The sequence below is a fragment of the Candoia aspera genome, chromosome 1 (genome assembly GCF_035149785.1).
Source record: "Candoia aspera isolate rCanAsp1 chromosome 1, rCanAsp1.hap2, whole genome shotgun sequence".
NCBI lineage: Eukaryota > Metazoa > Chordata > Lepidosauria > Squamata > Boidae > Candoia > Candoia aspera.
In genome coordinates, this window is record NC_086153.1 from 144,054,122 (window position 1) to 144,126,210 (window position 72,089).

General features: G+C 40.4%; 1 protein-coding gene across 1 annotated transcript; it reads left to right on the plus strand.

Annotated features, from left to right (window-relative positions):
- Positions 1-15,224: 15,224 nt before the first annotated feature.
- On the plus strand, positions 15,225-44,805 carry KCNS3 (potassium voltage-gated channel modifier subfamily S member 3). The gene is made up of 3 exons (XM_063291223.1): positions 15,225-15,382; positions 16,643-18,172; positions 44,049-44,805. Exons 2-3 carry the CDS (start codon positions 16,699-16,701, stop codon positions 44,084-44,086), a joined length of 1,512 nt encoding a protein of 503 aa, XP_063147293.1. The 5' UTR covers positions 15,225-15,382; positions 16,643-16,698; the 3' UTR covers positions 44,087-44,805.
- The last annotated feature ends 27,284 nt before the right edge of the window (positions 44,806-72,089 follow it).

Below are 72,089 nucleotides of genomic sequence, written 5' to 3' on the forward strand. Positions count from 1 at the left end.
CAGGAAGAACACAAACTTTCTTCTGTTATTCATAAAAGACCAGCAAATCCACTAAATAATCTAGGATCCAAGTATTCCAGCCTCTCCCTAATCAGAACTATTTGCTAGAATGAATTCCAGGTTTTCATCTTCTTAAACATTGAGTGTTCTAAGCTATTGACTCCAGTCTCAGTTTTGCTCTGGTGAACTTGGAGAACAGCACAACAGCCATGAAAATTGCAATATGGGAATAGTCTTTCTGAAGACTGCTGGCTCTAAAGCAAGAGAGAGATGGGCTCTGTTGGGTAATGTATTTCAGTCTTGGCAGTACAAAGCAGCTCCACTGACTTCATGCCCTCCAGAACTGTTGGATAACAGCTCCAATCACACAGCACAGGGACAATGGGGTGAAACACTTGGAGGGTGCTAAGTTAAGGAAGAGTGGAATAGGTTTCAGGAACTGTGGGAAAAGCTATTTGGAACATATTGTACAATCTGATTCCTTTGGCAACCTGAACAGTTTTAAATTATATTAATATTTTTTTAAACTGTCTGTTAAAAACAAATCCTGAAGCAGATGCTGGGGGTGTCCACATGTTCCTATTCCTCAAACAAAACTAAATACCTCAAAGCATTTTTCTACAGGTGCCACACAATGGGAGAGGCCACTGGGTCCCTCCCAACGTACCCTAACCCAAAGCTATTTACATAGCTGAGAAAGTTGGGCATTGTGGCCCCCAAACACCTTGAGGGCATCAGGTTGAAGAAAAGCCTTTCTCAGCCCTACCTGCAGATGGCTAGGGAGGACCTTGGCCCTTTTTACTTGCAACCCCATCTTCTCCCACTGAGCTAGGGTGGGTACTTCCAATGGGCATTCTCTAGCACAGCATTCGTTTTTGTATTGTTCACAATCCTGCCGTTTCTTGCAGTAGAAAGTGATTACACACATCTATATATCATCTTCCCCATTGTATTATTACCTTGAATACTGGAGTGGCGGGGGGGGGGGACCATAACACAAACAAGTCACCAAGCGCCATTTTATATAGCAGCCTTCCCACCCACCTGCTACACGCACTGGACTTCAACTCCCATCATTCCCAGCCTGTTAGCCACGCTCGCTCGGAAATTTGCAATCCAGGAGCACATCTGGAGAGGCGGGGGAAGGCTGCTATAAACATTTCCTCGGCAACCGGACCCACCGGACCCTAGCGGGCCTCGCTCCGTCTAGTCACGGCGATTCACAGGGGAAGTTTGGGGCGCTCTCAACGGGCGGGCAGACGGAGCCACTCGCGGGGGAGCGCTCCCCTCAGCCGATGCGTCGCGTTGCAAACACCGCCCGGGAAGGGAGTCTCACCTACGCTCCCGGAGCTGCCCGCGCGTCCTTCCCCGCAGGGGCAACGGACGGAGGGGACGCCACGCGACGGCGGAAGGAGGAGGAGGAGGCCCGCGTTTCTCAAGCCCTGCCCTCTCCCCTGCCTCGCGCTCCTCCCCCCCCCACTCCACTGCTGCACCGGGACGTCTTTCAAAGCCCGGCTGCTTCGGGGCGCCCATGCTGTTTAGGCACCCGCTGCGGCGCCCACAGAGCCTGCCGCTCTACTCGATCCCGACGCGCTCTGCAGGTATTTCCAACCCTCTCTCCCCAACGCCGGCCGGCGAGGTCCGCTCTCGGTCGCCCCTTCCCTCCGCTCTCTCGCTGCTGTGCTTCCGCAAACCAACCCAGCCGCTAGCGCCAAAGTTTCAGGCCAGCGCTTCATTTTCCCTCTCCCCACTTCGCTGCCCCCCTCCTCTTCGTCTGCCTGTCGGCCCCGCACAAACAAAACTTCGCTCCGTGCTCTGCAGCTTGGTGCTCTTCTTTGCAGCTTCCAAGTTTTCCCGGCACCAGCGAGTTAACCGATAGATATTGGAAGGGTTTTCCTTTTCTCTGTTGGGACACCCTTCTTTGCCATGGCATAAAACCGATGGGGGAGGAAAGGAAAGCAGCGCCCGGTTTATACTAGCTAGAAAGTCGGAGCCCTGCCGGGACGGCGCGTCGGGCACTGGGATCTGACACCTCAGCTCTGACGGCCTAGATTTTGTTGGGACTTGGAGCAGATGCTCAGCAGCAGTATCTTCGCCCCCTAGGGTTGCAAGTGTGCGTTAAGTTAGGAGCGAATGCTTGAGCTACCTGGTAGCGGAGTCTAAATTCCCAGGTTCCCAAGGTTGAATTTTAGCTAAGTTATTCATATCTTGAAGTAGGATTGAAAGGCGGCGCCGGAGGGGAGGGGTGTTAATTTGAGATGGACATTTTCTTAAAAGCTAGGTGTTTAAAGTACAGGCGCGATGGGGTAGCGATGAAGAAATTGAAGGGAGGCGGGGAGGGAGAGGCAATCTAAAAAACAGAAAATAGTTTCTTTTACTTTGAACAGTGGTAAACCTGTTCCTTACGGATATTTATCTTTTAACTTGAAACTGCTCTAGCCAGAAACGTCTGTAAAATTGGACTGTTCCTATGTCTGAGTGTGCTTGGAGAGAAATGTTTAGGTCTTCCAACAAGGGTAGTTTTCTTCTGCTATTATAGGACCCAAAAGGCTGGTTATTTCCAAGAGAAGAAGTCACACTGCAGAAAAATCTGTGGTTTTTCCCCCAAATGTTTTTTTAATGGGGGTTTAGATTGAAGCATTGTTTACAACTGCAACTGTGCACAGCTCCTTAGCCTGTTGGATGTAATAGTATTGGGATCTTGGAAACAGATTATCCTTTCCAAATCAAGACAGTTTGTTTGATTTTTAGAACATCTTACTTGAATTTTAAAAGTGTGTTTGGAAGTGTTTAATATTTTTTATTCTTCCCAGAAGATGGGAGGAGGGTTAATCAGCAATAAACATGTCAGTGGTCACAGACTTGTGCAAGTAGAAGAATGGGAACAAATTTCTACAAGCGAAGGAGTGAAGCAGGCAGAAAATTAAGATAAATAAATTATGGACTATGGAATTAGCTTGCTATGCAATTTATATTGGTATAGTGTGAACAATCAACAAGAAATTATCTGTTTCTGCAAGCATTGACTCTTGTTCTGCCCTGCTTTGCTGAATCTGTGGTCCAGTTTGTCAGCAAAAGTGGAAAGTCATTAATTACAAGAGCAGTTCTGGTAGAGAAATATATTTCCATTCATTTCAGCAAGGGAAGGAACAAGGGGGTAAGAGCAGGACTGATGACTACTGTGGATTAGTACTGTGTCTCTGTGGTGGTTTATGTTTTTATTAGATGTTTTATGTGGCCTTTTAAAAGAAGAAGAATTAAACTGCAACTTATATGCTTTCTTGGTAGAAGCAGGTGCCGTAGACCTCAAGGGGATTTCTAAGGGCCATATGACTTGTTACAGTAGTAGTATGTTGTTTTGTGCCTTGTTAGTTCTTAAGAAGAGCAGTTGAGATGTACATGCATCCCTGAGGAATCTGAAAAAATATTGCAGCCAAGAACATCATCAGAGGGCATTTTTATGGGAAAAGAGCACAGGAGGGACAAATAAAATTTGTTCTCACCACTCTGTGGCCCCAGTCTGGTCTCTTCCCCATTCCTGCACTCTGACTTCTTTTGGATAAGAAGGAACAAGTTGGGTGGCCCCCTCTGTCTTCCTCTGCAGATGCTGAGTTATAGTTTTGCCCAGCGTCTGTGACTGGTTTCACTGTCCAGTATGAGGCTAGAAGTCAAAGTTTGGGTCTTTTAGAAAGCCCCAAATGGCCAGCAGATATTTTAATGAGTTTTAATGAGGCATTAGCGGATGATATGAAGCCTTTACCCTTGATGCAGTAATTGTCATGGGAAACTGACTTTGCAGGTAGCTGCCTGAGATGGCCCATGGCAGGCTGCCTTGCTGAAGTTGCTTTGTGACCTGTGATGACAGACTGAGAAATTTTTGCCAGCTCATCTGCAGAGTTATGCAATCTGCCAATCTCTGGGCCAAGGATCCAGAAATGACCAGACTTTGCAGTGAGACATCCATTTTGCCCTTGTAAAAGCTGGAAGTGGGTTATTTACATTTAGATATGGAATGCATTTCTCTATATACATCGAACCAGGATTCCATTCTACTTTTTCCCCAGAACAAACTTAAGGGTCTTTATTCACCACAGAGGAATCCAGTAATTCTAGTTGTATTTATTTCTAGACCACTGCATGTAAATTTAAGACTCAGGATCCAATCACACATAGCTTAATCTGAGAACAAAACAGGTTTAAAGGGTGAAACATATCTGGTGTTGTTCATGTGTGTTTTAGGGGCAGCACTGTTATTTAAATGTGTAAATGTACCTTATGCAAGTGAAAGCATCTTGCACTTATATTGCAGTTGAAACTAAGAAATTTATTATACTTCAGTTCAAAAAAACAAATGTTGAATTGGCTCTTCCAGAGTATGCAGAGTTAAGTGTGTTCTCTTTAGAGTCCAGGGAGTGCAACTGATAAATGGATCCCAAACAAGCAGCAAGTTCTAAATTGCATAATCTCACTGTATGTAGATGCAGTGTGGAGCCGAGAATAATCTCCACCCCTTCTGATTGAATACTTGGATTTGTTTTATGCACATATTTGAATACATAAACTGAACTTGGAGTGTACGTATACTGTTTAAAAACCATAAATTGAACATCCACTAAGGGTATAATTGATTTAACAACATTCAAAAATATGTGTAATGCTGGGCTGGAATTATTTCCTGAAATGAAATAAAATCTAATATAATGTTATAGTCCTATACACACACTGTGGGGATTAAGCTCCATTCAGCTTCACGGGTTTCTTAGTAATAATGATACAGAGTTTAATTATAAATCTTGTAAAGAAAAATAATATAAATAATGGTGATCTGGTGTCAGGAATAAATTTTATTGAAAGGAGAAGAAGGGAAAGAGAGAGAAAAAAAAGCAGTGAATGAGTGAGCTGGCAGAGATTTATAAAATTCCCCTCTGACTTTTTATTTCTTTTTCTTACTATACTCTTCACTGTATAAGAAGAATTTGAAATCTGTAGTAGTAATATGAATGCTAATGGACTGTAAAACCAGGACTTCTCTTATAAATAGAAGGTGAACTTTAGAAAAGATGGGAACGTCTGATTTGAATAATTCCCTAGAGACAAAAGTACAGAGGATATGTCAGCTTTTGCCCTGTATTGACCCCCCTGAGATCCAGAACGTTCTATCAGGAAACCTTCCCACAATGACCCTTCCAAACACAAGCCAGCATGGCCCAGTTGAGGAAGATGGGGGATCTGAATGAATAACTGGCATTTGGCCCTCAAGCTAATCCTAATTATTTAACACAATCTCTCAGAGCAGTGAAAAGTCATAATGGCCAAATCAGTGTCGCCTGTGAAGTGTAATCATATGAAAGCTTTTGGCTCTGATTCAGCTTTTGCTGAATCACTTTCCTCGAAGAGAGTCTCTCTGCAGTGATCTGGAGGATTAGCAGGGTGACGGATGATATAATGGCTTTGTGAGTCCTCGTGATACTCCAGAGTGAAACTGAGGTTGGATGAGACGTTTCACCTTCTCTGGGACAGAGCCTTCCCTCCATCAAGAGTTGCCCCTCTTTCTCCAGTCCGTAATGTGTGTGTTCCACTGGGTCAGAAAGGCTGAATGAAGCTTTGTGCATAACATCGCTCCCCAGCCAATATCGGATACACTGAGTAACCAGACCAGAAAGGGCTATTACCAAAGGTACATGTATTTTCAATTGCTCTTTGACTGCAAAGCATCTATACAGGGGTTGCTGCTCTTCAGGCTTCTTCTAGATGGGCTTGTTTGCTTTTGCTTTATGTTTTTTTTCCAGCAATTTAAACATACAGTCTGTGCCAAACTGCAGCTGCAGGAATGTTTTCCCTAGCCCAGTGGAATTGAACCTGTACAAATGATCTCCTTATTGCTGTAAGTAGGATATATAACATGGAAATTTCTTAAGCAATATCATTCAGTGTTCTGTATTTGATTTTGTAAGGCAGGGTAATAAAACAGGTTGGAGGAGATGTAAAATGTTTTTCTTCATTTCTGAAAGGAAAAACAATGAAGTTCACATTTAAACAGGAAATGTTTTGCACATTTTTCTCACTGGCTGCATAAACTGTTATTCTTTCCTAAGAATAAGAAACATTTCTAGAGTGGAGGAAAAGCAAATTTAGACCAGGGGTGAGCCTCAAGACCAATCTGCTCAAGGGTTTCATGATGGAAGTGTAGTACTCATGAAACAGACACTTTCCCAAACCATCTCCCTCTTGCTTTTTTCCTCCAAGATTGATTTTATTACGGTTCTTAGGTGATTGTGGCTTGTATATGCTAGTTAAAGTGGTATTCTTCCAACAGTATGTCAGCTCTCACTTGTGGGAATTGCAAAGTCTGGCTTTCTGGAAGTTTCAGAGTTTGGCTGTGTAGACAGGAAGAGGGGTGCAGCCTGCCAGTATTTCGCAAGGCAGAGATGGTGACCCATCTTCTAAATGGCAGATCAGTGCTGACATACTAAGAAAGTGAAAGGAAAAGCAAATACCTGTCTTCAGGATCACAGCCAGTAGTGTTAACTTGTAGGTTCTAGCTTCAGCCTGAGGTCCAAAATGAGAGCAGAGAAGAAGGGAGTTGCAGGAAGGAATGGGGATTTGCAAAATGTTCTGTGCAGAGTGGTCTGTGCCTGTACTGGACAGTCAAGCATGGATTGAAGCATACTTGGTTTGTGCATGGATTTAGAACACATGCATCTGGTTCATGCACAGACCTGGTTTAGAGATGTTCTGGGGTGGAAAACAATGGGGAAAAGGAACCTGGTGGCATGTGGGGGGCAGAGAGGTTTGATGGAGCTAGGGTTAGCTTACAGGATTGTGGTGGTGAGGGCAGAGAAAGAAGGTTTGGGAGGAAGATAAGGAGAGTGCCACATGGGCTAAACAGGTATGCTGTAATCTTTCCTAGTCTAATCCTAAAGTCATTAGAACCTTCCAAATTATTAGAACCTAGTGTTTTAAGAACATTTGGCCTTAGTCTTCAGGAAATAGAGGAGAACCCTTGAAGAATGCTACTTCAACTATTTCATGATCCATTTAAATTTGAATGGTCCACTTAGTTCTTTTGCTGACACATGGCCACCTCAGAGTTAGTGATGGAGTATCCTCCATAACTGAAGAGTTCCTTTGCTGGTGTTAGATGTTTGTCTGTTTCTTAAATTGCTTAGAAATCACCTAGTTTCCTATGTATTAGTATGTAGTATTTTGAAACCTAGAGACTCTGTTTTGCCGCCAGTAAAGGTGTGAACCTGTATTGCAGGCCTCCTTGGGTGAAATTGCTGCTGGTTTGGTTAGGCAATATTAGAATATTTTTAAAATGTCTCTTGACTTCAAGTTGTTGTTACATTTACGGTTTAGATAAACAGAGGAGGCCTCTGGTGGAAACAGCAGCTTAGCAGCCTGCCCCTTTTTGTATTAGAAAGCCCACTGGAAGTCTGGCATGAAATTTTGGACTGTGTTAAAAATGCTAAGTGCAAGCAAAAGTGAGTAAAAGCCCCTTGTGTTGGAGATGACAGATTAATTCCAGGGGTCCAGTAGGCTAAATTTCTCCATCCAAAAGACTGAATGGAAATAGGAACACTTGTAATGGAAGGGACTTTGTAAATTAATTTTATGCCTATCAATGTACTAGAAATTTATTAGAAGTCACTTAACAGTAAATGATTTTATTGCCATAGGAATATACATTTGGGGAAGGAGATGCATTGTTACTTATGACTTCAGAACCATTCCTGAGAAAGGAGTTGTAACTGTTAAACATTAGATTCATATTGAATGGTGGAGAGAAGTTAAAGAGGACTTTATGTGTAAAATTATAGAAAATTAAATTGAAGGCATATTTATTTTATTTAAAAGTGTGGCTGCCCATTTTAAAACACAACTCTGGGTGGCTCACAACAACAGTAAAACCCCGAATTATAAAAACATAAAACACAATAAAATATCTAGTGAATTTTTTTTCCTAAAATATTTATTAAAATTGCCCTAATAATTTTATAGTTTTTTTTTTAATTGAAAAGAAGATGAATTAGTTATCCTGAGGCTGCCTACATCTTTGCTGGCTTATTACTTGTGCTGACATGCAAGGAGTCTCTAATTCCAGATCATGTTCTACATAGTTGGATTATGATAGGCATAGCCATCCATGCTGGGTGGTGTTTGGAGCCAAGCCAAATGCAATGCAAGGCCTTTTGCTAGAGGGCACTGCTATGTACGTTTCCACATGTGGCTGAGGGTAGGTGCAAAACTGAATTTGGGACAAGTATCCCCAGTTACCTAATCTTTGCTATCAGTCAGTGGGCCTAGCTTGCACTTTTATGAAGTGTCTGTCCAGTGCCTTGCTTTGAGAAAGGACTCCTGTGCTCTGTGGTGGGCAGGTGAGGGTGTAGCCCAGCCTTTCTCAACCTTCTGACCCTGGAGGAACCATTGAAATACTTTTCAGGCCTCGGGGAACCCCTGCACATTCAGGCTCAAATATAGGCCAGATGTTAAAAAATTACGATATTTGTTTCATGGGTAGGCCTGTATATATGCATTCACAGTGTTCTTAAACTGAAAATAAAGAATGAAACTTGCCTCTTTAATGTGAAGTTGCCTGAATTTGAAGTAATTTTTTAAAGAAATCGTGATCTCCCAGGGAACCCCTAGTGACCACTTGCGGAACCCTAGGGCTCCACAGCACCCTGGTTGAGGAACCCTGGTGTAGCCACTGCAGGTTTCCCAACCAGTCAAAGAACTGCATTTGATCACAGTGGCAGTGGGCTCTCTTCAGGGCAACGGATGGAGAGGAGTGGGGAAGTTTAGCATTAGAGCCTTCTAATTAGGCACACTGTGTTTTAATGTAGTGATATAAACTGGCAGGATTTATGTTTATTTAGATCAGAGTGCCTAAAGCTGTGTTGATTATCTTGGCCCAAGTAAAGTGAGGCTGTAGTTAATGCAATACAGATACTTTAGGTGAATGAGCTTCATACAAAGAATCATAGTGGGTATCTGTTTATGGCATATTCCAATCGATGCTCCCTTTTTAAATTGACCAGATGCGTGTGTTACAAATTCTCACATTTCATAGTTTATGGAATCAACCTTGCACTCCTGGAGGTTGAAAAAAAAATGAAGCTTATGATCCATATATAAATACGATGAACAGTCTTAAACAAATTGTCCTCCACTACATTTTCCTCTTTTACTGCTTAGCAGTCCATTAATCTTCAGTTACATGAGTTTTGTTTTTAAAAAAAAAACTTTTTTCGGTACGGTAGAGTCACCACAAGGTGATGTTATATTTCCTTTGTAGTAAGGAGCCCTATCTGGTAACCTCTGTACCAGCTACAATTTTGGATACTTGTATGCTGCTTCCAGGTTTTTTTTTTTAATGTTCTCCGTTATGCTACCCCTCAAAAATGGAAACTTCTCCAGATGTCTATTAAAGGGCTGATAGACGAAAAGATAAGGTAAATGACAGAGAAAGAAGACTGATTCCAATGGATGAGAATATATGTAGCTCAGGGTTGAACTGTGGAGTCCTTGGTGCTCTCTGAGCTTGGTTGTTTGCTTGCAGATGTTTCATTACCTAAGTGACATCATCAGTGTGAGTGAGTGTGGGGTTTGCTCCCTGTTTATATACAGTAGCTTGCCCTGCCAGTGTTGGTGAAGGTGTGATTTTCTACTTGGTGTTTCCTTGATTAGGGTATTGGTTGCTTGATTGTTTGTCTCCTTGGTAGTTCCCTGATTAAGTGCTGTTTTCTGCTTGCTTGCTTGCTTGCTTGCTTGTCTGGTGTTAATCCCTGCTTATCTGGGTGTTGGCTGCTGGAGAGGATGTGTTCTGGTCTTTTTGTTTCCTTCTTATCTTTTTTATTATCTTTTGGATGGTGTGTAAATGTGGTTTATATCTATGTGTCTATTGATGGCTGATTTGTCTGAAAATTGACTCACTGTGCTGACTGAAAATGAATATTTTGGCCTGTATTCCAAAATTAAAGTAGCTTAATACCATTCATGGTGAAAAAGTTATCCAAGATCAAGACAGAAGTCCTTTCACATCTGATTCTGTTCTTGGCCTCCATTCCCACTGAGTAAAGAACAGGCAGTTCTGCTTTCCTGCTTCCCTCATCTTAGCAGTTCATCTCTTCCATATTGTAAGTGGGTGGTATGATATATGTGTGTGTGTGTTTTCATTTGCCTATTATTTTCAACAGAGGCAACATCTGGTGAGGTTTCTCTGGACTTGGAAGTTAAGTTGGTTGGGCCTGATTAGTACTTGGATGGGAGGCCACCAGGAAATCCAAGGGCTATGACTATGCTAAGAAATTGAAAAAAAAATGATCTGGAGGAAGGCCAAGACCAACCACTATTGTACTGTTACCCCAAAAACTGCAGCCATGTAGTCACCAAGAGTCAACTTCAGGATTCTTATAGCAACAGACTGATTTGCCATCTCAGTTTTTTCCCAGGACCCCAGTCACACTCTCTCAGCCCAACTCACTTCACAGGGTTGTTGTTGTGGGGAAAATAGGAGAACGAAGGAGTATTAGGTATGGTAGCCACCTTGAGGTATTTATAAAAAGGCGGGATAGAAATAAAATAATATTTATTCGGTCAGCGACAGCAAAATTTAAAAGGACAAAAACAGAGTGAAACAAAGAGATACAATAATATACTACCAACTAATAAAATAGATTACATAGTAATATAGCATTCACTCCTCTGACAAACAGAAAACTCTTGTCTTTCTGTGTTTACATGGCTGCTCCAGGGTTTTTCTCATTTGATTAATTCTGATCTGAAAATGGGGTTTAGCCCTTTCTTCATCAGAGGGAAGTAGTTTGCCATGTAGACTGAAGATGCTTCAGAGTTAAATAAGAAAGAGAAAATTATAGAGGAGGAGAAAATAACAGCAACAGACAGTTCTTTAAAAACTCTTTGAAACCTTTTTTAAAAGAATACTTGAAAAACTCTTTCTGTGGATTTTTATATTTTTAGAATGACTGTATCCTTGCAAATAAAACATTCTAGTGAATTATGTGAAACAAGATTGATTGGCGTAGAAACAAAGGGTTGACATTTTAGATCAGCCTACTGTGGAATTAAACACACTCATGGTCGGTTAGCATGGCATACTGTTTGTTCAGCTTGAAAATTCTGATAGACGATGGGCAAGGGAAGTGGAGACAGCGCTGAAACTGAATTTAACACCTTTGAGACAACGTGGGTACAAGATCTATATTGCAGAAGTAGAAATTTACAATGTTTAAACATCCCTTATAATTCTGAACAGGATCAGTCTGTAACAGGCTTTGTGGAGAAGTTTGTATGGGAGATCTCTCATTACAGCCTGAATGCCAGCTTGGAACTGAAGCTCCTTATTGTGTGGATTTTCATTTTCATTCACCACAAAAACAAGTCCTGTTCTCAGATTTTCGAGATTTAGGGTATGAGATAATATTCTGCATTTATCTCAGCAAGCAGGATCTTTGGGAGGGAATGCAAAGAAGATGGTATTTTTTCCTGATCTGCCACAAATTACTCAGAAGTGAAGTTACATAGTAAAGCTTGGATAAAAGTTAAATGAGGGATTAAGGGTCCCCCCCACCAATGAAAGACTATTGTCTATCTTTCTATAAAGGCCTGAAGACGTTTTTTGATCAAGAGGAAGGAGAAAAGTTGTTACGAGATTGTCTAAAGTAAAGAACTAGCAGTCTTTTAAAAGTTGCTAGTATTTTTTTTTCCTTTCTTGCTGTAGTGGGAGATGGACTAGCTTGCTGGGAGGGGGTGGAATGGAGTTATTGTGCTGAACCTTTGTTACATTTCAGCAATTTCAGTAATTTTCAGTAATGAAAATACTTCTCTTTTAAAAATTTTCTTTTTAGTTTTTGTGTTTTTTTCCTCTTAAAAAGGTAAAGGTTTCCCTTGACGTAAAGTCCAGTCGTGTCCGACTCTAGGGGACGGTGCTCATCTCCGTTTCTAAGCCTTAGAGCCGGCGTTGTCCGTAGACACTTCCGGGTCATGTGGCCAGCATGATGACACGGAACGCCGTTACCTTCCCGCCGAAGCGGTACCTATTGATCTACTCACATTTGCATGTTTTCGAACTACTAGGTGAGCAGGAGCTGGGACTAGCAACGGGAGCTCACCCCGCTGCGCGGTTTCGAACCGCCGACCTTCCGATCGGCAGCTCAGCGGTTTAACCCGCAGCGCCACCGCGTCCCGTTTTTTCCTCTTAGGCTCCTTTTTAATCTTTTTATATGTAATTTCCATATATATTATTTTCATGTTTTTATTTTTTTTTTTTTTTTGGTCTTTTAAAAAGTTAGGTTTAGGTAACTGAAAATTCTTATTCCTTTTTTTATTTTTTTAATGACATATAGAAATATTAGATTTTTGATTTAACTATGATGCATTTATTAGGTTTTAATAGAAATATTATTTATAGAAACATTTGTAGAAATATTAGTTTTTAAAGCTATGGTGCATTTATTGACATGTGTGTAAAAAACCTTTGATGCCTTTCTAATAGGAGACATTTAGCAATTTAAATGGACAGTTTAAAACTTGAGGTTGCTTTTCTACAAGGCACTTAAATTCCTCCACATGAAAAAGATCTTCTGTTCAAAAGATGGCTTTTTCAAGTATACATTAGTGGAAATCCAGCATTTGCTAGGGATGTAGTAACTTTGATTAAGATGTCTTCATTATTCATAATAAAAAAAATAAGTGATCCAGAAATATATTTTTATTAAGGATACTGGTAATTAAATGTACTAATAATCATATTGCATTTGCTCTTTATTATGACTATAGTAAAGATCATCCAGATGTTTTACATCTCTTTTTGCATATCTTTTCACTCTAGCTATGGATGAGATAATTAGGGCTGGAGATTTTAATCAAGCTTTAGATCATAGCACTGTTTCAGCTAAATGTTATTAACATACATGGAAAATGATACGTATATATATATACATATACATATACATATACATACACACACACACACACACACATATATATATAGTATATATAAAACATAATGGGTATATGACAACTTTTATATCCTTCATTGCAAAAATATACTTGCAATTCTGCATCAGGTTTATTTGCTGACTAGATAATTTTTTAATATCTCAATATTTAGTTGAATGAATAAGGTATTATATGTCCTACTGCAATCCCATGTTCCAGTAGTGTTATCAATTATTACAAGTAAAAATTGTCCTGTTTTTTCACAATGTTGTTTAAATACATAATTATTAATATGGTTTAAAGATGTGGATGTAATTGTGAATTATATTTCCAAAATTGGGAATTTTTAAGTATGTGAAGAATCATCGCGATCAGGCAGGGGTTGAAGCAAAAAAGATGATTCTTTTATGATGTTAGGCAGTATTTCCCCAGATCTGAAGTCTTGTGTGGAAGATACGTGCTTGTTCTCTGCTCATCATCTGGCTCTCTATCAGCATAATCGAAAGATTGAAAACTGTTTCTCTGTATTGTCAAAGTTTAATGCTTTGTTTAAAATCTGAGTTGATTTTTTAATGTGCATTTTGATAAATTTTGTTTTCTTTGTGTTTGTTTTTTTCTCTTTTTTTCTTTTATCTTTTCCCCATGTTTTAAAGCAAAAAATAAAGAAGCAAAGAGATCACCAGGAGTTGAGCTCAGACTGGAGGAGATGTTATGTTGACTTAGAGTTTTCTGTGCGTGCTTTACTTAAGAATAGAGTGTGAATCACATGAACACTGAAAAGCATCTTTTCTGTTTTGAACAAAAAATAATAATTCATACTCAAGGCATTCTTGAAAGTCTCAGACCAGTCCACATTTATTTTAAGTATCCAGCATTCATTATATTCAACTGATCTGTAGTTGTCTCATTAGAAAGGGGGTATTTTTAAAAGTAACTGAGAAACAGGATGATTATCTTAAAATAAGACTGAAAAGAGTCATTTTCTTTTAAAGTCAGAATATGTGGTCTCAGTCTGACATGCTGCTTATTCGTGCTTTTCTAAATTAGTCTGAAGAGTCCTAGAAGTCAAGGAGAACATAATGAACCTCCCAATAGGTTTGCAATCTGAAAAATCACCAAAGCTGCTTGTTTCAGGGTAAAGTTCAACTACTGCAGCTGGCCCAGTGAAGAGAAGGTTGAGTGCTGATCCAGTGAATGTGTGGCATTCAGTAGAATAGAATACCAGTGAACAAATGAAGAATAATTCTCATGTGTCCTTTTCAGGAAATATTTTTTTTATCTCAAAACAGGACACTTTGGATTATTTTGGGAGTGGCATAAGGCATTTCTATAGGGTTATCTTAGTCTTTTAGATGATACGGTTTTTGACAAGGCAAACCACCCAGAGTCCCTTCTTGTGGGGGGAGATGGGCAGTGATAAAAATTTGATAAATAAAATAAAGATGTTCTCTATCATTCCAAGATGCAGGACACAGAAAAATGAATTTAAGTCACAGGAAGACAGATTTCATTAAATGGTGAGAACATTTTCCTAACAAGACCAACTGGAGAGGAAGGTCAGTTACTCAGAGAAAGGGTTTTCTAGTCTTTAGGTGAGAATTGAAAGGAGGGGAACATATGGAAATCTGAGTCAGCCAGTAAGGCCATAGATTTCATGAGGAAACTGGGAAGTAAAGAGAAACAGTGATAAATGTCTGAGTGGCTCCATTTTGACCGCAAAACCCCAACCATCACATCACAGCTTCCAGAAGATCTGTACTGCAGTTACATAGATGCGAGACCCTGTGGTTTTAATTAGACTTACGGATTAGTTGGGTTGGTTATTGCTGCATTGGCCTCCCTGCTGTGCTGTGACATTCCTGCCTGAATAGGCGGTTGAGTCCTGAGATGGATAGTCTTAGATAATTTCAGCTTGCCCTTGTGGCGTTGAGTTTTGGGAGCAGCTCAAGAACTCATGGCCACTATGGAAACATGCTAATCAGTTGTAGTACAATTTGAATGTCACAACAAGGTATTGGTACTTGTAAATCAGCTGAGTGAAGATATAAGTTTGCAGGAGAGTTCATCAAAAGTCATAAAACTTCAGATTTCAAACTAGTTTATAGATCAATTCAGATAGATTTATGGCTACATAAATCTTCTGTAACCATATTTCTTATAGCTCCTTTTTCTCACCAATATTATTTTCGTCACCAGCTTGTCTTAAAAGCTATGCAGATAATAATCATTACTTGCTTGTTTTGTTCTTTGCCCTCAGGTATCTTTGAATGTTATTGAACAAGCAGAACTTGGTAGCTTGAAACTTGCTCTAGTTCTGGTTTGGTTGCAGCACCTGAATGCTTGCAGATGCAATCTGCCACAATAGGAAATGCTTCTAGAACTGGCAAATGCCTTAAGAAGAGACTTTTTATCTTTCCTGGTAAGTAGCAAAATAAGGTTTGCTAGAAAATGAAAAAAAAAAGACTATCAGTTGCTTCCCAACTGAATTAAAATGTCAATATTAAGTGCTGTTCTAAAGAATATGTCTTTGCTTGTTTTATAGATATTAAACAAGACATTATCGCATATCAGGTTAATATCAAATGCAAATAATAGAAATAAATGGAAGTGAAAAACAGCCTTTGCAAATTGTAAAACCTTGTCTATTATAGACACATATACACATCACTGATGTTACCTAATTGAGTAATGAAATGTCTTCAAGCAAACAACCAAGCTCAGAGAGGACCAGGGACTCCACAATTCAACCTTGAGCTACAGAACTCTTCTGTTGAAACCCAAACCCTAAGCATGCTCACATGGGACAAATCAGTTCCACATGCAGGAGGTAGCCCTGAAGATACTTGGGAGCCAAGCCATGTAGCTGTTAAAGGTTAAGGTTAAAGGTCAAGTCCAGCCTTTTGAATTGCCCCTGGAATCTTATCTGAAACTAATCCAGTGCCCACAACACAAGCATTATATGGTTATTACCCACCGCCGTGTGGGGTTCCGCACTCTGCACCAATTGCAGTCTCCAAGTGGATTTCCAAACAACCCCACATAGAATGTGTGGCAGTAATCCATTCTAGTGGTGATGAGAGTGTGAGTTGCCAAGGCCGCCTGCTTCAGATACCCTGGCCATGGCATCCACCTGTCAATCTAGCAATGTCTGGGAGTCTAGGAAAGCTCCCAAAATGCGGATCTGCTCTTTCAAAGGAAGTGGCATTTTATTCAGAGTTAAAACTGGAACCGATGGGGAACCAAAATGCATTCTGGATTTATTTATTTTTTTATTTATCAAATTTAAATAAATCTTTTTTTTCCTAGTGAGAAAAGGAAAACTAAGCTTATAGTAAGTTTGCCTGGAAAAGACTTCAAAAATTCTCTGAAGAATTAATATTAATGAAAATGATACAACTATAAGAGCAATAAAATTCTATTTTATATTCTCAGGTGGGTTGATGGAAGAGGTGAGAGAGTATAAGCCATACTTTATTGTATTGAAACTTGCTACGTCAGATCTAATTAACTCTCTTCTAAGTAATTTAGCAGCACTTCACTGAAAACATGTAGCACTGTTTCATGTTTTTTCTCTTTTCTTTTTTAATGAAAGTTCTCATAGTACGTATAGCTAGAAAGTAGTTGCAGTGAGCACTGGACTAGACTGAATCACCTACCTGTGTTTTGTATTGCTTTTTAGGTGCAGTGTAATATTATGTGCCTTGCAAGCCGGCCACAGAGCTCACAGTGTTCAAAATGGTGTATGGCGAATTCTTCCACAGACCAGGACAAGATGAGGAGCTTGTCAATTTGAATGTTGGGGGCTTTAAACAGTCCATTGGTCAAAGTACATTGCTCAAATTTCCTCATACAAGGCTTGGGAAGCTACTCAAGTGCCATTCAGAAGAGGCTATTCTGGAACTCTGTGATGATTACAGTGTGGCAGACAAGGAATATTACTTTGATAGGAACCCTTCTTTGTTCAGATATGTGCTGAATTTTTATTACACAGGTAAACTCCATGTTATGGAAGAACTTTGCGTCTTCTCCTTTTGCCAGGAAATAGAGTACTGGGGGATCAATGAGCTCTTCATTGATTCTTGTTGCAGTAGTAGGTACCAAGAAAGAAAAGAAGAATGTCCTGATAAAGAATGGGATCAGAGAAGCACAGGTGGAAGTCTAGATTCTTCTGATGATGAGTCCTCTTCCATATTTGAGAAGGAGCTTGAGAAGTTTGATAAACAGTGGTTTGGAGAGTTGCGCAAGAAAATATGGATCAGAATGGAGAACCCTGCATATTGTTTATCAGCCAAACTGATTGCTGTGTCTTCCCTAAGTGTGGTCCTAGCATCTATTGTGACTATGTGCATTCACAGCATGCCAGAGTTCCAGAAGTTGGATATCAATGAAAGGGAGATTGAAAACCCAATTCTGGAAGTTGTGGAGATCATCTGCATCATCTGGTTCACCTCTGAGCTTGTGATCAGATTAGCTGCTGCTCCCAGTCAGAAGAAGTTCTGGAAGAACCCACTGAATATCATTGACTTTGTCTCTATTGTTCCATTTTATGCCACTTTGGCTGTTGACACCAAAGATGAAGAAAGTGAAGATATTGAAAACATGGGGAAGGTGGTTCAAATTCTACGCTTAATGAGGATATTCCGTATATTGAAACTAGCAAGGCATTCTGTTGGATTGCGGTCACTGGGTGCAACTTTAAGGCACAGCTATCATGAAGTTGGACTTCTGCTTTTGTTCCTGGCTGTTGGGATTTCTATTTTTTCTGTTCTGGTCTACTCAGTGGAAAAAGATGATAACAAATCAGAGCTGAAAAATATCCCCATTTGCTGGTGGTGGGCCACAATTAGCATGACCACTGTTGGCTATGGGGACACCTCACCGGTCACTCTTGGAGGAAAGATTATTGGCACGAGTTGCATTATCTGTGGAATATTGGTGGTGGCTCTCCCTATCACTATCATTTTCAACAAGTTTTCAAAATACTATCAGAAGCAGAAGGATATTGAAACAGACCAGTGCGATAACAGTCCCAAGGAAAAGACAAATGATCTCCCTTATTTTAATATTAGGGATATTTATGCAAAAAGGATGCACTCCTTTATTTCTAGCCTTTCTTCGGTAGGAATTGTAGCCAACGATCAAGATTCAACAGATGCTTCCAGTATTCAAGATCTTGATGATGTTTATAACACAACATCTTTGCAGAATGGTACAGGAAAATGAGATGAATCTCTATTTCTTTACTGTTTCCTTCTAATATTAGCACAGCTTTTATAAAGAGCACTTTATTCTCAGGGTATTTAACTCTCTGCCATATTAGGGCATTCTTTGCTCTGATAATGCCTCACATCCGTTACTGTTTAGATGAGGCTTAAGGATAGATAGGTTATGGTGGTTTATCTTTTACATGACATAGGAAAAAGGTATTCAGTGTTTGTTTCTGAAACTGCATGTATTAAAGTATGGTTTGGATTGATGTGTCCCAGAGAAATGGAGAATTGTGTGCATATAGGAAATGTGCCCCAGCGCACATTCTTATATGCAGATATTCTTGGACATGACTACAAGTTCAGATGAGAACCTATTAATGAGGATGACAAATGCTTTTAAGATCAATCATGGGGGCCTCCTAGCACAGAAGCTCCTATTCCATAAATAGAGAGGCTTCATTTCTCAACCATAGATCTGCCAGGTTTCCTTAAATGTGAAGGAAGTCTCAGATGTTAATCAGCAACCCCAACCAAGGAAATAAGTTTCATCTCTGCTTCCCAATGAATAGCTTCATATTTATCTTGTGACATATGAGCATCAAGCTTGGGTGCCTGACCGTAAGAGATTGATAAATTATATTTCATATGCAACCACTTGGGTTTCCATTACGCTGCTTGAATCTCCTAAAATGCATGTGAGTCATATTGTGGTAATGATGGGGGTGTCAGTTGGTTCACTGACCTTGAAATTTTTACATAACAAAGCTATAAGGAATCTCAAAGCCATAGTTTACCTGCCAACCCATATAATCCAAATCAGTTTCTCACAATCAGAGGATAGACCACCTAGTGTCCTCTGAATCAGCAGAGGAAAACTCTATAATTTGAGGTGAACTTCAGGACTCTCACTGGTACCATTTAGAACCATATCTTCCTATCTGGCCACATGGCTCTGCTTTTCCATGACTATTTCTGCTTTGGCTGCTGGAGAGAATACCTGGCTGCCAAAAGTTCTGTTTTGTTTTGTTTGATCAGGAAGAATATTGAGCTCATGGAAAAGCTTCCATGAGGTCAGTATTCCCATTTGTGCACAATAACGACTAACTCCATTGTTTGTCCTAGTTCTGAGCTCCACGTTTGCATCCTTCCTACTTCCTCCTAGTAGTAGAGCTGCTGCCACCACCACTACTGTACTTCACCATGCAGCTGCTCCAGTCCATAAAGGTGAAGTTGCCTGTCAGGTTCCAGGCAGCCCATCACTTCTGACCAAACACCTCAAGTTGCCAACTGCAGCCCCGGGGCCAGAAAAGAGTGGTGGCGGTGGCTGTGTTTGCAGTACAGTAGTGCCAAATACCTGGAGAGGCAGTGCACCCAGACAGCCCTGTTGAGAGTTGCCAGTGCCTAGCCCCATAAAATTGCTGCCCTAAATTGACCCATACATGGTAAGAAGAATCTGGGGAGAGGGCAGGGAGCTGCAGAAGTTTCGAGGCTGACCTCCTTTCCTCCTGTCTTGAGCCCCGGTTGTGTCTCTCTTGCTACTCTGGATCCAGGACTACTTGAGGGAATCCATTCTAGGACAACAAAATGTGATTTAATAGGGTTTTTTTTTTCTGTCAGATCAGTTTCTGGTTTGGAAAAGCCCAGTGCTCCCTCTTTCCCTAGGGTTGTGAACTTCGTCAAATGGCTGAATAAGGCAGCCTGGATGTCAAGTCGTGCCCTGGCATTGTGGGGAGAGTTGTATATTCTCACCGTGTACTTCCTTTGTTTTGGCAATGGTGACGAGATGCAGGATGATCCAGGGAGAGGCTAGTTCATTTTTTCTTTACTGATAACACTGAAGGACTTCATTGGAGCTGCTGTAAATGGAGTAGTGGTGTGGTCTTCATTGTTCATGGCATTGTCATTCTGATAGACTGACTTCAGCCAACCAGGCCCTGAAGTCTTGGGGAATCCTTGCAAGATGTCAGGTTACCAGTTGGGCTCATAATACATGTAGAACAAGAGCTTTTAAAGCTACAGAACGTACTGCAACGTGCCTTCTGCAACAGAATGGCGAGGTCCTGCTCCTGCATTTGTGGCAGCCAGATTGCATGTGACCAACCCCCATCAGTTTAACCAAATGCCCTTCTCCAGTCATCCTGTATCTCAACCTGGCTGTGTTTGAAAAGGAATGTCATCATTCAGAGGCCAGTAGGTGTTGAAGAGAAGAAACATTCTTTATAATGTTAATTGAGAGCATAAACTAGAAAACTTCTAGTTATCCTCTGAGCAACTTCATGCTAGCTGTAAGCTTTTCTGCTCCAGTACTTGCAAAGATTACCCTGCCCCACAAAACTAAAACAAAAGCCAAAACAAAAAAACAAAAAAAAATCCGTAGAGTAAGAGCTCAAGAACAGGTGGGACATTTCCTGTCTTGCAGTGAAATGTGTATGCATTTTCTTGTAAGGTCACCAGAGTTAAAGGAAACTATTCCTTTGTAGAAGTTAGAGGGATATTATGATTATACTTCTCCATACTGCAGAGCAGTCTTTCCCAACCTAGTGCCCTCTACATATATTGGCCCTGTATTCCTTGAATTCTAAATTAGTACCGTTAATACACGTTGGCTAGAGACTTGGGGGTTAAAAGTCATAGCACTTTCTCTTTTGCCAGCTGTGGTTGTGCAAATAATGACAGTGTTGGTGAAATATTTTGCCTTCTCCAGCCTGAACAGGTGCATTTTTGTGGAGAGAACAATCTTTCTTGGGCCTTGTAGAATGTGAAATGGAGAAAGTTTTTTCCCCCCTTTCCATCCTTTTTTCATGAATAAGTGGTGTTCCTTTACTAATGAAGATAGATATTGTCCCCTGATCACTTTGCTACAAGTCTTTCGTTCGAATGGTTAGAATGGTGAACAGCTGGGGCCGGTAAAGATCAGATTTCAACTTGACCACAAAGTTTCCTTGATCACATTGGGCCACCTAGGAACTCCCAATCTAATCTACCTATAACTTGTTATACAGTAAGGGGGGGGGGGGATACCCCTTAATCTTTCTAACTGAAAAGACAAAAAATAATTCCACCTGCTCATGACATCACAGTCTTGCTAACTACATCTCCAGTGGCCACAGGCAGAGCAAAAAAAAAAAAAGGAAAAAGAAAAGAAATTAACCATCTGGATTTGAAAGAAAAAAAGAAACAAACTCCACAAAATTTCATCTCCACCCTAGGAATCATTCTCAGAGTTTTTGGCTCAGCTGATTGAGCTCCCAGCCCATCTGGAGGACAGCAGGTTGGGAATGGCTGATTTAGGTTCTTGGTTTTATTCATATTTGATATATATGCTTCAATGAATCCCATATTCTCTCATCTCTTTACTAAAGGTATAACTCTAGCATAGCTGTGCTGGTTGAATCTGATTTGCTGATCTGTTTTAATTCAAATTACCTGAGCATTAAGATTCATGGCATATTCCATTTCTCAAAATGGTAATTTCTACAAGTGGAATAACAAGTTCTGTTGTTTTAAGATAGCTGAATAGAGAGAACAGAGAGAACATGCTAGATTCAATGATGCACACATATTATTAATCCCTAAAATTGTCAAATCTCTAGTTGAATTCTGGAGACTTTTCACTCCCAGGCACAAAACTCTTAATATTTATTTATTTTCTATCCTGCCTTTATTTTTCTTATAAATAACTCAAGGCAGCGAACATGCCTAATACTCCTTCCTCCTCCTATTTTCCCCACAACAGCAACCCTGTGAGGTGAGTTGGGCTGAGAGAAACTGACCGACCCAAGGTCACCCAGCCGGCTTTCATGCTTAAGGCAGGACTAGAACTCTAATACGTCATAATTTTTAAGGAAATGGTGGTGAAAGGTCCCCTGTGCAAGCTTTGAGTCATGTCTGATCCTTTGGGGGGATGCCGCTTTTGCAACGTTTTCTTGGCAGACTATAGCGGGGTGGTTTGCCATTGCCCAAATATTATTCCCTAAAAAACATTCCCCGTTCTTTTTTTGCTTTGCTAATTCAACTGTTGCCTCCATTAATCTTACAAGTATCCTCCCATTTCAAGTCATGAAGAAAGAGTTCATGCTACTAATGCAGAATATTCTTAGATATGTGGCTATTTAGCTACTTTTCTTTCTGAAATTCATCCAAAGTACCTCATTAGGCAGAATCTCCATTATACTGTCTGCATGTGTGTGTGTAAATGGAAGGAGGGTCTAAAAAGGCTGAGGAGGAAGAACCACAAGCATTGTGGTAAATTGTACACTTTGAGCTAGACCATGTCAGGAAACAGACACCACATAAACTATTGGAAGTCTACATTACTGTGTAGGGTATAACAACAGAATCTTGATAACCTGACAGATTCTCTCTCTCCCTCTTGTATAGGAATCTCTTGAATCAAGGCAGAGCAATATTTTGTCCTCACCCTTTCTGCCAGTCGGAGTTAAGCTGATGTGTACATAATGGCTCTTGAATTCCTTCTTCAAGGCCATTCCTACACACTCTACAGTCCGAAAGCAAAAAAAGTCTCTGCCTCAGTGAGCTTGCAGTTGGAACATAAATCTGGGTAACCAGTCCTGCAACTGAGAAAATGCATTCCCTTATTTGGGAATTGTTTGGAAGGAATGTTTAGGATTAAGTCCAGGTGGGCTGGCCTGTAGCTTCAGGGCTGCATGGGACCTTCAAAGCATCTTCTGGCCATGGCTGCTGAAATATAATTTCATTTCTGGCAGGAGGTACATGCAAATTATAAGACCGGGACATTTAACAATTTTAAAAAATGATCCACAAATCCAAATCCTGCCCTCTTGTGTCATGGCCTGGCCATTATGTATAGCTGCTAGCAGGTTGCCCATTCCTAGATTAGGAGAAGGGTGGTTTTGTGGTGGGATTAACAAGACTTCTGGTAGTGGCAGGATTTCATTTAGCTGTCGAAGCTCTGGGGCTTTCAAGCAAGAGCAGGAAGAGCATATATGTAGCCTAGACACAACTCACTTTTCTGCAGTAAGTTGTTTAAGAGAGTTCTCACAAAGAAGTAAGCATCATTCAAGCGTTAACAATAGAAGCTAGATTGATAGTAATGGTTTTGGATTTCCTGCATTGGCGGAGAACGAGTGGATGACTTTTGAGACCCATTCCAACCATGGCTTTATGACTTTTTGTGCTTTAGATTATAATAATACATGAACAGTTGCTGCAGGGACCTTTCTTACTACTTGAGATACAGGCCTTACCTTTAAAATGCAGATGGAACATTGGGGTTCATTATATGCATTTATTTTGTGGATGTAACTTTCAAGGTTGTTTTGTACAGTATGAACAGATGGAAGTTGTAAACCACTCACTGTGAATGGTTCATTTTTTTGAAAGCAGTTTGTTGCTTCTTAGGAGGAGTTTTGCTTTTTCTTAACTCAGCTGGTCTGTCTGCCTGAAAATGCTAAGATCCTTCTCATTTCCTTTTTTTAAAAACGGGTTTGTGAAATTTGATTGAGAAAGGTGATGCAATAACTTTAGCTTCTTGAATGCAGCAATTTACTGGGTGTTTTTTCTCAGCACTCATCCATAATCTGTCCTTTCAGCAGGGGATGTTGAAAGGGACTGAAATCGACAAATCTGGAGAAAGTTCTTTCAAAAGAATTGATAGCTTTTAGAAAACCGGTATCACTTTTTTGATGCCCTCTCTCTCCTCAATTCTCTCTTTTTAAAAGCCCTAAGAAACCCCATTCTGCAATTTGCATAACTTAACTGGGTTTATAAAAATTCTTGTGGCTGATGTGAAAGGACCCATTGGATAGGTTTCTTAGCAGTATCAGTCATTCATTTGCAATGAAGTGAAAATCATTAAAAAGCTAGCTATTTCCTGCTTTCTGCTCACTTTTCTAAGATCTCTTTCCCTCTGATCTGCATAGAAACAGAACTGTAACTGTTCTCTTAGAACTCTTAGGATTAAAAGTCATTTTATCCGATGGAATTAATAAATCAGAAGGGCCCTGCAGTGATATTTGTAGTAGAAGCATATAAACTTGAGGATAATCTTTTCAAAAGAGGCTGGGGAAGTGGAATAATTTATTATTATTTTAGTTTTGTTTATATTTTTATTACATTTTACTAATATTATTGCTTTAATCTATTCCTTGTATATGTATGTATGTATGTCCTTTTGTATAACTGCTTTTATACGGGTCTGTGACTACCATAAACAAAAGTTATTTTATTTGAAATGCTTCAGATACCCTCAATCCTATTAATAAATTAATATGTTGTTAAATAGTGAAAAGCTTTTGTAGTTTCATGGGAAGGTGGGAAATTTTCTGGAAGACAGGGCTCCAACCTAGGCTGTTGCCATACTCAGTCTTTACTGTGTTATTATTTGTTCGTTGTCTTTCTGTGAAGCATCTGCATGTCTTATTTGAATCTGGTAGCCGTGCTCTCCCAGGAAATCATGCATTTGAGTTAAGTGAGCAACAAGAGTGCTCCCCTGCCTGCTTGGTAGTGCACTGTTGCACTCTTTTGGTTCTTTCTTAACCTAATTGTATATTTTTCTGGAATCACACAACTGCTGTTTGAGTCCAGGAAAAGGTTAAGGAGGTGCTGACAGCATGGTCTGAATACCCATACCTACCCTAAAGCATCTTTTTGGCTTCAGATCCAAAGCGTAGTACATCCCTATTCAGGTTTAACTAAAAAAAATGTTTAATTTTATTTTTTTCCCTTCCTTAACGTACTTGCAGTACTGTATGTTCATCTCCTTGGAGCTCTGCCGCGTGGGGCTTTATTTAGGGTTTTAAGACTGCAGTATAAGCATAAGATTTTGAAAGAATGGAAGATGATACTGTACTGGAAAGTATCCAAGAATACATTTTTCATCATTTTTTTTTACCAGTGATAAGTAATTGCTTTGGGAATTTGGATACTATAGTATCCAATGCTAAATCACTCATTGAATAGAGCCACTTTTACCTCATAAAACATTAGGAAAAATACTTGTGATGAGTAAATTATGGTAGAATTGATGCCTTATCTGCAATTATTTCTGCTAGGATTTGTTTTTAAAAAGTCATGGTTATCTCTGTAATTTGAAAGTAGGAAGGGAATCAAGATTCTCTTTGAAACTGAAAGTCAGGAAAGCAAGGTTTTGTTCTATACAGTAAATGCTGTAAATTTTCTCTCACACACACACAGCCTTTGCACTTCAGAGGTTCTAGGCCAGTGTTTCTCAACCTTGGCAACTTTAAGATGTGTGGACTTCAATTCCTAGAATTCCCCAGCCAGCCATAGGAATTCTGGGAGTTGAAGTCTACACACCTTAAAGTTGCCAAGGTTGAGAAATACTGTTCTAGGCAGTGTACATATCCAAGCACAGTACAAAGCACAATAGAATAAAAAAAATTAAAACTGCAAACAATAACAACAACAAACCATAATGGCACAAATCCAGCTTAATTGCCACAGGCTGTTTGGAAAAGCCAGGTTTTAACTATTCTTCAGAAGGGTACAAGAATGGAGACCATTCACACCTTAGGAGGAAAGCTGTTCCAGAGAAGGGGAGCAGGCATCAGGAACATTCTTCGATAAGAGGGATGCTAATCTTAGTTTTAGCCAGATATAACTAGCACTGCACATCCTCTGCTCTTAAAATATGTGTAGAAAAGCTGTAATTTTGGGAGGAGGAATTGAATTCGGAGATATTAAAAATAATGAAAAATAAACAGCTTTGCTTCTTTTCCATAGTTAGCATAATGCCTTCTGTGCAAATCTGACAGGGCACAAGAATCTTCTGAATGCTAAAGATCTTGATGTTCCATTCTGTTGATTTACAGTATATCTCATCTGATTTATAACATCTTGTCCACAGATATTTGAATCTCCTTTTCTAGATGTAGAAGTGGAAAATTGTGTTAGTAACAGACCACATACCCCATGGATATTCCTGCTTATGTTCTGTCTCCCATGTTAGCAAATTGTTGATAGTTCAGTGGTACTTTTAGAATCAGAAAATGGAAAGGTTAGAAGGGACTTTGGAATTCTTTTAGTCCAACTATCTGCCTAGTCCAGGAATCCACTCCTATAGCATCCCTGATGATGGCCATCTAGCCTCTGTTTAAACACCTCCAACAAAGGAGAGTCCACCACCATCTTCAGGCTCTTACTATTTCCTTCCTTCCTTCCTTGGTTGATTCCTAGTGACTGCCTGGACAAGTCCCTATTTAGTTCTTGGCAAGATTTTCAGAAGTGGTTTGCCATTGCCTGCTTCCTAGGGCTGAGAGAGAATGACTGGCCCAAAGTCTCCCAGTTGGCTTCATGCCTAAGGCAGGACTAGCATTTATGGGCTCCTGGATTTTAACCTGGCATCGTTAACTGGTATACCAAACTGGCTTTCTGAATGGGCAATTGTGGTGCAGATATTAATAGTGGCATGGATGCTGGGATGTTTTTGCACGCCTGATCTGAAGCATATGAATGTATCTGCTTCCCAGCTGAAGAGTTCCCTTTGACCACCATTGGTAAACCTGGTGATGCAGTTTCCTTCCATGTGGAGGCTAAAATGACCTGTCTCAACACTTAGATGGCTTATCAGTTTAAAAAAATAAAGATGCAGATTTAACTGCCAAGAACCCAAGTTGGTGGGGGATTGAAATGTCAATTGCAGTCTCCAGTTACCAGAATTTTCCCACCTCTGGCATAGAATGTGTCCTCAACTCTTACATAGTTCCCCATTCTGTGTGGGGATCTATCTATCTATATATATAGACTAGGAATAAATTTAACTTGGCATGGTGAGGTTCATATGTACTGTAATTAATGTTGGCTTGAGGATCTGGTACTCTGGTTATGGAACACTTTCAGCTCCTGGACCCCATACATTATGCAGTGTCTTCATACAACACCGAATTCTATGAAGAATGTGATGAAGCCCAACCCTGGAATGCCTGACAGCCAGCCATTTTGTTCTAGAACAGAACATCACAAGTATCAAATCTCTATTAAGATCTCTTAGATTTTAAGGACCTTTTAGCAGGGCTGCTCTCAAATTGTTCCTGAAGTAGAGATGAAGGGCTGCTTGTAAGGATTTGAACTGCATTGTTCTGAAATGGGGCAGGAAAGAGCAAGAACATTCACAGTAGGACATCCTTTACTCTGTTGAAAGAAAGTGGAGGTCCAACTGCTTCCAAACTGGCCTTATTTTCATTCCCCAAACCCTCAGCCACAGATTAAAGGTGCCCTGCCCCATGTGGCTTATGTTATCTTGCATATATCACTGGAGCTTTTTTATCGGCCCTCCCATGCCTAGCATTGATAGCCTTATTCATTTTAATGATGATAGCCATCTACTGTACATCACCACTGCCTAAACCGTAAAAGACTGCTGAGCTGGGCTGCAACCTGATCCAAAAAGATCCCAATTTCCTGCAAGGACCAGCCAGGCCAGGAATCCTCCATTAGAAAATGTTACCACTGAGTATCAACAACCTGTGAGAGCAGCTGAAAACCACAATTTTTGAACCCTAACAGTTTTTCCCATTGCACATCATTCCCCACAGGCAACATCTCTTTGAGCTGAAAGAGTTTTAATTTTTACTGTTCCATGAGTTAATCCCCTTCATAGTCTCCTTGCTATGAAATAATCACCTCACTTTGGACTGTGAGGAGCCCTGAAATTATACTGAGTTAAATGCCTATTAAATGGAAGTCAGGCCTGTTTTCAGGAAAACCAACAAGACAGTCTCTGATAGACTTTACTTAGGCTGGCTTGAAATGCTGAAAACAAGGAGTAAAAATCACTGCCCCATCACAAACTGCTGCAGTTTCTGAATTGAGAGGAAAGTAGTGAATAAAAAAGGCTATGATTAATTGTGCAATATTTTTTTCTTAAAAAGATTCATCACTGTTTAATGAAATTGCCATCCATGTGACTTAAAAGAAGACAGCAATAATATATATACACATACTTTAAAGGCCATTCCTGGCCACAGCTCTGAGGAAAAGCAAGCCTTACTCCCATGAAGCAGGGTTTCCTTGTCTTTAGCTCTGTAGGTGTGGGCAACCTGGGACCTTCTGAGATGTTGCTCGACCACAGCTCCCAACATCTCTTAACATTGTCACGATGGCTTAGGCTGCTAAATGGCAATATCTGGGTGGCCCCAAGTTACAAATTCCTGCTGTGGCCCCAAGGCCAACAGCATATCTAGCTGGAAAGCAGGCTCCTTTCCTGTGCTGCTTCTCTGGTTAGCAGATGGCCATGATGTCCTTCCTAAGAGGTAGGAAGTAACAATCTTCCAGGTGCTGATTGTTTCTTTTTGGCTCTGATCATAGGCAATTGGAGCCTAAGTGTTTTCTGTTGTGGTGGGTCAGTTGCTTCTTCTAAATACGCCTTGTTTAAATGATCATCTCCCCAATGATAATAGCAACAACAAATACTAATATTCATTGTTGCCACAGTTTTGGGTTTTTCCTCCTCTTTTTCTTTCTCTTAGCGGGCTACTAATATGCATTTGTGCATCTATTTGGTAATGCATGTAATGTTGCCTGCCATATTGCTATAGATACTGATTGGATAGCTGTTGTGTCAACATTAATGCATTTTCTTAGAAAAGTTGGTACTTAATCTCTGCTGATGTTGCAATGCCAATCAGATTGTTGCATTTGAGGAATATGTGGTGCATTCTAAATGCTTTCAGGAGGGAACCATAATGCAAGCGCTAGATTTGAAATGCTTCTCTGTTCTCCAGATATGCCTCTAGTTTGTGGGTTTTGATTTTAGTCTTTAATTCTCTGTTCAGAGTAATTGCTATAGGACAAAAGATGGCCCACACTGAATTGCAAAGGAAGATTAGGGAGTCTGCTGCCATATTGCTGTTATCTTATCCTAACATTTTATTTGCTATTTAAGTTGAGATGATGGGATTGTGTCTGTGGGATTTCTAATATTATACTGTAGTATTTTTCTTGGTTGCCTGGGATATCATTTGGTTAAAAGTGGAGTGGGTGATTTTGCATAAAGGTGAAATCAAATGTGAATTCAGATAGTTAATCCAGGTGTAGAATGTTTGTTGCAAGCAGAATAGGCACATGTGATGCCAGAAAAGGAACTTTGAAACTATTATATACAAGTGAAAGAAAATTGTCTTTTCCTGTGTCAAATTAAATCAGGCTTATTTAGTTTGTGACCATTCTGATGAAACTGTCTTTTGAATGTAGGATTTATGATGCTACAAACTGAGTACTGTACTACAGTGTTTGGGCCTATTTGTGCAATTTAAGTAAGTGAAACAATTAACGATATGAAATCTTCAAAATATGGTTGATTCCCTCCATTCATGAGATGTTTCACTTAATGAGCCACAAGTGGTGCAAGCCTGGATTAGATTTACTGCAGAGGCCACATGATTGTCAAGTGTACGTTCAATGTGCACCCAAATAGGAGGTTTAGCCTTCTGTAGTTGTTGGTGATTTTTCTCCCCTGACCCCCAAAATACAAATTTTAGACTTTCCCCAGCAGTTATGCAAAGCAAAAATAGTTTGTGAAAACTCTCACAGTTATGCACTGCTAATGTCTAGAAAGAACAAATTCTTTTAAAACATTACTTGGACTTTGTTAACTGCTTTGAAAGTAGCCTATTTTTTTAAGTTAAAAAATAGGAATATTTGGGCAGTGGAGGCGAGGAGAAGTCTACACAGAATTATTTTCACTGAAATTATTACTCTTACTTTAGAACAGGTCTGTATGACATATCATTTGAATTTCTTGATCTACTTTATCCCTGTTAGAGGGTTTCTTGTCTGACTGGTAATCATATGAGAATATAGTTGGGGCTGTCTCATCCCAGTTATCACTTTCCTTTGCCATCCAGATAAGTAGAAACATCATTATAGAGGAAAACCAGCTGCATTCATGGGAGACTTAAAAGTCTTGATCATGTAGCATTTAAATCATAGTGAAAACCTAGGTGCATAGAACAGTTTCTTAACTGATGTTTCTCCCTGCTGTAACTATGGAGGTACCCTAGGAGTGCTGATGTTCTCAACCATTCCCAAACTTCAAAACAGGTCCAAAATGTCCCACCCTACCCAGTCTTGAAGGCCCTAAATGGGTTGTTGGGAGTTGCTTGCAACCCACTCAATCCTATTCTACTTAAACTGAAGGTAAGAAGTCTGGTTCTTGAAGGCACCAGTGTGCTGTCAGACACTCTCCTTGATGCCCGCTGTTTAAGCAGGTCCTTTTAATTAAAAGATTATTTTAATTTTAAAGGTAGGCAGGTGTCATGCTACAAGGCTAAACACCAGCCTGTAGCATTGTTTTTATTTGCAACAAACAAATATTATCATAGTGGGATAATAAAATGCATCTGAGGGTAGGACTAGTTTGACATGTAGTAAATTGTTATTTTGTGTTTTAATATGGGTATCATTTTGTGAATAGGCAAGTCTCTATGCTGGCCTTTTTCCCCTTGAGCCAATCAGAAAATTCCAAGGGGGCCCATGGTCCCCCAAAAATGCCTACTGTAAGCTAAGTATTTGATTCCTTCTGCATATGCTAGTTGTTGGCTAGGTGTTGTGTTAATAAAATTAAAGACTTTATTGAGTGAGAACTATTAAGCAGTGGAACAGCTTGCCTCCAGAATTGTGGGTGCTCCATTGCTGGAGGTTTTCAAGAAAAGATTGGACAACCATTTGTCTGAGGTGGTATGAGGATTCCTGCCTTGGGCAGGGGGTTGGTCTAGAAGACCTCCAAGGTCCCTTTCAGCCCTATGATTCTATCAAAGACTGCTAAATACCCAAGTGTGGATTGGATATGAGTTTAGCTGACTGAATAACAGTCTAATATGTGTGAGAGTAGAACAGGCATGTGAGATGGATGATGGAGGCTGTGACAATAGATGCAAGGTCCATAGACCTAGGCACACTCCCCCTTGTACAACTGTATGAGGGGAAAAGTCTGGGCTGAGCTATGGTTATCTATCAGCTTTTCCCAACCAGACATTTTCTTATTATGTTTACAGGGCAATTCCTTGTATCTGTAGGTTGGAATTCTGGGCGTTGCAGATCCCAGAGTTGAAGATTCCAGAATTCCAAGCTGTATCTAGAGGGTATCAGGGTGGAGAAACTGATAGGTCAGCTTGCAGTACCTTCTTCAGATACAGTTCCCTGAAATTTCTCCACAGAAAGCAGCCACTGTAACATCTGATAGTTCCACTATTCCAGATACTGTTTTGGGGGGCAATTTGCATGAGTGGACTGCATACCCCACAGTTGGTTTTGTTTTGCTGTAGGGAAGATAGGGTTTGTTGAGAGAGTGAATAACATTATGTGCATTTTGGAAGTTTCTTGCTGATGCAGAAACTTCTGATACAATTGCATTTTCTGCTGATTGTGATTCTTGGTAAGAGAAATCATTTTGGAACCTACCCCCATTTTAGATGATGCCAAAATGGCCATTAATATTTTCTCCTTTCATCATTTCAGATGCACAGACAACTTTTTCTGATTGCCAGCAAGATTCCTGCTCCTCTTTGTTCCTAAGCTTTCAAGCTTTTAAGTCATGTTACTATGTTTGTCTTTACATCACCATCAAAACAAAGGCATTGTGAGCTGTAGCCCAGTTTTAAAAAGAAAAGGAAACTACTTGCAATTTTTTTTTCCTGTGGAAAAATATAAGTACAATTTCAGATCAACAAATCATACTAACTTAAACAAAGATAAGTACATAAAGAATACTTCTCATGGCTTCTTAGAATTGTATCGGTTGGGGGCATGAAAGTACTGTGTGTGTATTTTTGTATACAAATTCTGCTGTTGGCTGAGAACCTGAATGATTTGCAGTATGGTGGATATCTGCATTGAGAAGTATGGAATTGAAAATATATATATCAGAGACCCTAGATAGTTGGGTTTGACAAAGAAAATAAACAATTGCAAGTGATACAGGTAGTCCTTGCTTAATGACTGCCCTGGTTAGCAACCATTCAAAGTTATGAAGGGGCTGAAAAAGTAACTTTGCAACCAGTCCTCGCACTGTATCGCAGCATCCCCGTGGTTATGTGATCAAGATTTGGGCGCATTGCAACAGGTGGGTGTTTACGACTTTCACAGCATCCTGCAGTCATGCGATCACCATTTGTACGCTTCATGGCCAGCTTCCAACAGGTTGAGTCAATGCAGAAGCTGGCCATAAAATTGCAAGTCACAGTCACATGATGTCTCTCTTAATGACCCTGGATGATTCACTTAATCACAGTGGAAGTGAGGTCATAAATCTGTGGCGATGATGTGATGTCTCGCTTAAAGACTGTGTCATTTAATTAATTAAATAAATTTTGCCACCGCCCCTCTCCCCACAAAGGGGGACTCTGGGTGGCTAACAGAGATGAAAGCATTAAAATACCATAAATAAATATAAATACAAATATAATATTAAACATAGAGTATTATTACTATATTTAGCAGTAATATATTAGCAACAGAGGGCTGGTCTCAATTGTGGTTATTAAGTGAGGACTACCTGTCTATAAATGGTGAAAAACTAGAATAAATGGATAATTCTGTGTACCTTAGTAGAATTTTTGCTAAAGATGGGGAAATGGATGCAGATGTTTTAAGACATGGAAATGTGGGTAGAATGGTAGTGAGTGGTATGTGATCTGTTGTAAGGAATGAATGTTTGTTGAATGAACATTGCTTTATATAAGTACATGCTTCTGCCCACTTTATTATATGGAAATAAGAATTGGGTATGTCAGAAGAAACATAAAAGTTGGAAGCAGTGGGAGTAGATACTTAAAAATGTGTGTGGTGAAACAAGAGATAGAGTGAAGAATGAATGGATGCTGAATATATGTAGGTTGAATACAAAATAAGTGATCAGTCCGAAAGACGTGTTTTGAAGTGGTTTGATCATAATGAGAGAATGAATGAGGATCAAATTGCAAAACAAATAGAAGAAGGGTGAGTGGGTTGAGTGGAAGGGGAAGACTGAGAAAGTTGTAGCTGGAGGGAGTTGAGATTTTCTAAAAGAAAGAGGTAAGAAGTCAAAGGAACAAAAGGCAGTGCATGAAGTGGTGTATGGATGTGTGATGCAAGCAAGGATGGTTTCTAAGGATAGAAATGTATGGAGATGTATAGCGTATGATACTGTAAATTATATTTTGTTTTATTTTCTTATATCATGCCTTTTATTTCTCTACCCTATTATTTCTTACTACCTTTCTGCACTTTAAATAATGTTGATTACCTCAAAAGGAAAGAATGTGGTGGGTATATATGTATGTTATGAATATAAATGAAGAAGTAGAGCCTGCAATAGCTCTTACCAGGTTTAATATTTGAAATCCCCTATTTTTTTTACTTTGTTACTGGAAAGATGCACGCTCTTTTACTGAATTGAGCAATTCTTTGGGGTAGTTTATTTACTCACCAATTTCTTCTGTGATTATTTTATCCAAATTACAATCTCCACTTGGTCCCATACATATACATTGCAGGTACAAGAGTCTGCTGTCACGTTTTTGTTAACTTGTATATTGTGGTCTGTGGCTAAAGAGAGCTATTCTTAATTCCTTGAAGAGGGTACAACTAGTAAAGTCACTGAACTCTTAATCAAGTGTCCAACATTATTATGAAGAGTTTTAAGTGGACCACAATATGCATTTCTTAGAAAACAGACCATGTGACAATACCATTAATTTAAATCAGCTAAGAGCCAGTTTAATGGCATGTATTGTTTCTGTATTCAGGGGGCTGTATCACAGTATAACTGATTATCAGTCCCTGCCAGTTTGTATTTATTTGTGCAAAGCACTCAGGAAAGTGTTTTGCGAAGCATAGTAATACAGGTGAAGCTTTGACCCCAGAGTATTAAAGCAGCCGTATCCTTTGGAAGGTTCGTGCTGCTGTCTTGGAGGCTGGCCATGGCTGTTGGTGTGTGCCACAGCCACAAGTCAAGTGACTGCACACAGACACATGTGCAGACAGCCAAAGAAAGCCTTCAAAGGTATGCATTTTTCTCAGCAGTGCAAAGTGGTTCTGTATGCATTTGCAGGCAGAGGCAGCTGCGAGCAGCTTTTGAAGCAGCGGTGTGAATCTGGAGAAAGATGCATTTGCTTCAGCAGTTTGAAAACTGGTATTTTGTACATACCACTGTGTATTAAGCAATTTGCACAGCCCTAGAAATTGAATGTAACAGTAGAAGGGAAGCTGGTTGGTGACCTGTCCTTGCAAAACGGGTGGCAGGAAATTAGACTGAGCTTTTCTCTTTGAAATAAAAATGTGAAGTATTTTTTTTAGTGGAGATGATGATGTTGATAATGGTAATGATGATCAGTTGGATAGCTTCATCCAAGGAACCTTCCTTAAAGTAGAGTGAAGATACTGGTTAAAAGCTCTTTTGGGTATGAGAATACCAAATATATTTTCCACTTACTAACAACAAAATGATGATGTATCTTGAACTAAATCCTAAATTATTCATTCTTTCTTCCAAATTGATTAATATTTTTATTGTAATTTCAAAAAACCCCCCCCATATTTTTAAAAGTTAATACACACACATCCCATCCAACAAATAATCTAATTAGTTATTAAGTTATAGTACCAAAAAGACAAAAAACAAACTCCATAAGAGTTAACGTGTTAAATGGATATAACATGTTATATATCTCATATACAGTTGTAATCGAAATTATTCAACCCCCATTGCAAATCAGGTTGATTGTCAAAATGTACAGACTTTCGGCTGTTTGCAATGAACAAATCAAACAAAAGCAATTGAAATAGCTCAGAACAACAAATGCTTCAAGTGGTGTCCCCAAATTCAACTGAAAATGCAACTTATAATGACTTCTCCAGTCTCAAAATTATTCAACCCCTTCATGGCAAGCAACTTCAGTACTGAGTAGAGCACCCTTTTGCTGTTATGACCTGCTGCAAACGAGATGCATAGCCAGGCACCAGCTTCTGGCAGTGTTCCTGAGGAATCTTAGCCCATTCCTCATGAGCAATGGCCTCCAGTTCAGCAATATACTTGGGTTTGTGTGCTGCAACCGCCTTCTTCAAATCCCACCAGAGATTTTCTATGGGGTTCAAGTCAGGTGACTGTGATGGCCACTGTAGAATCTTCCAGGACTACTTCTGCATCCAAGCCTTAGTGGAATTTGAGGTATGCTTGGGATCATTGTCCTGTTGGAAGGCCCAATGACGCCCAAGCTTCAGCTTCCTTACAGACAGCATGACTTTTTCTCCTAGGATTTCCTGATATGTCAGTGAATCCATCTTGTCGTCCACATGCTGCAGGTTTCCAGTGCCAGAGGATGCAAAGCAGCCCCAGAGCATCACCGAGCCACCACCATGCTTAACTGTAGGCAGAGTGTTCTTTTCAGCATATGCTTCATTCTTCTTCCTCCAGACGTACCGCTGATCCATTGGGCTGAAAAGTTCTAGTTTTGTTTCATTGCTCCACAGAACAGAATCCCAGAACTTCTGTGGCTTATTTATATGATTTTGAGCATATTGGGCCAACTTTTCTTGTGCTTTTGGGTCAGTAGTGGTGTACATCTTGGAGTTCTGGCATGGAAACCTTCTGTGTTTAGTATGCGCCTTACTGTGCTCACTAAAACCTCAGTGCCTGTTGCCACCAAGTCTTGCTGCAGGTCTTTTGCAGTCACTTGAGGGTTTCTCTCACCTGCCTTCTCAGAAATCTGGTTGCAGCCATTGACAGCTTCCTTTTTCTGCCCCATCCAGGTAGTGTAACCACTCTTCTGTGAACTTTGCACTTGCGAACTCTGCTTCCAGCAGTGTCCCTAGGAACATTCAGTGCCTTTGCTATCTTTTTGTATCCTGTTCCTTGTTTGAGAAGGGCGATGATCTCTTCTCCTACCTTTTTAGACCATTCTTGTCCTATCTTAGATCGAAGAACCACGCTGAGACGGTATCTTGGTCTCTAGTGTTTATTGTCCTACTCTAGTAGACAGAAAATCCTGCTAAACTGAAAGACCGTGGGAAACCCACACAGATAAACCCAAAACTGAAGGTGGGTTTGCTCTGAGTTTCTTTGAAGGAAGGTTCAAAGCCTCTAAACTACGCATGCGCTTCTCCCCTGGATAGAGGCCCCCTCCTGCTCACCATCACTACTCATGACAATTCTTTTGACCTAGCCATACTATATTTCTAACATGATAAAAAAAATGCCCAATCATATTTTTGAAAGTCCGGTAAATTAAAACCTCCTTTGTCAAAAGATAATCTCAGTTTAGTCAATGAGATTCTTGGTGGCATATCTCTCTGTATAAATTTCCTCAGAAGTCTGTTGATCTGACTATAATATATATTAGGATTTAATATCAATATGCCTCTTAAAGTATAAATCAATTGGAGAGTAATATTCATTTTAATAACATGAATCTTAACCCCCCAATTTAATGGATTTTCAATCCATCTACTGTATTCATATCCATAACAATCTTATCTATAACATTTAACATATTAATTGCCACATATTCTGGTTTTGGGGGGAGTATATAATTCTAAATATTTATCCCATTAAAATCTTAATAACTTGAATATTTAACCCAAATAGTTGAACAACGCTTATCAAGCTAGGCAATGAAGTAGAATAATTATCCAATATTGTCAAAATATCAACATATAAAAAGAGTACTCTGAATCCATTCAGTGATATCATGAGATTGTCTAATGGATCAAAAATAATAGATCAAAAAGCAGTGGAGAAAGTGGATAACCCTGATGGGTGCCATACTGTGACTCAATTGGTCCAGAAATTTCAAATTGATTAATATGAATTATTTATTGATCATACGGGAGTTTACTTTAAAACATTCATTAAAACAAAACAAAATCAGTAATACAGTAAAGCTGCAATCTCTTCCAAACAGGCCTATTTTTCTTTCTTTCTTTCTTGGTTAACAAATGGGAATTGTGCTATATGTGATAGAACGAACCTGTATGAAGCCACTCTGTGTGAATTGACCTGAGTTTCCATCATTCCACTGGGATGTCAGTGTCTATGTTAATTTTTTAAAACACATTTTAAAAAAGATGTGACATTAATGCAATAAGTATGAGCGTGGGGGCATTTTGTAAGTATACAGCAGGCAAAAGGGAAGAGCCAGATCTGGATTGAGACTTAGCCAGATAGAAAGGGAGGCATAAGGCATATTGACTATTAGAATGTAAAGTCCCTCTTTGAGGGGAGATGGGCAGTAGTAAAAATTTGAGAAATAAAAGTAGGTCTGAGGGGTAGCTGCTGATATCAAAAGGCACTGAAGTCTCCCAAATTAGAAGAGAATTCTTCAGTTATGCCAGTATAAATTGTATTGAGATATTTGGAGAAGCTATTGGATAGTGAAAAATTTAAGGTATCTCTAGTTTAATTTCATAACTTCCCTTGCTTAGGAAACATTTGAATGAGGTAGTGTGAAGATGGTCATTGTGGTCTTCCAAAAGCTGCTCATTTTAAGCCATTCCTGGCCTCTCCTAGCTGTGGCTTGCTGGGAGTTGTAGTTAGCAACATTTACATCAGTGTTTCTCAACCTCAGTAATTTTAAGATGTGTGGACTTCAACTCCCAGAATTCTGCTGGCTGGGGAATTCTGGGAATTGAAGTCCACACATCTTAAAGTTGCTGAGGTTGAGAAACACTGATCGGGAGGGTCACAGGCTCTGCTATAGAGATTGACTAACAAGAGAGATTAGCTATTTTTAAACTAGGATTCTAAGTTTATTGTTGAATATTGCTTTGTTTCCAGTGCTGTCTTGCTTCAGTACCCAGTTTAAATAGATGCTGTGTCTACTCTGGAGATGTCCACAGAATCCAACAGTATTGTCAGAATGGTGAAATGAGTGGTACAAGCTGTCTCTTATGTACATGTGTACTGTGTCACATTGCATATACAAAAGGGATGGTGTTTGCATCATAACATTTGTTTTGTAATTATTTCAAAGTGAGGAGACATAATGAGAAGATAGAATTTATGACTAGATCATATATTTGCTTTTTAAAGCTTTATTTTGTATGCACGAGCATGCTCTGGGTTTCCTACAAAGATACAATTCATTTACTATAATTGCTAATGAATCTCATTTTATGTTTGGTAATCGTTTCTTCTCACTCCTTTTATTTGAGCAGAAAATGGAAAACTCACTAACAGACAGAATTTGTCTTGGGCTTCATTTTGATTTCTGGCTAAATTCTGCCATTCAGAAAATTTATAATATTGTATCCATCACACTCCAGTTCTGTTTCTGTAACTGTCCAGCCTTGCTTGGAATTTAAGGAGATACATGGATGTGTAAGAGTAAATAAGTTAGGGGAAAAAGGTTGTAAATAGTTGAGAACAAATTTTCTGCAAGTAAATATTCTAAGAAAGTTGAATTTAAGTACGGACAACCTGGAGAAGATGCTGATGGGAGAGTGGAAGGCAAAAGGAAGAGGGGCCGACCAAGGGCAAGATGGATAGATGATATTCTAGAGGTGATGGATTCATCCCTGGGGGAGCTGAGGGTATTGACGACCGACAGGAAGCTCTGGCGTGGGCTGGTCCATGAGGTCATGAAGAGTCGGAAGCGACTAAATGAATAAACAACGATACATTCTGTTGGGAAAAACCGATTTGTAAGGATTATTTTTAATTTAACTAATTTAACTGATTTTTAATTCTGAAGAGTGCAGGGATAGAAAGTGAAAATTTAAAAATTAATAATACAACTCTAAGTATGAACTTTTGCTGTGTTCAGTTGGCCTTATCCTTTAATATAGCTACCTCTTAAGTGGTAATCTGGGAACAATCCCACTGAATTCAGTGACTGTGTTCACACATCAGATTACTGAACACCATGATTTTCTGAACAAGTTACATTGTTCACTCAATATTCTAAACCAGAAACCAAGATGTATAAATCCACTTGATAGGTTCACATGATAGGCCAAGAGAAAATGAAATAAACCATGTAGCTTAGCATGATGTGTGAACCCAGCCAGTGAAGTTTATTTCTTAATAAACATAAGAATGTAGCATTATTGGGTTTAAGTGAACTTCTGTAAATATTTACTGAGAAGTAAGAATGCCAAGAACTGTAAAGATTATTCATAGGGAAGTGAGTGTAGAATTGATGCTTTTAAAGAAGTAGACACAATCTTTTTCTTTAAGTAGGTCAAGTATAAAAGATGAAATATGATTTCTAACAGTGGAGAAAAACGGGTGATATAGCTGGGGTGAACAAGCCCAGTGAGCCACTAGGTGGCAGCAAAGATACAGAATTTTCTGTATCTCTTTGCTGCCATCTAGTGGTCATTTGGGATTTTTATAGCTCAGCTCTGGTAACCTTATTGAAACAGGGAAAATGTGGGTGTGCTGTTGCTTTCATTTCTTTTTGTATGAAAATTAATACACTTGCCAGAAAATTTTAGTGTCTCTGATATATGCAGAAGTGTGAAAACACTGTTTGAAGTGAGCAGAATATAATGAGTAAAAATTACTGTATGATTAAATGTCTAAAGCCATTTTTTCTTAGTACTTTTCTTAATATTTACGTAGATTAAGTATTTTACATGTCTAAAAATTAATAAAGTTCATCGTTCTGTGTGAAAAAAATGGTAATAGAGGCAGAAAGGAAAGAAAAATAAGTGATTGGTATCCCATAAATATTGCATGAGACTTATTTTTTAGGGGTGATTCAGGTTCCGGAGGATCCCTTAATAAAAAAGGTGGGATGTGAAAGTTCAGACTCATCACACTTCCTATGACTTTGAGAGCTCAGTTTTAAATAAGTGTCACAGTACATCTTATGCAGTCTGGGAGGTTCTGACAGATAGCAGAGTTCTGCACTCTATTGAGTTAGCACTTAAAAGAGCCAAATTTGCCCATAGAATAAATTGGAAAAGAATTTTGAAATTCTCATGGCTGATGACAATTCCTAAACTAGGGTCCAATTTATTCAGTGGGCTGTGGCATGAATGGCTTTTTAAATTTGAGCTGCAAAAGCCAGGCACCCTGATTCATGTCTGAAACTAAGTATGAGGACCTTAAACTTCGTCTCCCACAATGATCTGTGCTCTGCACTGGATATTTACATTGAAGCTCCAAGTCACATCACTGAAAGCTTTTCCAATGCGAGGAACTTTAGGTAGACTAAAACCACAGCAATGAATAAATAAATTGGATGCGACTGCATTTGATTGGCCACTTGCCTCTGCTGTTTGCTTTAAAACTTACAATGTAAGTAGTTTCTCACCAAATTCATTTGTTCTTAGACTGAGGAGTATTATCATCATTATTTTTATATGTGTGTTCCATGTCAGTTAAATCCTATGTTTACTCTCTTAGTATGTACATAAACATGGCCAGAGGTATCTTAGTCCATACTGAATTGATAGTTTTTGTTTCTTAGCCTAGCTTCCGTGTTTGTCTCAGAGGAACTGCAAAGGAGTCATACAGCCCAAGGTCAGCATTGCAAGCTTCGTTCACCGCAGAATGTATTAGCTAAAGGCACAGTCATGGCCCGGTCCAAGGCTGAAGGCACCCACAGTTCTATTCAGTAGTTAAGGTCCTGAGGGTGAAGAAGTGAGGCACTCTCAAGTTCAAATACCAAATGTCAGAGCTTCCAGATAGCTGGGTATGGTTTGGATATAAGACAGAGAAAATTCAAGAGGCTGGTTATGCCAGCATTTGAATGCTCAAAGGCGAAGACTCAAATGTTGGAAGCTTCAGGTTCTGATCATAGCTAGTTGTGAAAGATGGGCTACTCAAGAGCAATAATCTATATCCAGGGAGGTCACTCCTCCCGAGGGGTTCTTCCAAAAACACCGAGCACTCCTCTGCTCTCTGCTCTTTCGGGCTCTCTGCAGCAGTGGCACAGAGGGAAGAATGTTGGACTTTGCTCCTGCTAGGATTCTTGTGCAAGAACAGAGCTGGCTTCCCAGAATCAAGCCTGCCCAGTGGCCCATCTGGCCCCTGCTCATCTTATTCAGGGGTAGATCCATCCCCCAAAGTCAAGACATTTTGGAGAAAATGTCCATATTTTCTCTGCATTTTGTAACTCAGTTCTGCTTCCATACCATGGCTGTGCAAATAATTTTATATTAGGTTGGGCGGTGCTTTGGGATTCCAAAAGATGATTCATGGAGACAAAAATGTATTACCTGCCTGCAATTCCTTAAAACAACTGCATCTTTTCTGGGATAGCCATCCCAGGAAAAGAGATGGCTGCTTTAAGGAGTTGCAGACAAGTATTACATTCATGTATAAGATAGCACAGTGAACCGCCAGAATGTTGCATAACTCTACTGCATATATATTTAATGCTGCCATTCATCATGCTGTCAGCGCCTGATCATTCGAGCATTCACACAATCACAGTCAGGATCTGACACATGCAGTCTAATGATCTTGGGAGTCTTCAGTTATTTTGTACTCTGATCCATATTGGTTACTAGACCTGCAAATAGAACTAAAGTGAGAGTGGTGGTTGGTGCAATGACTGGTAATGTTATCAATGCCCAAACAGATGTTTAAAAGTATGGGGGCAGGAATAAAACCACTGCTGTTCTCCAGTTTAATTCCTGCAGTCTATTCCTCTTTTTTTTATGTGCTTTCTAATGGTGTCTATACTGCCTCTGCTGGCAGAGCAATTGCAGAGGATAAGACCAGATGATACACAATGGGGGCCCCCAAAACTCATTTTGCAGTTCTCAGCACCTCTCGCCCAGTAAATTAAGCACCTCTTACCCATCAGTCACCAATTTGGATTTAGTTCAAACTGAAACTCCATGTCATGAAACCAATATGAATCTTCCAATTCCATGTTTGCCTTTGAGTTATAACGTCAACTGTGATACACACGTTTCAGAGAAAATAATTGGATAGGGGGTGAATGCTCCACCTTTTGGTTCACTGTAACTCTACTCAAAGCCCTCAGATCAGACTTCAGAACCATTAGGCCAACAACAGGGAAAAGTGCTAAGGGTCTGTTTGAAAGCTATATTACCGATCACCTTCCCTGACCCACTAGCTGATAATGTGGAAAACGTGCTGTCACTATATGTGTTGATATAGGCTTGAAAAGATAGAATAAGACCAACAGCAATTCTGAACCCTTAAGTCTTTTTGTGGATGTTTGCCAGCATCTTCCATAGCTTCTAGTTCTTAGTCAAGGTCATGGATAGATTGTGGCCCTTTGATGTGGCTGAATTACAATTTTTAACAGCCCCTGCCGGTATGACCAAAGGTCAGAAATCCTAAGAGTTGTAGTTTGATAATATTGTGGGTATCATAGTTTGATTCTATTTTTGTGGCATTTTCTTCTATTCCTCCTCTTCTAAAGGATAATTGGAAAGTCCACTGATGAACTCACTTAAAAAAAAATCAGAGAAAGCCTGTAGATTCCTGATATTGTGCTGTTGCTGTACTGTAGTCAGACAAGCAAGGTGCTGCTTGTCAGGGTAAACCACTGTAAAGTTCCATGGATTTCAGTGGGAGTAATTAAGCATCCATTGAATTCTCATCCTGAAATCAATAGAATTTGAAATTATTTTCCAGTATGAGAAGCAATGATAATCACACATTATAGATCCAACATTAAAAATCTTCAGATGGGTTTGCTTGACCAATGAAAGTCATTTGGAAAAATGTGAAATTCTTAATATAAATATCACACGAGACATTCAAATGATCATGAATAAAGCTATGTCCAAATGTTCTTGGTAGGGTTCAGTGGATCTCTGATTTCTTCCTCTTAAACATGCATGGACAGCCAATACTAGGAGCATACCTCTTACCTTAATCCTCCTGCTCCATTCAAAATAATGATGTTTTGGAGCATAAGAACTTTGTATCAAATGAGTAAGGGACAAGGCATAGAGGACATGAACACATTTTCAGTTTATCCCCCATTGTTCCCTCTCCTTGCCCATCATACATAGCTGATAGTAGGTGAAAAATAGAACCAGGAAGGGTTCTTTATACCCAAACAGCATGTGGATTGGAAGGTGTCTGATCAGCAGTATTCACAGGGATTGTCGGACAAAGCAATTTTGTATTTTTATTTATTTATTTATTTATTTACTATCCCACCTTTATTATTTTTATAAATAAGTCAAAGCGGTGAACATACCTAATGCTCCTTCCTCCTCCTATTTTCCCCATAACAGCAGCAGTCCTGGGAGGTGGGTTGGGCTGAGAGAGAGGGACTGGCCCAAGGTCACCCAGCTGGCTTTCATGCTTAAGGCGGGACTAGAACTCACGGTCTCCTGGTTTCTAGCCTGGTGCCTTAAATACTAGACCAAACTGGCTCTCTGTGGTGTTGTGATACAAGCCTCCTCTTTTTTTGTGTGTGTAGCAATGTCACATGCACCTCCCAAAAGAGCAGAGCTTACAGTGGGATGCTGCAACACTGCTTTTGTCAGAATACTGAAAGCAGCAAGCTCCTGCAGATGCCCCTGTATCTGATGTTAAACAGCATAATCTGATGTTAAATAGCATAGCTGTTTAATATTTCCATAGTTGTGTTTTGGGTATATTATGTTGTGGGGAAAGCAAAAGGAAATATCTGTGCAGAAGTGTTTCATTATAGCATTGTTAAACTCAGCTTTTGAGCTACCCTCTCTGAAACAGTGCATTTTTAAGGGCGGGGGGGGGGGAATCCTAATGTAACCTCCAAAGCACAGGCATTCAACAACCGGAAGGAAGGAAGGTAGACATTGGGGTGTACCTATTCTTTAGGGACACAAGGAATGACTAGAACCCTATTAGTATGCCAGTATATTGTTTCCAAGTACCTCAGTTGAGTTGTATATAAACAGTTGATTTTGAAGCAACCAAACAGTAGCATTGTGTATATATATATGTGTGTGTGTGTGTTTGTCTCCCTCATTTAGAACGTGCATCTTTAGTCTCTTCGAAGACCCATCTGTGACTGGACCTATAGCCTGATGGTTACCTCGGGCACTAAGCACAGCCAAATGAATCCATGTATTGTTGACGAGATGCTTCAGCAACCCAACTAAATCAGGATGGTAAAAGGAGCTCTCTCTCACAGCACTAGGGGAGAAGCAGTAAGTGGCAAACAGGAGGCACTACTAGCAAATTTCGCTATAGCTTATTGTGCATTTGCTGCTGCAGCTTCTTGCCAATCCCCATTTCATCCTAAGCAAGCCATATGTACCATCAATAGCCTCATTTTCTATTTTGGGCCAGTGAAAGAAGTTATACAGAACCCACCTCCCCCTTGTGGCCTACTTTTCATGTTCCCACCTCCCCCTGAATTAACAAAGCACCAGCCTTTCGGGTTCTGTCAGACGCTTCCCCACATCATAACTGCTGCCATTGACTTTGGCTGCTGGAGGATGATGATGATGATGATGATGATACTGAGAACACTGTATTTGCTTGCTGCTCTTCTGCTTGTTGTTGTTACAAATGTCAATAAAACTGAAACTTCAGCAGGGCAACTGTGCGGATATCTCACCTAACTACTTCACAAGAAGGAAGGCTACCTCAACACTAATAAAGTTTTGACGTTACAAATTTTCCTTGATGAGTGTGGGTGTTCTTGCTTAAATTTTATACTGAGCCATGAAAATGTATGTGAAGGCTCTCCAGTTTTAAAATATATAACCTAGTTACTTTAGACTGTGCAAGTGACTGCATTCAGTGGCTCAGCAGGCAGTCTGTAAAATTCAGAGAAATCTGGATTAATTTGTTCTGTGATGCATTAGTTTGTTTTCTTGTCTATCCGTGGCATTCTCAGGAGTCTTCTCCAACCCCTACGTTTAAAAGTGTCAATACTTTTTCTATTCTGCTTCTTCAAAGGCCACTAATGCAAATACATGTCATATTTGTGTGATGATGCCATGACACATTCCATCACTTGCCTCCGCTGCGGATACCCAGGCTAAGTATATCTTACATTGCTCATCCTTCCTAGCGATTTTGGGAATTGTAGTTCAGCAATCTTCAGAGTGCCATCCTATGAAGAGCTCAGGAACGGAGGAGAAATAAGTTCAGCTCCTAACCACAGAAGCTCATGTTGTGACTAGAGTAAGTCAGCCTACCATAATAGATGAGCTTGGTTTGAGCGGTACAGCGTTACAATTTTGTATATGCCTCTTGCTCTGCCTTCCTTAAAGAGAAGGTTAGCAATGAAATATTGTTAGGCTTCTCTGAAATAAGACAACTAGAAGATAGGGCAGTGCAACACAATTTTACATCAATGTGGGAGGAGCAAAGGTCTGCCTTAACATGTCAACAACATCCAGGAGACCCCACTCATTGGGTGGGGTATGAAATTAGATGGGCACCACCCTCCCTCCCTAGTCAATCCAGCTCTGCGTGGGGTGTGGAGATGGTTCTGCACGAGAACTGGAAAGCTTGGGAGGAGAGTTGCCCTCCTCCCGTTCCATCAAACCATCCCCATTCTGCTTAGGCAGCAATGGATTTAACTCATTGTGTGTCACAGTGGGAGGCTCCCATGCGCTTTCCTCCTCAGAATTTTTACTTTCACATTAGTCATCTAGTCACATAGATCATAAAGAGCAGGCAAACAACATTTCGGTCTGATGGATTATAAAACATGGCCGCAGGCAGATGGTGCATGGCCAGTTAATTGAAAATTGCCTTCCATTGTTTTAATTTGCAAAATGCTAGTGGATAACTAATTACAGCATCTGACTCACTTCATGTTACTTGCTGTTGCTTTTTGAAAAATCAGCTCCATTTCTTTAATAGTTTAATTCACTGATGTGTTCATTTCATAGTTATTTTTACTATGTGTATTGAAAAACCAAGGTGGTGTGCTAGTTCATTTACTGTTTACCAAAACCAATGTTTTTCAACCTTGGCAACTTTAAGATGGGTGGACTTCAACTCCCAGAATTCCATAGCCAGCCATTCCCTATGACTGGCTAGGGAATTCTGGGAGTTGAAGTCCACATCGTAAAAGTTGTAATTCCAAAAGTTCACACCTTAAGCAGTCATTCCAAAATACAGAGTGCAATGGATAGAGAAAGCTACCATAGATCATATGGTCTTCAGACAAAATAGCCTTCCATAGAAGAATTTGATAAGGGTCATTACACACTTCATAGTTGTTTTACAGCTACTTATTTGAAAACTAGTGGCTGCGTATGTGGGTGATTCCACCCAAAGGTTTTGGATCTGCGGTGATGTAAGATTTTATTTGTGGTGGTTCATTCTTACATAAAACTCATCATTAGTTCCTACAGTTGTTAATCTGTTTACGATGAAGCTCCAGATGACTGGCATCTGAATATGTAAACTGGCTGTACTGCCAAATCAGAATTTGCAGTACAGCAGATAATCACTGGATGTGATCAGGAAAACTGCTTGTACATGACATGTTAAACTAAGAAACTCAGTTAATGCACATACCATCATTGTATTCTCTCTTGCAAAGTGCATTTTATCAAGATTGGAGACTTGAACCATTTGAAGCTGAAACAGCTGCAATTTGGGATCTGTGCAGATGTAGCTACAATCTCCCTTTTGCATAAATCAGTGGTGGCTGTTTGAGGTTTGGACAATATGGTAAGCCTCAAGCTGTTATTAAAACAGTGTGAAACAGGGAATAAAATTGTGACACACTACAGGGCTCTTTATTCAGCATGTGCAAATAACCCCAGGTGATTTATATACCTCATGTGGGTGCCCTCCAGATGTATAACACTCACAATTACCATGGTGTCCATGCTAGGCAGAGAATTCTGGGAGTTGGGGGGAAAAATGATTTTCAGAAGGCACACATTACTTCCCATCACTTATTTTGTGCCTGAAGATTTAAACTTCACTTTTCCAAATCTACCAATATGAATAGAAATGAGATGAAAAAGCCTAGTCATGGATATCTTTGTATATATGCTTCTTGTTTCTGCAAGCTCAAGATGACTTTATATACTTATTCTCTTGCTTTCTTCTTTTATTCTTGTGAAAGAAATGCTTTACGTTCCCTGTGGAGAGATTTTTCATCTTCTCTCTCCATCTGTATGTATGCTGGTGGTAATATTTCATAGCACAGAACACCTCAGAATTCAGAAGCTTTAAGCTCCTTCAGGAACAAAATTTATTTCTCTAGCTGCAAAATAAAGAGGTAGAAGTGATAGGAGAAAACAGGGTCTTGGGGGGGAATCTGGAATCTTTCAAATGAAATCTGGAGCCTATCTTTGAAATAATATCATGCATATAAATATCCTGAATAAAAAGCACTATAAAATCCTATTTTAATAAGTGAAAGAGTGAACACCGAAGATACCAGGAGAAAACGCTTCACTTATGTAAGGTCAAGATAGTCATACAATTCACTAGTCAAAGACCTGAAACCTATCAGAACTCTGATGATGCAAGTCAACCTCATCCATATACATTGGACTACAACTCCTAATTTCCCCAAATAATCATGGCCATGATGGCTAAACTCGATGGGAGTTGATATATACAGAAAGTACTAGTTAAGGACAACGAAGCTGAACCCTTTTCGCTGGTTTTGTGTTCCAAAACCACTTGCCGCTTTCAGTGATTTTCAGGCACTCGGCAGAAGACATCCGTGTTGCATCCGTGTTTTATTTAGTGGCATATTTTCTCTTCAAACTCACACTATTTATTTATTTATCAGATTTTTATCACCGCCCATCTCCCCCACATGGGGGACCCTGGGCGGTTCACAATAAAAACAATTTAAAATTTCAATAAAATCATAAATACTACAAATAATCATTATAAAATGCAATAAAGTCCAAGCCATGGCAGATCTAATTCAAACCATGAGGGAATAAAACCGGTCCTGGCAGAACTAGGGAACCAACCAGCCCCAAGAATGGCTCTTCCCCTCCCTATTCTAGGCAAGGCGGTAAAACCAGGTCTTCAGCTGTTTTCTGAAGTCCAGGAGGGAAGTGGCTAACCTCACTAGTGGGGGAAGGATGTTCCAAAGAGTGGGAACTGTTGCAGAGAAGGCCTGCCTCCTGGACCCCGCCAGATGGAATTCTCTTGCAGACGGGGTCCACAACATGCCCCCTCTGCATGATCGGGTGGGACGGGTTGATGTAGCAGGGGTGAGAAGGTCCTGTAGGTAACCTGGATCCATGCCATGTAGGACTTTAAAGGTGATAACCAACACCTTGAATTGGACCTGGAAGCAAACTGGCAACCAATGCAACTCATGGAACAAATGAGTTATATGTGCCGATCTTGAAGCACCTAAAATCATCTGCGCAGCTGCATTTTAGACCAGCTGTAGCTTCCGGATACTCTTCAAGGATAGCCCCATGTAGAGTGCATTACAATAGTCTATATGGGAGATGACCAGGGCATGAGTGACTGAAGGGCCTTTCACTCCAGGAAGGGGTGTAACTGGCAACACGAAGTTGCACAAAGGCCATTCTGGCCACGACTGCCACCTGCTCTTTGAGCAGGAGTTGTGAGTCCAAGAGGACCCCCAAGTTACGCACCTGGTCGGTCTGGGGCAGTGCAACCCCACCCAGAACTAAAGGAGCCGAGGGGCCGTTAACCCACAGCCACTCCGTCTTACCAGGGTTCAGCTGAAGCCTGTTGTTCCCCATCCAGACCCCAACAGCCCCCAGGCACTTGGAAAGGGCAGTCACAGCATCACTTACTTCCCCCGGGATGGAGATGTATAACTGGGTATCATCAGCATACTGATGATACCTCACCCCATGGGGACAGATGATCTCGCCCAGTGGTTTCATGTAGATGTTAAATAGGAGGGGAGAAAGTACTGAACCCTGCGGCACCCCACAGAGAAGGGGCCATGGGCCCGACCTCTCCTCCCCTACTAACATTGACTGGGACTGGCCCTGAAGAAAGGAGGTGAACCAGTGTAAAACTACGCTGCCCACCCCCAATTCCCTGAGCCGACCCAACAGGATACCATGGTTGATGGTATTGAAGGCCGCTGAGAGGTCAAGGAGAGCTAGGATGGATGCGCTGCCCCCATCCCACTTCCACCAAAGATCATCCGTAAGTGCATCCAATGCTGTTTCTGTTCCATATCCGGGCCTGAAACCTGACTGGAAGGGGTCCAGATAATCCACTTATTATTTTCATTGATTCATATCACAATTTCATCCTGCTGACCCATGTGATTTTTGTCAATGACACAATAATGTTCTGTCTGAAGTGATTGTGTCATAGACTTGATGTTTCATAAACAAAAGGTTTGGCTGGTCACAGCTGATCAGCTTTAATGGTAGTGTAAGCAAGAAGGAAAAGGGTAGAGGAGATGAACCATAAAGGACAGAAATGGGGAAAGAATGCAAATATTTGATGAGTTGCTTTGTTTTTATAATCTACCTCATTTACAATAAGCATGTTTGGAAACACATTCAGTGTGAATGAAGGGAGTGAGGGTGGGGAGGATCCAGATTGGCCCTGTTTCATATGGACTCAGAGAAATCAATAGGATTTAAATTAATCATGACTGACTTAAATTCCATTGATTTCAGTGAAACTCCTGAATTACACCCATGAAAGCTGGAACTAACCCACTGACATGAGATAATATTTTAAATTTAAGGGATAAAATGGTTTCTTAAGTCTTACTGAAATATAATACTTTAACACTTTCTTTACAAAAGAAAGGGAGGGAGAGAAAGGGAAGAAAGAGAAAGACAGGAGGAAGGATCTGGAGAAACTGACATTTCAAATTACTATTGTTGTCAGTTTCAGTGCTTCAATCTGAGAGTATAGGGGAAATTTGAAACTGGGGTCTTGACAGCTACCTGCAGTTCCAACAGAAGAGAGTATCTGTAGGCCAGGGTTGAACTGTGGGGTTCTTGGTACTCTCTGAGCTTCATTGTTTGCTTGCAGACATTTCAGTACCTGACTAGGTAACATCATCAGTGCGAGTGAGTGCACTGTTTATATACAGTAGCTTGCCCTGCCTCTGTGGGTAGGGATGTGGTTTTCTCCTTGGTGTTTTCTTGATTAGGGTATTGTTTTCTGCTTGATAGTTTGTCTAGTGTTAATCCCTGTTTATCTGGGTGTTGGCTGCTGGAGAGGGTGTGTTTTCTCCTGGATGGAGACCATTTTATCCCTTAAATCTAAAATATTAAATCAGTGGGTTGGTTCCAGATTTCATGGGAGTAATTCGGGAGTTTCACTGAAATCAGTGGAATTGATTGGACTACAGTAAATAAATTTATGTCAGTCCAGAAGACATCCTCTTCAACAGCCAATGCCCAGATACTGTAAACAGGGATTAACACCAGACAAACAATCAAGGAACTACCAAGGAGGAAGCCACACCCACACCAACACTGGCAGGGCAAGCTACTGTATATAAACAGGGAGCAAATCCCACACTCACTCCCACTGATGATGTTACCTAGTTGGGTACTGAGACATCTGCAAGCAAACACCCAAGCTCAGAGGGCACCAGGGACTCCACAGCTATATGCAGCTTTGGATCACAGGGTGTCCTCAGTCCTGCTTAAGGCTGTGTGTTTGTCTTTCTCTTGATGATAATCTACCTGCATTTGGAGCTCAGCTTCGTAGATAAATATTCTACCTGGGACTGATGCACTTCTTAACATATCACAAACAAAAGATCACATTGACTGGGTGACTTAAGTGTTTGCTTAGCTGCAGGCCATTGCAAAAAGAACAAAACATACATAAATACTTTAATCCATAATTAAGAAATAAAAAACCCTACTGCTATAGCAAAACATATATACATCATATACAGTCCTGAAACTCAATTTTCACACCCCTTTTCCTAACCATCAAAGCTGCCCAAACATAGTTAACAGTTCACTGTACGACAAAAGTACTGCGATCCCTTTAATAAATATGCTTTGTAGAATTTAGACTTTCTACCTGGGTAATTCAACATTAGTGATAGGAAAACTGCTACCTTTTATTTCTATAAAACTCACAAAACAATAGGATACTTTGCATTCCTCATGATTTATGGTCTGCTTGTCTGAGGCACATCATGAGTCTCTCCTTCTTTGCTATTTTTCTAAAATTGCAGATGGAAAATGTCACATTTGACCAAAATAAAACATTTCCTATAGTTAGGGGTTATCAAATTAAAGAGATAAAGTGCTGATAATTTTCTTTCTTAAATTTATATGTGGTCCTTTAGCTCTTGTAAAATGATTTTGACTTTCAGAATATAGTATCTTCTGTTTTACTATATCTACAATTATAGGTTGACTGCAGTAGGTCTCTGGGTTCTAAGCTAATTCTGTACAGGTAGTCCTCACTTAACTATGGTAAGTGGGACTGGCAACTCCGTCGCTAAGCAACATGGTAATAAAGCATGATGTCACATGACTGCTCTGACTTACAATGGCAGTTGCAGCAGTCCCAGTTGCTGTCGTTAGGTGGATCCCACGCAGTCACAGCATCCCGCGGTCACGTGATCACCATTTGTGACCTCCTGCCAGCTTCCCCATTGACTTGGCTTGTCAGAAGCCAGCAGTGAAGGTCGCAAATGGCAATCACAGGACTGCGAGACGCTGCAACCATCGTAATTGTGAGCCAGTTGCCAAGTGCATGAATCGTGATCATGTGACTGCAGGGACACTGCGACCACTGCAATTATGAGGAATAGTCATAAGTTCCCTCATTCAGTACTGTCATGACTTCAAATGGTTGCTGAACGAGTGGTTGCTGAACAAGGATTACCTGTATAGTTTTGAAGCAAATAAAATTAAGCCATGGATTTACAAACAAATCTGAAATTTTAAGAGAAATCAACAGTTTGGGCCTGAAGCATAATAATCCAGTTTGGTTTAGTGGTTAAGACAATGGGCTAGAAACCAGGAGTCTGTGAGTTCTAGTCCCGCCTTAGGCACAAAAGCTGACTGGGTGACCTTGGGCCAGTCCCTCTCTCTCAGCCCAACTCACTTCACAGGGCTGTTGTTTTGGGAAAATAGGGGTGGAAGGAGTATTTGGTATGTTCTCTGCCTTGAGTTATTTATAAAAATAATAAAGGCGGGATAGAAAATAAAATAAAATAAATAAAAAAACTTAGCAGAAATCAACAACTAAAGCCATAGTTTGGATTCAACTGATGCCACTTGTGCTTCCAGGTATAAAATAGCATTAAGAGCACATTTTGATACCCTTCAAAGTGCCTGCAGAAATGTGAACTAAATCTTTTCCTATATAGCTAAAGCTTCTGGTGCCCAAAAGAAAGATGCATTTAGCAATTAAAATGTTGGAAGTGATTGACTTCAAAGACTTTAATTGCTGGTACAAACACAACCCACAAGGTAGAAAAAGTACATAATTGCTTACATAGTCTAATTTGCTTTCTTGGTGGCTTATTTCTTGTGTGTTTCACGTGAGCCGGATGCCTGATGTTTAAAACTAAGTATTTAAAACTATCTGCTGCATACGTTTTTCTTCATTCCACTTGCTTCTCTTCCTACTTTTAGTGAAAATCATTACTTTGGTGTTTTGGCACTTAATTTCAAGGTGTTCTTTCTTAGACTAGGTTGCCAAAGATCTGAACAAGTTCCTTAAACCAACTAATATTCACTAATATGAATTTAATTAAGAACTTTTTAACATCCCCATCTTGGATTTTATATTTATATTTGTATTTATATTGTTATTTAAGAATACTGTTTTTATTGTATTTTAACCTGTATTTATTTTAGTTTTATCGTAAACCACCCACAGTCACTCGTTGAGTGAGATGGGCGGTGATGAAATTTGAAAGATAAATATACATAATACCTGAGCAACAGCTACCGCATCATCAGCATATCATAATAATGGTACAGCCTTATCTGCCAACCTTGAGTGGCCTCAAGTTTATGAGCAATAAAGCCATTCAGCTTTAATTCCTCACTTGCCCACAACTCCTGAAAACATAAAATAACAAGTGCTTTAATCTATTCAAAAAAAATTTTCTCACCTTCTTGCCTGACCATCCAGCTGTGTTCCAGGAGAATGGAGAGGAGCAGATCACATTGAGCCAGCCAACAGTTGCATTCTGAGTCTGAATTAAGCTCCTCACTATGCCATGTTGATATATTTGGTTTGATAGCACTCCTTGCTAGCTTCACAAAGTTATAATCTGCACCTGAGGGTGGGGGTGGAAAAATATGGATATGCTAAACTAAGGGGATCAACTACAGGTATCCTCATTTTAGATTTTTGTGTTTTGGATGTAAAATTTCAGGATCTAAAGGGATATAAGAGACTGTATCAATCTTGTTGTATTTGCTAATTCTTCTAAATAATCATTCCTTGATTATTAATAGACAATGTGCTGAGCGATGCAATCAGACTTTCATCTGTATCTCTTAATCACTTTTGAGAAATTTTAAGTACTCAACACTTCCTCCTTTATCTCCATGAGATTCAGTGGCTTTTTCCTTCAAAATCTTTTCTCATCAGGTGGATTCCCAGCACCCAAGTTATTTCCTTGTGTATCGTAGGCCTCCATTTTCTTTTCCAGGCACACAGAAATGGACTGCAACTTGCACTTTCCTGTTTTCATAATGTTCAGTTGCCATTTCTTCATCTTGTTTTCTACTTAAGCTAAAAAACTGATTTTCTTCATGGTATTATGTTACTCCTCTGCATAGTGAAAGATATACAGCTGGAATTGACAAACTGTAATAGACCTCCTTATTCATTTGAGAACTCTAAGTTCTTAAATGATTTTCAAGCATCTGTGCTGAATCTTAAATGCAATATTTTATTGAAGGTTTTAATTATTACTATGAATCCCATTTTGGTATCTGCTTACCGGGTAAAGGGAAGATTGTAAGCAGAAAAGGAGTGCTGCAGAATCAGACTTGATACATTTTTTTCAGGAGAAAGATTGCTTTGACAAATATTTATCTTACTCCTTGTAATGCCTTTTAATCCCAAACAGCCCCCATAGTGCTTTAGGTTACTTATTTCTCTTACTACAGCTCTAAGGGTTTGTTTAAACAGTTCCAACTTTTCTTCCAAGCAAGCCAATTTGCAGAAAATAACATCAGTTGTTGGACCAATGAGAGAACATTAATCTTTCATCAGTTTTTGTATCCCCAAGTCTAATCACCTGGAGGAAACCCCCCCCCCCCTCTTTTCCATAGATAGTAGGTGTGTACCAAGCTGTGGAAAGGAAATTCTTTTCTTCCAGGTCAGACATTTCCAAGACTACATACACACTGAAGTAAGAGGCAAAGAAAAAGGATTTTATTGCACATAAAATCTTTTTGCCTTTTGTTAGGCAAGGGAGCCCTCGGTCACTTGCCCAGGGGGCTGCACGGAAGTGGCACTTTGCTCTGCAGCCCATGAGTTTTAATGCCTTACACATTTCATTAGGATTTCATAGGTTAAACCAGTGTTCTCAACCTTGGCAACTTTAAGATGTGTGGACTTCAACCAGAATTCCCCAGCCAACAGGACTCAACATCATGCTTCTCTTACAAACGTTATTTACAAGACATGAGTACCTGTCTTACATATGCAAATGTGATGGCCATTCATAGTTTGTGCCAGAAACACAATCACAAGTAGCTCATGCCCTATCACAACAGAATCAGCCATTTCATCTTCCTAATAATGGGATTTAGATTGACTTCCAGGTCAATTTTTAATCCTAAGTGACACAGTCAAATCACAACCTGATTTTCATGAGACAGTGCCTTCCAGGGAATTTCCTAACACTACAGGGCAGTAGAATATGTGCTGTCGAACAGTCAAATACATTAGTAACATGTTCAAGTAATTTGAATGAATATAGTAGGTGATTTCTTTATTCTTAAATTGTTTTATTCCTAACCAGAATAAGGAGGAGAAAAACTACTTAAGAATTTCATTCATTTCAGAATCCAGGACAGGAAAATGGCAGAAGAAACTTACACTCCAATCTTAGCTATAGGGTATGGGTATGTCTCCATATTCCTCTTCTTTGGATTTATTTCCCAGAAACTGGTCCTCATTGGTTAATTTAGTCATCTCCTAAGGAGAAGTCATAAGAAGGGCCAGTAACAGGGAACTGACTCCATGAATATCCGTGACTGGATTTTGTTGGATAGCAGATAGCTTTATATGGTGGAAAGAATGCAGCGAGAGAGAAAACAGCAGTGTTGGGAATATAACTTTTATAAGGAAGTATTCTTGAGGCTGGTGCTTGCATGAAAAAAAAGTAAATAACTTTTAAAAAGGAAATAACATGATGCTGCTGAGGCTGAGTTAGCTAAGTCTGTCTACAGCCAAGGGCCTGTAGTGTGCTCACCTCCATTATGGAGAAAGCAAGTCAGATGAGAACCAGAACTGCACAGGCCAATGCCAGAAGGTAAAAAGGAACCTCACTGAGAAAGGAAGGAACGCCCTGAGAGCATCAGTCCAACCAAGAGGAAGCCTCCTGCATAGAGGCATGCAAAGAAAATCTTTCAGAGATGATACAAGAGCAGAGTCTGGCTGTAATTATCTGACTTCTGTTGCCCCTCCTGGTCAGTAGGTTTGTATGTGCAGAAAGCCGTGACATGCAAAGGTGAATTCTAACAGAATCTCCATTGCTTAAAGTCCTTTAATAATAATCACTCATCCTGTCAGCCCTTTGAAGTAGGCCAGGTCAGAAAACAGACTCCACACGGATTATTGGAAACCTGACAGTTTCTCTCCCCCCTCTCTTATACCCAAGATAATCAAGGTGGGGCAATTTTGAGTTTCTTTCTCACCCTCTCCTCGCCTTCAGGATTAAGTTGGTATTTACATAACTGCCTTCAAATTCCTTCTTCAAGGCTAATTTCATATTCCTCTATAGATTATTTCAGTGAATTAATAACTGGTTACCTTCCTCTATCCTAATTTTACCAGAAGTAATTTTATACATTGGATGGATGGATGGATGGATGGATGTAGATAGATAGATAGATAGATGATAGATAGAGTAGATCTCCTGTATTTAACTGTACATCAACATTTAGCAATTTTGGATAGTTTAATTTGCTGTAGTTTTAACTAAATACCCACACAAACAGAATCAAAGAATGGCATTCTGCTTCTGATGCAATATTACATCAACTGTTATCTATTTTCACTTACAAGCATTTCTTTAAACCAGGGATGGGTTGGCACAGGCGTCTAGAACATCTGGACAGGACCAGATTGCCTGCTCTTGCTTTAGAACATTCTCAAGATATATGACTGCATTGTTTCATACTGGCTGTGTTGTTCCCATTAAACTGTAAGTTTTATGTGATATTTCCTTGGAAGGGAGGTGAACAGTGGATGCTTTATTTTCTAGCAAAGCAATTATATGTATGTTGGCTCAGAAGAAAGACCCATTTACTTCAGTGGGACCTACTACTACTGTATATACTGGGAAAAACCTATAGAAAACTCAGTGGGGTTTATTTTTAAGTAGAAATCTTTCTTACACATGTGGGATTGCATTGTAAGACATACACAAGTCCTAAGGTTTGGCCTACAGAGCTTTTTTTTTTTTAAGTTGTACCATTTTTTATTTCTTTTGGTAAAATTTTAAGAGATAAAGGGGAAGTCTTGTCATTATGATAGTAAATCTGCCTTCTTCAACCTGGGACTTCAACTTACCTTGTCACAGAGATGATGGGAGATCAAATCAATATATCTGAAGCACCAGATTGGGAAATTTGGTATAGAAGAACAGAAGGAAGGCCCAACCACTTGCTCCTGAGTTATGCCCCCCCCCATCTCATTTTCTTCAAAGTTACAGTTATGTGCTAAGATTTTTTTCTTTGTATCTAATAGCTGCTTTGGGGCAATTTAAGACGATGGTCAATAAGGGTGGGGGAGTGTTGAACCCTTCATTCCCAAGCTCAACTGCAGGAGGGGGTGGCACAGAATGAATTCTAGGCCTCAAACAGTTTGGTCCTCATTTTTCAAAAGGGACTCCAGTCAACTCAGGACCCTGTGCAAAAATCCCCTTATCTTATATCCATAGCTATTCCTCTCTCTCAGTAGGAAGCTCAGTGTCCTTGATATAATAAATGTGTCTATGGTATAATAATCCATCTGAGTATCTGTTTTCCCCTAGTGACTTATAGAGTCTTCACGGTATCCCCTAGCCATTGCAGGAGTGATAGAAAGCCCATCCTCATTACTGTTGTTCTGGCTCAGTGGTGTTTGGATGACTCTAGAAGATGCTGTAAGTCACTAATGGGGAAATGTAAACAACACATTGGGTGGATGGATCTAGTGAAGAATTTTCTGATTCTTCATGCCAGATTTGGGGTAGAGTGGGGAACAGGCTTTGCCCGGACAGAACAGATAATGTTTCTTTTCTGTGCTTCATCCTAAATATTTTTCTAGAGAACCTTCAGAATATAAGAAGAGCACTGAGTTATTTGCATTCACTGGCATCTTTCCTATAGTACTCCTTAGGCAGCACCTTTTTATAACAAACTCTTTCACATTGATTTTTCTGCTTTCAAACTTTGCAGAGGAAATGCTTAGTCTCACCAATGCATGACTGCCTAACTTCTTTGAAGCAGAAGAGTGGAGGAGGCATTTATTTCCAAGGATAAATACGTGTCAAAAAGTTTTTTTCCCCCATGGGGTCTCTATAGCCTAAGAGGTTTTTGTAAAGTTGGGAAAATTAGTGAAGCTGATAGAAACTGGTAGAGGTTTGCTGTGAGAAGCAAGATGGTCACTAGGGTGCTAGGAAAATGGGACCTTATGGCCAGTAATCAGCAGAACGTAAGAAGGAGGCCTTGCGGGTGTGAGTGTAGGTGTGGGTGTAAGGTAACTGGATCGCCAGATGAGATAAAGGGCTTCTTTAAGCAAAGAAGAAAGGAAATCTGGATAAGGGAATGGAAGGTCACCCTGAAGGGGTGCAAGAAAGATACAAAAGGGTTTGGAAAAGATGTGGAGTTGTGGGTGAAGCAAGAGGGTCTGCTTCACTCAAACAGACTTGACCTAGAGAGACCAAGCTCGGAAGAAACAGCTAGGAAAACAAAAAGGAAGTGGTTATCATAGGAAAGCAACCCAAGGAAATAACAAGGATTTAGGGGTTTAAAATGAGACTAAAAGATTACTCAAGAGGAAGAGAAGAAGGAAGAAAAGCTTTAAAATGAGAGGAAGATTGCTTGTGAGTCATTTTAAGAAGACAAAAGGGAGAGAAAAGATAAAGTTAGGAAGTAAAAGATTACTCATGAGCAAGGGGAAACAGAGAACCCACAAGGCTTTCTGTCTGCTGGGTGTTCTGCTGCCTTTCAGCTTGGGAGGCAGATCAGTGAGCAAGTTCCACCTTGAAGGGAATCTATAAGGGGACCTATAACCTAACCTGTCTGGTGGAGAGAAGATTGAACGCGAGAGGATAAAGAGCACCTGGTGTGTGATGGTTGGCCAGTTGGATTGTGACTGGAAGAATTTATGAGCAGCTGACCTGGTTTCGTTTGGGGCCAGTGAGGAGGAGATGCTGGAGGAACTGAGCAGAGTCAAGAAGAAGGGAGAGGAACGTGCTTCATGAGACTTTTGCAAGACAATTAATGACCAATGACTACGGTCATTGAGTGGTATTGTATTTGGGTTAAAACATAAAGGTTTCTGACTGTTAGGTGATGAGAGAGAGAATGCATTCACCAAGCAAGTGTGTTAGGACCGGGGAATTCATTCTCACTGACTTCAATAGCTTTTGTTGTATAACATCATTCTTGAGTTTCTGTATCTGTATAAATGTGGTTATAGTTCTGTATGGTTATTCATATAATGCAAGGAGTAAAATAGAACTGTTCTCTTTCTGCCAAAGGAGAATTGGTGACAATTGTGTTTCTTTTCCCGTAAGTGGAGAACCCGGCAGATCAAGAGCTCTTCAACAAGGATGGTAGGTCTTGAATAACCAACCATTCATACAACAATGGTTAATGTAGCTCTAGTGCTTCATCTCCCTCCCTGTTTCTGTCTTTTTCTCTCTCATCTGTAACAACTAGGGTTGTTCCTGGACTCACAGCTCTTGCTTAAGCTGTTGCTGGGAGGGCAGGCTTCTCCCAACTTCAGCTAATGCACCAATTGTGACCCTACTTAGACCAGGATGCCCTGGTGACAGTGACTCATGCTTAATCCCTACTCACTTGGATTACTGTAATCTATTCTCTGGGGGACTGCCTTTAGAAATGACACAGAAGCTGCATCTGGTCCAGAATGTTGTGGCCAGATGTTGGTGGGACAATCTCTCCATTGCAGAATAATATCAATTCTCACTTTGCTGCACTGACTGTCATTAGATTCCTGGACTCAACTCAAGTGCTGATTATCACCTTTAAAGCTCTTTACAGCATAGCTCCTGGTTACATCAAGCACCATCTTAAACAGAACAGAATTTGCCCATCCACTCCAAACATCTAGAGGAGGTCTGCTGAGAATTCCTTTTCCTTGAGAAGTGCATGGAGGATGGGCCCAGTGGCAAGCCTTCTCGATTGTAGCCACTGCAGTCTGGCAGATGCTCCCTCTGGAGGTATGTCCAGCCCCCTCCCTCCTTGCATTCCACAAGGCAAATATGTTAATGGTTTTCCTACTAACAGATTAAGGTGCTATTGTCTCTAATCATTTTGGCCGGATGCAGAGGTTGAATTCAACTGCCCCCTTTTCGAATGTTAATTATTGCACCTGGGGGGAGGAACCTGCCCGGATTTGTTTCAGTTCCTTTTTCTCTTCTGTGCCGGCATGTAGCAAGCCAGGTAGCTCTCAATGAGAGCTAAGTCCTTTAAATATGTTTTGTTTTTGTTTTGCTTTCTGTAAATAAATTATTTTTATAGATATGCCTGGTGTGTGTGACTTTTCTGATCTCTCCTGGGCTAAAGGCTTTCCCAGCAATCTGCCAACAGGTTATGGGCCCAGTAAACAGCCCAGTAAGCCCAGTAAAACCCAGAGAGAAAAGAGAGATCAGCTCCACACCTCATGCACAATTTAAAGGCAGGTAGCAAAGACCTGTGAAGATTTTCTTTGGAGCCACCTGGAGATTTTCCAGCAACTGCTGGTCTACAGGACAAAGAAGCCAGCTGAGGTGACTTGCAAAAGAAGGAAGAAGCCATGGCTACCTCCCAGCCCTCAGTGATGCCTCTGGAGCGCCTATCAGAGACCAACTATTTGAATTGGGCCCTGAAGATGGAGATGTATCTTCGCAGAGAGAATCTTTGGCTGCCAATTGGTGAGCAAAACCCCCAAAATCCCAGTGCTGAATGGCTGAGACAGGATGAGCGGGCTAGAGCCACCATTATCTTGGGAGTTCAGGACAATCAGCTAGTCCACGTGCGAGGCATGCAGTCTGCAAAGCAACTTTGGGATGTTTTAAGAGACTTATATGTAAAGGCAACAGCAGGGAGTAAAGTTACTCTGACGAAAAAGCTGTACAGAGCCTACCTTGCAGAAGGAGATAGCCTTCCTGAGCACCTGCATTATATTCAGCAGCCATTTGTTGAGTTGCAGGAGAGAGGAATGGAATTTACACCTCTCACAAAATCATATATCCTCCTGTCCTCACTGAATGAAATGTGGGACATGCTGATTTGTACCCTGGAGGCTATGCCTGAAGCAGACCTCACCCCATCGTATGTTACACAGCGCTTACTCGCTGAATGGGAGAAGAGAGGAAAGATCCCCCCCCCCATCTCTTCTGGAAAGCTGCAATACCAGAAAATGAGGGAAAAGAAGGGAAAGGAACCTGAGGCCACAGCGCTAGCCAGCCAGCGATGCTTCACTTGTGGTTCAGCTGGACATTTGCAGAAAGACTGTGCCTTGAGACCCAAGAGTAGAAAGACAGAGAAGAAAAACACAAGGGCAACACAGAAGAAGGCTCTTCAGACAAGCCAAATTGCACAGGTTGCTGAGAAGGGTAACTCTGATGTATGGGTGTTAGATTCTGGGACCAATTGTCTTTTATGTAATTGTAAAAGCTCTTTTGTGTCACTGTCTAAAACTGAAAGACAAAGTATATCTTTGGCTGATGGGTCTGTGACCAAAATTATGGGACAAGGTGACTTGTATTTATCCTGCTTAGGAGAAACTGTAAAAGGTGTGTTGTATGTGCCAAATTTACAATCAAACCTTTTATCTGTGGCACAATTGGCTGCAACAGGGTATGTCATAACATTTAAGAAAAATGGTTGTGAGATACGTAAACATGGAAAATTGTGTGCTACTGGTATGTTAAAAGACTCCTTGTACATTGTGCAAAATGCAAGGAAGCCAAGCTGCAAGGCTGCAGTTGGCAACACTCCATATCACGACCAATGTGTACACCTGATGCACAGGAGATTTGGTCATGCTAATTTCAAGTATATAGCACAAATGCCACAGCTGTGTGCTGACCTAAAGATAAAACCCTGTGACAAATACTTAGACTGTGTAGTTTGCAAAGAATGCAAAACACTAAAAGCTCCTGTGAGTAAGCACAGTGACAGAGTTACAACTAGACCTTTGGAAATTGTACACTCTGACATTATTGGTCCTTTTGCTCCAAGTCTTGGACAAGCAAGGTATGCGATGACCATCATTGATGATTTCTCAAGATACACATTTATCTACATCTTAAAACATAAAGATGAGGCATTTGAGAAATTTAAAGCTTTTGTGACATGGGCAAATGGAAAATTCCCTAGGCCTGTATCTGCACTCCAATGTGATAGAGGAGGAGAATACCTTTCTCACAAATTCAGAAGGTTCCTAGTGGAAAAGGGGATAGAACAAATTCTTTCTAACCCTTACACCCCTCAGCAAAATGGTGTTGCTGAAAGAAAGGGCAGAACCTTGCAAAATGCGATGAAATGCATGCTAAAAGATTCACAATTATATTTTAATTATTGGGCAGAGGCCTTATCAACTGCTTGTTATGGACAAAACAGATTGTATAACTCTGTGATTCAGGACACTCCATTCCATTTGTTTTATGGTGTGAAACCAAAGGTAAACCATCTTAGAGTGTTTGGTAGCACTGCTTGGGTTCACATTCCAAAACAGCAGAGAAGGAAAGGAGGCCCCCCAACAAAGAAAGCCATCTTTGTTGGCTATAACAAAGCCAAAGGAGCTACAAGTTCATAATGGGAGAGAAATTAATAATTAGCAAAAGCGCTTCTTTTGCTGAACAAAACTGGGGGAGATTAAATTCTAGCTCTCCAGTTGATCTGACCACCACAAGAGAACAGCAAGGACTTGCTGATGGTGATCTTTTGCCTGATGAGGACATTAAACCAGAAAAGCAAACTGAAGATCTGTCTGATGAGACAGATGCTTCTCAGGAAAGTGATAGGAGTCAAAATTTAAGCCCTGTATTACCTCGCAGATCTCAGAGAAGTAATAAAGGTGTTCCTCCATCACGTTTTCAGGCTGAAACAGTAAAGGCTTTTCACATATTCACAGAACCTGAGTCTTTAGAACAAGTGAATGCTTTACCACCTGAGATTGCACAAAATTGGCATTCTGCCATACAACAGGAATTAGCATCCTTGAAAGAAAATAAAACATGGAAACTGGTAAATCTATCTCCCAATGAACGCTGTCTGGGTTGTAGGTGGGTTTTCAAACTAAAAAGGGATGCTGATGGCAAAATCCAAAAATATAAAGCAAGGTTGGTTTCAAAAGGGTTCACCAAAGGAAAGATTTAGACTTTGACAAGACTTTTGCACCAGTTACTAAAGGTGAATCAATTAGATTACTGTTAAAAGTTGCTGCACTGAAAGGAATGTCAGTTCACCACTATGACATTCAAACTGCATTTCTCTATGGTGATTTAGACCACAGATTATACATGCAGCAACCCCCTGGCTATGAAAAAGGGGAGAATCTAGTCTGTGAACTGCAGAAGTCAATCTATGGGTTAAAACAAGCTGCTAGATCCTGAAACCAAAAAATTAGATGAAAAGCTGCAGAATTTTGGTTTTGAAAAAGGAAAAGCAGATTCCTGTGTATATATGAAGAAGGACAAACAAGGCTGTATGTATCTGTGCATTTATGTTGATGATTTGCTGCTGTTCACACCAACAGAAAAACAAAGGCTTGATTTTGAAGCCTGCATGAAAAGCCATTTCACATTAAAAAGCCTTGGAATTATAACAACCTAGGTTTGGAAAAAAACAGGAAGAAGAATGGTAGCTTTCTGTTAAACCAAAGGGGAGATAATGGTAAAATAATGTGAATGGAAAGACATACAAAGTTGTCAAAGCAACTTGGTTTGCATCTTAATCTATAGTATAAAAAGGAGTGTTAATGGTTTTCCTACTAACAGATTAAGGTGCTATTGTCTCTAATCATTTTGGCCGGGTGCAGAGGTTGAATTCAACTGCCCCCTTTTCGAATGTTAATTATTGCACCTGGGGGGAGGAACCTGCCCGAACTTGTTTCAGTTCCTTTTTCTCTTCTGTGCTGGCATGTAGCAAGCCAGGTAGCTCTCAATGAGAGCTAAGTCCTTTAAATATGTTTTGTTTTTGTTTTGCTTTCTGTAAATTATTTTTATAGATATGCCTGGTGTGTGTGACTTTTCTGATCTCTCCTGGGCTAAAGGCTTTCCCAGCAATCTGCCAACAAAATAAAGTCATATTTTTCGTGGTATGTTCAGCTCAAACTGATTATCTGTGGGCATTTCTTATGGGCATGTGTTATACTACTTTTATTGTGCTATTAGTATTTCCATTTTGCTTTATTGTTTTACCAATTTGAGAGGTCTAATCCATTTTATTTTATTTCCTTTATTATTGTAAATAAATAGATGATTTACAAATCAATAAAAAAAGAGTGTAAGGGAGCAGGCAGTCATGCAAGCAGCTTTTAAAGCAGCATTTGTTTCTCTCCAAGCAATAGTATGAAGTTCACAGCCTTTCTCCAGCTTCATTTTGCCCACCAGCTTGGACTCAGACATTGCCTGATCTACACATCACTTTAAGCCAGCTGTGAATCCAGCTGTTGTGGCTTATTTAATGCATTGCACATGGTGGGCAAAGGAAATCATGGCAAAAAGACAGTGTGAAGTTTAAAAAACAAGGCAATGTGGGAAGCCCAATAGGGATGTGCTTGAAGCAAGGATAGAAAGGGAGGGAGAGTTATCATGAATGGGGTTGATTCAATCTACATTCTTATTCCGTGCTTTTAATTTATTTGGCTTAGTATTTCTTTCTACTTTTCTGCACCATGTTGCTTATTCCAAAAGGTGTAATGTGATGGTATGTCTGTGTGTGTGTGTATATATATATATAGAGAGAGAGATCTTGATTTGATATGATATTCCCTAGCCTCTTCCTTTCTTTTTTTTCCTTTTAACTATCTTAGTTCATTTTTGACTAATTACTTCTTTGCAGCCTCAAGTGTGTTCACAAAGTAGTTGTTCCCAGGTATCAGCTGTCACTTACGATGTGATATAACAGCATCGTCTGCCAGTCAATATCCAGCTCCTGACATCTTTTAATAACATTTGTTAGTCAGAAAAGGTGCTACCAAAATCCTACTGATTTTTTTGCCACCGTAGACTAACATGGTTCTCCTACACAGTCAGTATCTAGTGAGTGAGCACAAGTTTAAAGAGAAAGGTAGCCTCATAACATGTCCATAAAGCAATACTTTAAATCTGGCCAGCGAACAGACAGGGTGGATGATTGTGAGGATGATGGCTGGTCCCTGGAGTAGGAATCCAAGCAGTGAATGGTAATAGGGTTCCATCCTGAATGGGGCCACTGAGAAATGAAAGAGAAATAACAACCTGCTTGAGAAAATCCTGAGGTTTGCAGAAGTGCATTTTTTAAGAAGTTTTTTTTAGTTTCCCCCAAGGAAGCCACAGGGCAGGCTTAGTAGCCTGTTGAACTGGGGGAGGGAGCTGGAATGGAAAATCCTAAATGAGGCCCTTGTTGGTTAGCTGAACTATGGAACTGGATACATTGCCACATTTGTTTTAGGTGCCACTTGTGATTTCCCACCATTGTCTACAGCCTGGAAAACAGAGGGCAGCTATTTTCCATGGCCAAGAAAAAAGATTATGACCTATCTTAATCTGTCAGCATGGTTTGCTCCAAAAACTTTAAAGATTAAGAAGTTTTAGCATGGATGATCATTTTGAATTTACAATATTCAGGTCTGAGTCACAGTATTTATCACTGCTGTCTTGAATGCTTTGTGCCAGTATTTTAGTTAGTGAGCAAAGTCTGGTTCACAGTCTGGGTCTGGTTTTAGTTCCATTGTACTTTATATGCTATTGTTTTACCATTGTTGTCTTGCAATTTGTTTCTGGAGGCGTTGCCTTAAATGATAGTATTTTTTGAAAATGATGCTGTAACCTCTGCCTCCTCAAGAGATGGTGGGGGGGAGATTTATGAAAGCAGCATTGAGCTGTCATGCTGTGACATCACTTGTGTGCTGCAAGGGGGTGGTGCTTCTCATGCAACGTGGTGCTGCTTTAGTCATTTTGACAAAAGCAGGAAGCTAATGTGGATGTCCATGAACCCAAATAACAACTACATGTGTGGAAACTGTTCATATAGTCAGGTGTACTCTATCTGTTTTGAAGAAGCAAGATAGAAATAGTATTGATGCTTTTGAACTCTGATGTTGGAGAAGAGTCTTGAGAAAACCATGGACAGCCAAGAAAACAAACCAATGGATCATGGAACAAATCAACCCAGATTTCTCACTTGAGGCACAAATGACCAGGTTCAAATTATCAAAGTTTGGATACCTTATGTGAAGATTTAGCCCTCTGGAGAAGTCAATAATGCTGGGAAAGGATGAAGGAAAGAAAAAAATAATCTGACTAGCAGCAAGGTGAATAGACTCGGTTATAGCAGCAATGGGCATGCTACTGGAAGATGTAAAGGACCATGTTGGGGAGACGTCAACCTGGAGAAGTCTATGTGGCTGCTAAGAGTCAATGCCAACTTGATGGTACATAATCAGTCACTCCACCTCTCAAATATCTCTCCTGGATGTGAATGCCTTGGATCTTTAGCCAAGGAAATAGTAAGAGAGCTCTGGACTCTGGTTAAGTTGAATGGAATACAATCTGCCAATTCCGATATATCTGTATTTTCTATGCCGATTCTGAAGATGATCTATAACCCAGTTAGCAGTATGGCTTCTTACTGTTGATGAGGCTTTTTGATCTCAGTCTCAGCTCCACTGCTTGGAATGAGAAGAATAAACTTTCTCAGATAGCTATTGAAGAACTGTCAGTGGAAGATGGGGCATAAAAATGAAAGATTTGGACAATAAAATGTGTGGCTTGCAGCAAGGTCAGAGCACTGCTCTACAATCTGTTCTTAGTGTCAAAGAACAATCCAGTAATATGTGAAATAAAGTAAAAACAATGAGGCTCCTCCTCCCCTGAATATTAACAGAATGCATACAGTATTCTCTCACTATATTTCCTCAACCTGCCCACTTCTTGATAGGTGTCATATCTGCTAGGTGTCAGGGCTGGGACATACTTTAACAGGAGCTTATAGAAGATTATTAGGCAATTCACCAATGAAACACAATTGTATCTCCAGCCAAATAACACTTCTGAAATAAAGAAAACTTTGGATGAGCTCCATTCAGTTCTGGACTGAAACAAATCTCGAGGCTCTGAATTCTTTTATTCCTTTGAATAAACCCTTTTCTCACCTATGACGCTCAAATGAGTCTAGTCTCTTAGAGACCTCAGCGGAAGGAAGGAAGGAAGGAAGGAGGGAAGGAAAGCTCTAACATGGGGCTCTTTCACAGAGCCTTGCTGATCAATATTCCTCCCTTCCTTCAGCCAGCCAAAAAGTACATTGACATAAATTGTGCTGGGGCCGCAGCTGAGTTTTACTATACCTCAGCAACAAGGCTGGTCTGGCAGGCTTAATGCATGATTGTTTTGTGCCAGTGATTGGTGATCTCCCAGCTTTCATCCTTCACTCTAACACGTGACTTTCAGAGCTTCAGATGCTCTCTCCCACTTTATCCTGCCCTCCTCATATGCCTCAATGAATGGTCACTTGAAAAAAATGTATTTATAAAGATTATATATCTCCTTGGATTATTCCCATTCCCCTCACGCCATGTAACTCAAAACATCTCATGTCAGGAGACTGATATTCCCTTGTAAAAAACAAGCAAGCAAACCAAGCAGAAATCTGGAGGGGGGCAATAAAAAAAGAGACAAGTATCAAAGTGTCAGTCTGGACAGAGCTTGGTTGCAGAACATCTACTTTATTCGTCCCATGCTCCTCCAGAGCTCATTCTTCCTCTCACCTTGTTTTTGTTTATTCGTTTAGTCGCTTCCGACTCTTCATGACTTCATGGACCAGCCCACGCCAGAGCTTCCTGTCGGTCGTCAACACCCCCAGCTCCCCCAGGGACAAGTCCGTCACCTCTAGAATATCATCCATCCACCTTGCCCTTGGTCGGCCCCTCTTTCTTTTGCCCTCCACTCTCCCTAGCATCAGCATCTTCTCCAGGGTGTCCTGTCTTCTCATTATGTGGCCAAAGTATTTTAGTTTTGCCTTTAATATCGTTCCCTCAAGTGAGCAGTCTGGCTTTATTTCCTGGAGGATGGACTGGTTTGATCTTCCTGCAGTCCAAGGCACTCTCAGAATTTTCCTCCAACACCACAGTTCAAAAGCATCGATCTTCCTTCTCTCAGCCTCCCTTATGGTCCAGCTCTCACAGCCATATGTTACTACGGGGAACACCATTGCTTTAACTACACGGACCTTTGTTGTCAGTGTGATGTCTCTGCTCTTAACTATTTTATTGAGATTTGTCATTGCTCTTCTCCCAAGGATTAAGCGTCTTCTGATTTGCTGACTGCAGTCAGCATCTGCAGTAATCTTCGCACCTAGAAATACAAAGTCTTTCACTGCTTCTACATTTTCTCCCTCTATTTGCCAGTTATCAATCAAGCTGGTTGCCATAATCTTGGTTTTTTTGAGGTTTAGCTGCAAGCCAGCTTTTGCACTTTCTTCTTTCACCTTCATCATAAGGCTCCTCAGTTCCTCTTCGCTTTCAGCCATCAAAGTGGTATCATCTGCATATCTGAGATTGTTAATGTTTCTTCCAGAGATTTTAACTCCAGCCTTGGATTCCTCAAGCCCAGCATGTTGCATGATGTGTTCTGCGTACAAGTTGAATAGGTAGGGTGAGAGTATACAGCCCTGCCGTACTCCTTTCCCAATCTTAAACCAGTCCGTTGTTCCGTGGTCTGTTCTTACTGTTGCTACTTGGTCGTTATACAGATTCTTCAGGAGGCATACAAGATGACTTGGTATCCCCATACCACTAAGAACTTGCCACAATTTGTTATGGTCCACACAGTCAAAGGCTTTAGAATAGTCAATAAAACAGAAATAGATGTTTTTCTGAAACTCCCTGGCTTTCTCCATTATCCATCGGATATTGGCAGTTTGGTCCCTAGTTCCTCTGCCTTTTCTAAACCCAGCTTGTACATCTGGCAATTCTCGCTCCATGAGTTGCTGAAGTCTACCTTGCAGGATCTTGAGCATTACCTTACTGGCATGTGAAATGAGTGCCACTGTTCGATAGTTTGAACATTCTTTAGTGTTTCCCTTTTTTGGTATGGGGATATAAGTTGATTTTTTCCAATCTGATGGCCATTCTTGTGTTTTCCAAATTTGCTGGCATATAGCATGCATTACCTTGACAGCATCATCTTGCAAGATTTTGAACAGTTCAGCTGGGATGCCATTGTCTCCTGCTGCCTTGTTATTAGCAATGCTTCTTAAGGCCCATTCAACCTCACTCTTCAGGATGTCTGGCTCTAGCTCACTGACCACACCGTCAAAGCTATCCCCAATATTGTTATCCTTCCTATACAAGTCTTCTGTATATTCTTGCCACCTTTTCTTGATCTCTTCTTCTTCTGTTAGGTCCTTGCCATCTTTGTTTTTGATCATACCCATTTTTACCTGGAATTTACCTACGATGTTTCTAATTTTCTGGAAGAGGTCTCTTGTCCTTCCTATTCTATTGTCTTCTTCCACTTCCATGCATTGCTTGTTTAAAAATAATTCCTTATCTCTTCTGGCTAACCTTACAATCCATTAAACTTGTTTTTCCATAGGACTGTCGATCTTGTGGGAGATCATTAGGTCTATGGGAGAACAGTTCCGTCATGCGGAGAGAGGCATGGTGCCCAGGAGGAGCATACTTTGTGGATCTCCAGCTCCAACTTCATCCAAAATAACAGGTTCTTTTTTCTTTTCATGCTTTTGTGTTTGTATAGGAGTTATTGATCTCCTGACATCTTTTGCTGTTCTCCCTATACTCCTCTAGTGGCTGCTGTGGCCCTGAGTTCTTGGGTATTAAACATTTCTCTTTTTAAAGGGAGGATGTATTTTGTACTTCTGTTTGTAAAGCTGGCAGTCCATTTAAAGTTTTAGAATGTTGGGAGTTTTAGGCCACTGAAGAAAGAAATTAGAAAAACACCATGAGCCCTTGGATACAAACCTGCTTTATTTGAAACCCAAACAAAAAAAAAACAAAATTAATGAAAGAGAACTAAGTAGTGCAAAAAATTATTTTGATTTCTAACTCCAAACCTCTCAGAAGCTACTACAGTCCCAGATACCAGCAAACCCTCTACTGAGATGATCAGATTCCTTTGCCTGATTGGTAGCTCTGGCCATCTCTGTTCTTCTCTACTCTCATAGGCTCTTTTCTAAAATGAAGACAGGAATTGCATCTTATCCAGAATACTTCTGTGTACCACAGATATGTCCCTTGCAGTTTGAGGGCTCATCTTCACAGCCTTCTCGCCTTAGCTTGTAGATGCCCCACATACCATTTATTGAGGATTTGTCATCCCAATGGAGACTACATATCTTTGCTAGTCTGCTGCTGAGGCCAGCTGAAGCAAGCCCAGATTATTTTGGCTTGAAAGTAGCATTCTGTCAGGGTAGCCTTACTCCCAATAAGACACGGACTCACTTAGAGGGTCTAAGGATTTCCTGTTTATTGGAAGCAGATTGCATATGGAGAAAAAGACGGGAATGCGGGCGTGGTAGCGGGGTACCCCATTTAAACCCTGGTGGCGGACCTTGTCCTCCTCCACCCCCCATTGTCCCACAAGCTGGGTCCGGATGGGCAATCTGAATTGGTATGGGTCTGATGATGGGCGATTCGGGTAATCTCCGATGGTTTCCTTTGTCCTTTTGCCTTCGTCCGGTGCAGGTGCGTCCCCCAGGGTAATGTGTGGGAGTTCCCCCGATCTGTTAATGGTTTCTAGGTCTGGGCCGAGGTGTGTTCCTATTGTCCTGGTGATTGTTTTAGGAGTTTGTGTGCTTAAGGGATGATGTGTGTGTTTAAAGGGTAATGGTTATCCCTTCCTCTTTCCTGATGGGCATCACATTCTCCCAGGAAAAATGAAAGAAAACCTCCCATGCAGACTTTCCAGGTTGCATAGAGGATGAATCATTGAGGCTGGTGACCTGCTGGTCCCCTGCTGGCCTGCTGCAGAACGACTACCTTCCAAAATAAAAATAAAATAAATGAACAAACACATGTGCATTTGTCATTCTTCTCATGGTCCTCTACTATTTCTGAAAAGAAATAGACCAGAAAGCATCAAAGATGACAGCCTGGCTAACTTGCACAGCCCAGACAGCTCTCCCCTGTCTCCCTCCACGGACCCACCTGCACTGAGTGAATGCAGGATCATCCTGACAGCAGATGCCATGGAGTGTTGGAGAAGAGGAAGCATGGCTTGGAGAGATTATATCCTTGCACCAGGGGACCCCCACTCAGAGAGGATTCCCCAAAACTCCCATTGAAAGTTCTTCCAACCCACCCCACCCCCAGAGACTTATTTCTTTAAGGTGCTGACTTCCTTGTTTGGTTATGGTTGGCAACTGCCAACATAATAGAACTCACCCATATTAAACTTCCAGTCTTATTAGCTTACAAAAAATAATAAAATACAGCCCTTTATAACATAATGACGGCCCTTTCAGTAGAGAGGAACATCAAATAACATTGCCTTTAACTCTTACTATTTTATATTAGCTTTGGCTCTGATAGAAGGGCTCAAGGCAATTAATTCAACAACACTGGCTCCAGGTCCACAAAAGCCTAAAGACAAAATGTTGCAGCCCTAGTAAAGAAGCAACCATGAAGCCTGGCTCACAGACCAGGTTCTTTGCCTGGGCATGTAAGAAATTCTCTAGAGCTTCAAAAGGGTGTTTTGTTTTAATGAAGACTTGAGCAAAGCACCCCTTTGAAGCGGTTTCATGAAACAACATAGCCCACTCACTTCTAAGAGTGAAGAGACCACATTGCTTTATCTTACTCTGCTTTACAGCTCCTCTTAATCTTTCCCTGAAACTTGTGAAAATCCCAGAAGAGGCTTCTGCAGATGTGCAAAATCCTCTTTTGGTTTTGGCGAGGGCTGTCAGAGAATATTGAGAGAGGCATACAATGAAGGCTTCACTTCCTTCTCGGCATCTTTGCAGCAGCAGTTACCCAACCAGAAGAGAAACCTTTTTCAGCTTTAGCAAGAGTCAGCCTCTAGTGGAGGTTTCTGGGTGACATGGTGAGGCCAACTGCATTGCTTCTTTGCGTCAACAGAGTGACTCATATCTCCTTCGAGGCAGAAGGTTCTTTGTCAAGGTCAATATAAGTTGACTTGTGCAGGCATAGAATTATTAAAGCAAGAGAAGGAGCTGATCACATGACTGGACTGAGAGCCACTGGAGACATCATATCAAAGGAGAAGTTTGAGAAAAGTGGGCAAGGTCCAAAAGAGCACTTACAGCACTCTTTTGCTCCTGAACAAGGGGGCAAAGAATGGAGAGGTCAAGCCCAACAACAGACTGCCGCACTAATGCAGACATGAAATAATGAGGGCATGAACAACAGTTTTGCAGTCTCAAGGGGTCAGGAGCTAGTGGATCCAGCTGGCTTATATATTGTTGAGTAGTTGAGTGTCCTCAAGGATGCCACTCAGTTAAATGACTAATCATACAATACTTACCTATCCTCAAGTGTGCCCC

Coding starts and splice junctions, on each gene's coding strand:
- KCNS3 (XM_063291223.1), top strand. CDS start 16,699: ATGGTGTATGGCGAATTCTTCCACAGACCAGGACAAGATGAGGAGCTT. Junction 18,173..44,048: donor CACAACATCTTTGCAGAATG/GTACAGGAAAAT, acceptor TCCCTCATTTAG/AACGTGCATCTTTAGTCTCT.